Raw genomic sequence first — 71,670 nt, 5'->3', positions numbered from 1 at the left:
CCCATCTTCATGCTAGCCTTCCCGTCCATACCAGATCCTCCCGCTCCTGTCCCAGTCTCCTTTCCTTCCATCTTCCAGGCCCTCACTGTTGCACTCGTTCTGTAAGCGTCCCATGTTTTTTTTTTTTTTTTTTTAATCCGTGGATGTCAGCTCCTTAGGAGGCCCTTTTTATTTATTTATTTATTTATTTATTTATTTATTTATTTGTTTGTTTGTTTGTTTCGTTTATACATGCACTGGGTACAGTCAGAAGCGCGGGAGGGTGAGAGAATTCACCAGAGCCAGAGCAGGGAGCAGAGCAGGCGGAAGGACCGGAGTACACTGCTGAGGGGAGCAGCGGGTGGCAGGAGAGGTCTGCGCACCATGTGGGACCCTCCTCTGGTGGCCGGGGAGCAGCCGGGAATCGAACCGGCGCTGCAGAGGCTGCGGGCAGCTTCGCAACCCAGCGCTCAACCGCTGCGCCACCGGGGAGGCCCACGTCCCATGTTTTAATTTGGAAACTGTTGTCTGGTTCTCTGTGGGGTCTCCTCCTTCCCCTCTGCTGGCTGCTCCCTGGGCCCCCTAGGATGAGAGTGAGGTGGTGGCTATTGTTCTTCTCTTCCTATAACTGCGCTCTTTTTAAAAGATTAAAAAAAAATACTTATTTATGCATACATGCAAGAACTGGGGTACAGGCCAGAGGTGTGGGGGGTGAGAGGATTCATCAGAGACAGAGTGGGGAGCAGAACAGGCAGACTGACAAAATTCACTGCTGAGGGGAGCAGCGGGCGAGTCAGGAGAGGTCTGCGGCGCCATGTGGGTCAGCTCCCTGGCCAGGGATGGAACTGATGCTGCAGTGGCTGCAGACAGCTTCATAGGTTGCATCTTAACCCCTGGTACTGTTAGGGGGAAAAGGATGTCCTAAAGCTGATTCCATACAGGCTTTGTGGACTCCACCCCCTAACAGTACCACCAGGGAGATCCTGTAAGCGTGCTCTTTCAAGGGTGATTATGTGGAAAGGTAAATAGGTGGGGAAACTGATGGAGGACAAGATTGTTTAGTAAGATTTGTTATGCAGATTGGAGTCAGTGCCTTCAATACTGATTTGAGCTGGTGACTAAGAATCTGAGAGGCACCACTTCTCCTGGTAGGGGAGATGGAGAAGCCTTTACAAATGGAAATTTGTTACTTTTACAAAGTAACAAAGGGAAATTTATACTCTGCTGTGTAGGCAGGTGGGGGTGGTTAGAGAGTTTTCTTTGCCTGTTTTCTCTCCCTTGCCTTCAACTCAAAATGACTTTAAACCAACGTGACCTAGGGTGGCATATTCTGATCCCCTTCAGTGATATTTTATTTTCTACAAGACCATCAAATTGGCTTTTGCTTATCACCTTTGGTTGATCAGGAGACTGAGATTAAAATGTTAAATTAGGGCCTCCCTGGCAGTGCAATCCACAGCCTCTGCAGCACCAGTTCCATCCCTGGCCAGCCAGGGAGCTGTGAAACAATCCACAGCCTCTGCAGCACCAGTTCCATCACTGGCCAGCCAGGGAACTACCCACATGGTGCAGCAGACCTCTCCTGTCTCGCCCGCTGCTCCCCTCAGCAATGTGTTTCAGTCAGTCTGCCTGTTCTGTTTCCCACTCTGTCCCTGGTGAATCCTCTCACCACCCCCCCCCCACACCTTTGGCCTGTACCCCTGTTCTTGTATGCATAAATCAATAAATCTTTTTTTTTTTTTTAAGAGGTTAAATTGCTTTCCCAAGGCCTCATAGGCTATGAGTGCCAGTGTTAGGCACTGAGGTGTAGAAGAACTTGGCAGAATATTGGGATGAGGCCAAAATTATCAGATTAGAATGAGCAAGTGGCAAGAAAAGACCGGTGGCACATAGAACAGATCACTGGGCGATAGGCTTGAGAAATTTTGTATTACCCCTAAGGGCAAGGGCGGCAATGAGAGGATCTGAAGCAAGGTAGCCCCAACAAGGAAGAGTCTAGGGACTTACATAAAATAAGGACCTAGGTTTGCTTGAACAAAGAACATGTTTTTGATGAATTCTGAAAGGCAAGTAGGAGTTAGACAGATGGGGGTAGAGTAGGCGTGTGAGAATGTTCTAGGCCAGGAGTTGGCAAAAATTTTCTATAAAGGGCCAAATAGTAAATATTTTCAATTTTGTGGACTATAAAGTCTCTGTTGCTATTGTACTACCAAAGCAACTATAGACAGTATATAAATGAATGGGCATGGCTGCATTCCAATAAAACTTTATTTACAAAAACAAGTAGCAGGCAGTATACACCTGTGGACTGATGGAGGTTAAGAGTAGAAAAGTTGGAAAGGAGACACCACAAGACCAGAAACCAGTCTCAAGCAATGCTGGGAGCTGGGGTTAGGGGTTGGGGGGTAGAAGTTATTAACATAGTCATTAAGCCAGCTATAGAAATAAATCCTTGGGGGCAAACTTCTAGGGCAAGTATCAGACAGCTATAGAGAGTATCACAGGTGCAGACCAAAAGTGGGAAAAATGGAGATCAGGGCCATTGTGGAGAATCATTGGTCCTTACAAGTCAACCTAGTCACACCCTAGAAGGGATAAACCCCTCCCAAAGGGAAGAGGATATGGAGGTTGAGGGCCATTAGAGAATCTCTGGTCCTTTTCTTTTCTTTTCTTTTTTTGTGGGACCCTCGCTGGCGGCCCGGGATGAACCGGTGCTGCAGAGGCTCCGGGCAGCCTTGCAGCCCAGCGCTCAACTGCTGCACCACCAGGGGAGGCCCTTCCTTTTTTTTTTAAAAAAAGATATTTATGCATATAAGAACTGAGGTACAGGCCAGAAATGGTGTGTGTGTGTGTCTGTGTGTGTGAGAGGATTCACCAGGGACAGGGTGGGGAGCAGATCTACTGAAATACACTGCTGAGGGGAGCAGAGGGAGAGACAGGAGAGGTCTGCTGTGCCATGTGGGTCACTTCCCTGGCCTCTGAGGTAATAGCAAACCATTAGGCCACCAGGAAGGGCCCCCAAAGCAATTTTGATGCTATCTTCTTAGGAATGCTCTTTTTTCCTTTGGAATGTAAAAAACCAAGATTGTTAAATCTAGAGGGTCAGTTGGGCCAGGAACAGAGACATGTCCTTTTATGACTGCATCATTTATGTTTGAAGATGATTTATGGTCTTTATAGCACATGTTAAGGATTTGGGATTTTCTGTAAATGGGAAATCATTGAGTAATTTAAATAATTTTTAAAAACTATAAACATGTGTAAAAGTGCACCTATTATAAGCATACCACTTGCTGAATTTATCACAAACTAAATATATATATAAGAAGCACCTGCATGAGAAAACAGAATGTTCTCAGAAATTAAAGACTTCCCATCCCTCCTTCTTGTCTCCACCTCCTCTTCTATGATTAAGCACTATATTGACTTTCCATACATGTATTTGTCTGTGTGTATTACATAAATGAAAGAATACAGTATGTACTCTGGTATCTGGATTCTTTCACTCAAAATAATGTAAAGAAGATCATCTGTTCTTGTTATAGTTGTAGATTATTTGTTCCCCTTGCATAAATATACCACCATTGGTTTATTCATTCTAATGTTGATGAGCATTTGGAAGTTTCTAGTTTGAGGCTGTTATGAATTATACCATAGAGAACCTTTGTGAACATGTCTAGATAATTATATATTTCTGTTGGATATACATAATGGTATGATTGCAGGTCACAATCTCTTCAGCTTTAGTAGCTACTGTAAAATTTTTTTCCAAAGTGATGGTACCATTTTATATTCTCACCAGCAAGGTATGAGAATTCCAGTCTCACTAGGCGCCCACCTCTTCTTGGTGTTTTGCATGTGAGCTCCTCTAGTTGTTTTGCAGAGGTAGCCTACTATGTTTTTATTTTTTTTATTTATTTATTTTTTTTTTTTAAAGAGATTTATTTATTTATTTATACAAGCACTGGGTACAGTCAGAAGTGCGGGAGGGTGAGAGGATTCACCAGAGCCAGAGTGGGTAGCAGAACAGGCAGATGGACGAAGTACACTGCTGAGGGAGCAGCGGGCGGCAGGAGAGGTTTGCGCGCCATGTGGGACCCTCCTCTGGTGGCCGGGGAGCAGCCGGGGATCGAACCGGTGCTGCAGAGGCTGTGGGCAGCTTCACAACCCAACGTTCAACCGCTGCGCCACCAGGGGAGGCCCTACTATGTTTTTAATTTGCATTTTCCTAATGAGTAAAGAGGGGAACATCTTTTCAAATGTTATTGGCCCTGGAAGATTTTTATGCAAGAGCAGGATGCATTTGGTGTAATCTGAAAAATTCTCTCCATCTTCTAGCGTGGAGTAGATGGGCAAAGAGCAACAATTTAAACTGCCATATGAATTTGGAGACTAGGCTGTGATCGCAACAGGATGTGATAGTAGCTTGGTCTAGGGTAGTGGTAGTTTAGATGGAAAGATGTTGATGGATTTGAGAGCTACTTTGAAAGTAAAATGGACAGGTCTTAATGGATTAGATGCAGGGGGTGAGAGGAAAGGACAAATATTATGGCTATAAAGTTTCTGGTGAGGTCCTCCCTAGGGGTTAAAGTCTCAGCGCTATCAAGCTATCTCCAGCCACTGCAACATGAATTCAATCCTGGCCAGGGAGGTGACTCACATGGCGCAGCAGACCTCTCGCCTGCAGCTTCCCTCAGCAGTATATTTCAGCAGATCCACCTGTTCTACTCCCCGCTCGGTCTCTGGTGAATCCTCTCACCCCCTGCACCTCTGACCTACACCCCAGTTCTTGTATGCATAAACAATACAATAAATTTAAAAAAATAATTTCTAGTGAGCCCAAAATCCCCTTCTATTCTGTGTTAGGTTATCAGTACATATATTTTCTCTAAGACTTTTTTGTTACTTTTAAAAGACTGAAAAAATACTAATTGGAAAAAAGAAACATGCAAAATACGGTAATTGAATATGACCTTTTTATTTTTCAAGTTTTTGTTTGTTTTTTTCTTGTTTGCTAGTGTTTCTGATTGTTAAGTTTCAGATGACTCAGACATGAAACAATGCAAGGACCTAGACAAATATGTTGGTGTTAGGAGAATTCTTAGAAGCACACAGAGACCTTTAGAAACTGCTGGTCTGGCTAGTGGGTAAAAGCATTTCTGGCTCTTTTGTGGTTTATTTTTATGCAGCTTTTGGGAAGGATGCAAATCCATTGGGAATCTAGAGACTCACCCAGCTTTTATTTTATTTTTTATTTTTGTTTTTTTAATTTTATATATTTTTTACATTGTTTTCATTTTTGTACAACGTATGCATTTTCATCTTGGTCATATTCCCACCACCCTTGTTTTGATCCTACTCCCTTCACACCCCCCACACCCCCCCGTAATGTGTCTCTGGTTTATACTTGCTTGTTGATTTTGATTTTTACTTTATTATAATTAGTCTTTTTCCTGATCCCTTATTTAGGTTTCTAAATTCCGGCTATGAGTGAGACCATCCAGTATTTTTCCTTTTCTTTTTTTTTTTAAAGATTTATTTATTTATACAAGAACTGGGGTACAGGCCAGAAGCATGGGAGGGTGAGAGAATTCATCAGAGAGAGAGTGGGGTGCAGAACAGGCAGATGAACTGAAGACACTGCTGAGGGGAGCAGTGGGTGAGGCAGGAGAGGTCTGCTGCACCATGTGGGTTTCTCCCTGGAGGGCCGGGAATCAAACTTGCACTGCAGAGGCTGTGAACAGCTTCACAGTGTGGCACTCAACCCACTGCGCCACCAGGGAGGCCCCCTATTTTTCTTTTTCTTTCTGGCTTATTTCACTGAGCATGATCCCTTTCAGCTCCATCTATATTGCTGCAAATGGCATGAGTTTATCTTTTTTGATTGCTGAGTAATATTCCATAGTGTATATGTACCACAGCTTCTTGATCCAGTCATCTATTTTTGGGCATTTGTCACCCAGGATTTTAGGTGCACTCATGCTGAGAAAGCCCTAAGTCAAAGCTGGCAGGGCAGAGAGGCTGCCTGAGTTCTAGAGAGCAGTGAGGGGGAAGGGAGGCCATCCAGACCAAAAGACAACAGCCTGACTGCTTGCAAAGTTTCAAGCAAGTTATGACCATGAATAGCCATCACTTTCTTTCACAGTTTTATTCTTATAGATAAACCAAAAATTGCCATTTTCTTCCAAGTCCTAAAGTCTTATTTTAATCAGGTTAATAAAACCTATCCTTGGGGCCTCCTTGGTGGTACAAGGGGTTAAGTCTCACAACTATGAAGCTGTCCACAGGCACTGCAGCATGAGTTCAATCCCCTCCAGGGAGGTGACCCACATGGCACAGCAGAGCTCTCCTGTCTCACCTGCTGCCCCCCTCAGCAGTGAATTTCAGTCAGTCCTCCTGTTTCACTCCCCACTCTGTCTCTGGTGAATCCTCTTACCCGCCACCCCCCCCCCATCTCTGGCTTACACCCCAGTTCTTGTATGCATAAATAAATAAATCTTAAAAAAAAAAAAAAACAACCTATCCTTGACTTTCAACAGGGGAGGAGTGCACCTGAGTGACCTTGAGCTTCCATCCAAGGTCAACATGGCAAACTTAAACCATCACTCATGGTGTCTTGTCCAAAGAGGCCATGTTGGATTGGAAGATGTGGCCTGACAACCCTGTCTGTGAATTCTTTTCTTGAGTCTTTTTATTGGTGGGAGAGCCTCCTAACTCACAGCTGACTCTCAGAGCATTCTCATCAGAGTCTTACAAGCTGAGCAGGAAGAAAGCCCTTGGAGGGGCCTCCCTGGTTGTACAAGGGGTTAAACAGTGCACTATTAAGCAATCCACAGCCTCTGCAGCACAAGTTCGATCCCCATCCGGCCAGGGAGCAACACACATGGTGCAGCAGACCTCTCCTGACTCACCCACTGCTCCCCTTGGCAGTGCATTTTGTCAGTCTGCCTGTTCTGTTCCCACTCTGGTGAATCCTCTCACCTGCCCACCCACCCCCCCATCTCTGGCCTGTACCCCAGCTGTATGTATAAATAAATAAATGTATGTATAAATAAATAAAAATCTAAAAAAAAATAATAGATAGCACTTGGCAAGTCTCATTGCTGTTCCCTGGGATTCCCTAAGTCATGTTGAGTGTTCCATGACTTAGGTCTAATGGAAATTGTTGTGACTGTAAATAGAGCAGCATCATTTTTAAGTCTTGGAACAATTTTTCTCTGTTGAACTGAATTCTTATGGGTAATTCCTGTCATGCACTGTCATTCGCCTTGAATGCTCTTAAGTTGGAATTTTTCATTGAGAACTGGGAATTTTGCAGAGAGCTCCCACGCTTGCATGCTTGGGTTTGTCGTGGAATTTCCTGCTTGATCCAGATGTTTTCCCATAACATTGTCCCAAGGGTTAAGTGAGTACAACTTCATCTGGTGGTATTTATTTGGAATCTAATCAGTGTCCTCCAACTGAATATAAATTGTGTCTTTGGAAACCTCAGGTTCTCATGGCTTCTCAGCTATTGTGACTGTGGGTAGGAGGCAAGTGGCGCTGAGGGTCGGACAGCAAGAAGCACTGTGAGTGATGGTCTTTTTGAGCACAGGTTCTTTTTTTTTTAAGATTTATTTATTTATGCAAGAACTGGGGTACAGTCAGAGGTGCAGGACGGTGAGAGTATTCACCAGAGACAGAGTGCGGAGAACAGGCAGACAGAGTGAAGACACTGCTGAGTGGAGCAGCTGGCGAGGCAGGAGAGGTCTGCTGCACCATGTGTGTATCTCCCTGGCCAGCAGGGAATCAAAACGGTGCTGCAGAGGCTACGGACAGCTTCACAGCGCGGCACTCAACCTGCTGTGCCACTGGGAAGGCCCATGAGCACAGGTTCTGGATAATCAAGAAATTTCAAATCTACAGAATGTGATCTTCAGAGTTAGAGAAGGTTGGACTGGCATGTCTACCTGTATGATGTTAAATAAGTACTTAGACATAGCCAAAATGGAATTACTACTATTTATTTCATATATAGCTCATGGTTTTTCATGAACCCCCTAGAATAATATCTAATAAAGTAGGCACTCAGTAAACATTCATTTTTTCCCAATCATTCTGTATCTAAAATTATTTCTAGGGCAGAAATTTAGGAAGGAAATTGAGAAAAAAGAATGCAAATATTTCTTATAGAATTTCAAACCTTTAAAAAAATCATTTAGTTGTGGAAGCAATATTTGTGATGATCCCTCTCACCACAAGTTTGCCAGCTTTGATTACTATAGCCAAAAGGTTCTCCCTGCCATTTTATTGTCTTCCTAAATTACATCAACTTGGTAGCAGTTGTAGTTGAACATATTCCCCTGCTTTTTAATATTAATTTTAAAAAATCCTTTTTTTTAATAGGAGAAAGAAAGAAAAAGAGAGGCACCTGCATAGCTGTATGTGTGCAGAAGAGCTGCCAACATTTCCCCCCGCTTTTTTAAAAAAATATACTTTTGCAATACTTGATAAACCTCTATATACTATACTGGGACACCTTGGCTTCTTTTTATTTCTTTTTAATTTTTTATTTATTTATTTTTGCATAGAACTGAGGTGTAGGCCAGAGGTCCTGGGAGTGGGTGAGAGGATTCACCACAGACAGAGTGGGGAGCAGAACAGGCAGATCTACTGAAATACACTGCTGAGGGGAGCAGCAGGCGAGACAGGAGAGGTCTGCTGCGTCATGTGGGTAGCTCCCTGGCTGGAATGGAACTCATGCTGCAGTGGCTGCTGATAGCATCACAGTGCTGAGACTTAACCCCTTGAGCCACTGTGGAGGCTCCAAAATAAAATTTAACATGCATTTATTAGGAAAAGCTCTTAGCAAACTAGGAATGGACAGGAATTTCTTTAACCTGGTAAATACGAATTTAAAAAATACCATGAATTAACTGTATTTAATGATGCAATATGGAAAACATTCCCTTTCAGGTCAGGAATGAGTAAAATTATAACTCATCATTTGAGCCAGGACACTTCACTTTTTTACTAAACTGACAGAATTTATTTAGATTTCACTATTCTTTCCACTAAACTCCTCCTTCTGTTTCAGAATCCAATTCATGACCCTTGTTGTGTTTAGTTGTCATGCTGCCTTGGTCTGCTCCTCCTATTTGTAACATTTCTTCAATCTTTCTTGTCTTTGATGATCTTGAAGAGTGCTGGTCAGAAACCTTGTAGAATATCCTTTATTTTGGTTTTCTCTGATTTATGCCTGGTTGGAGAAATGTTATGGTTGGGTTTGGGGGGAGAAAATCACAGAGGTGACATGTAACGTGACTTTGTACTTCTCTCCAAGAGGTGAAATCTGCATCTTCCGTCTTGAACCCGAGTTGGCCTTGCTACTTGCTTTGGACAATTGAATGTGATGGAAATTGTGTATCTTAAATCTGAGTTTAGGTTCTAAATGGTTTTTCACATTTCTGTTTGTTCCCTTGGGACACTGGCCAGCTGCCATGTGTACAGGCTTGCGCTAACCTGTTAAAGAATTACAGACACGCCACACCAGCCAGGGCCACCCTGGACCAGACGGCCCCCAGCCAGCCTACCAGCTCACTGCAGGTGCATGCGGGAGCCCAGCCAAGACAAAAGGAACTGTCACTCCAAGTCCAACCTAATCATTAACTCGTAAAATCATGAGCTACATAGTGGTTGTGACCTTAAGTCATTATGTTTTGGAGCTGTCTGCAACACAGCAAAATCTAATTACCACCTCACTTCCCAGGCTGCAACAGTGCAGCATAGTAAATGGAAAATTGACTTTGGTATCAGACCTGGGGTCAGATCTTGTCTTTGTTGCTTATTTGCTTTGGATAGTCACTTCATGTGATTCATTTCTGAACTGTGCATAATGATTTCCACACACAGATTGTTGTGAAGAGTAAATAAGACAATTCTGATAAAGCTAGCAACACAGCGCTTTGTACACAGTGGGTGCTTTTTCACTGAGGTGACACCATTTTGAAGTTCAAGGTGTAGGAGGTGTCTTCTTTCTGGGAATCGAGTTTTTTTTGTCACTTATTGCATGTCATTTGCTTCCATTTTCCAGACAAAACATTCTTAAATCCTCTCTTGACTGTTTTCATTACTAACAATTTCCATTTGCACTCTTTGACTTCTGTTTTTTAAAGACAAAGATAAATAGCCTCTGTTCCTACAAGATGTTTGATTGATGATAACCCTGTTGTTCCGTACTTGAGATCTCTAAAGATTTGAGGCACAAAGTTCTGTAGACATGAAGGAATAAAAAGAATCCCACCCATTCCTTCAAACCAAAGTATTTTTTGCTGCCAAGTGCTGTGGAATTATATAATGATCAGTTTTGCCTTGTTAGATAATTGTGCTTTTTAAATGCTTTCCTGAAAATAGCTTTACAAAAAACTACATCTACTTTCTCTGAAACTCGGGGATAATTTGAGGGGGTTTTGTCCAATTTTCTTGTTGCTAAAATGCTGCAAGAAATGACATTATTAAAAGTGAACCAAAACAAAGTTAGGACATTTTTTTTTAGTCCTTATTCTCTTGTCTGACACAGAAAAGGCTGCTTCATTTCTCTGGGTTCCATGTTCTCCACCTACTCTCAGTGTAAGTGGGATGGTCTAAAGATTCATGGAACACTTGCAAAATTCTTGAAATTTCAAACCAGGAAGACTATGCATGTGTAAAAGACAATGATACATACAAAAGACAAGGGACAGCAAGACCCATCCCTGACAGCCCTGTTTCAGGATTGCAAAAATACCAACTATGCATGCTGAATTGGGAATTTATGGTTTTTTAATTCATACTACTCATGAAGGTTGAATCCTGCAATTTACCAACTTCAGGTTCAAAAAGTCATCACAGTTTTCCAATATTACAAAGCATGACATTCAAATGTCGAGACAAATAGCAATAGTTTCAGGTCACGTAGGAGAAGAGCGTTTTGTTTTTCTTTTTCACTGGAGTCTCTATTACCTACAATTTGAACCGTGAGCCAGGCTTGCTTTCTCTAGCTGTTTTCTAACTCCTGGTTTTTACTACATCACAACTGTAGGCACTCAGGATACCAGCAAGTGTTGATAGCTCTGTTTGTTGGTTTGGACACTGGAATTGGACCCAGAAATTATGGGGCAATTTCTTCTGAAGACAACATCCAAAGCTTGTCTTGCTGGCAGTAGAATTGCATTCAGAGCCCAGGATGGTGGGTGATTGAACTAGGAAGAGAGTTCTTGCTACCTATGTTCCTTATTCTGCCCATGAATGACTTGGCCCAGGAAAGAATTTCTTCAAGGTCTTGTGCAGAAGGCTTGAATGTGGTTATTAAATATGCTGAATAATGGGATGCTGATTTCCTTTTTTTAAAAAAGATTTATTTATTTATGCATGCAAGAGCTGGGGTACAGGCCAGAGGTGCGAAGGGTGAGAGGACTCACCAGAGACAGAGTGGGGAGCAGAACAGGCAGATCTACTGAAATACACTGCTGAGGGGAACAGCGGGCAAGTTAGGAAAGGTCTGCTATGCCACGTGGGTAGCTCCCTGGCCAGCTGGGTATCAAACTACTGTTGCAGAGGCTGTGGACAGCATCACAGTGCTGTGCTTTAACCCCTTGCACCACCAGGGAGGCTGGATGCTGATTTCTTTCTCTGATGAATGAAGAAAATAAAAATTTTGGGGAAAATACTGCTCACCAACAAAACCATTTCTACCATACCTCATGCTCGTTATGAAATTCTGTTATTTTTGTGATATAGTAGCTGCAATTATAAGTTCAGCCTCTCTGAGACTGAATAATATATTACCAACCACTGGGAATCATAGAAAAGTCTTTTATTACGTAATCAGTGACATGAAAAAACCTTTTTTATAATCTCATCCTCATCTCCTTAATATAAAATAAATGCAATTCTTGTCTAATCATACCTGAGTCTGGGAAAAGCAGAGTTGTTCTGGCAGCTCATTTCTTCTCACAGTGTGCTGAGAAGGAAGACACTAAGTATGATTTAATCATGTTCATGATTTTTCACCAATTCCCTCAGCTTAGCATCAGGACCAGAGGTGATGCTGTTGACCACAGTTCTCTGTCCATAAACCTGCATTTATGGGGCCTCCCTGGTGGTGCAAGGGGTTAAGTCTCAGCACTATGAAGCTATCCAGCAGCCACCCCAGAACAGTTTGATCCTTAGCCAGGGAGCTGACCCACATGGCGCAGCAGACCTCTCCTGTCTCACCCACTGCTCCCCTCAGCAGTGTATTTCAGTACATCTGCTTGTTCTGCTCCCCACTCTGTCTCTGGTGAATCCTCTTACCCCCCCTGCATCTCTGGCCTGCACCCCAGCTCTTGTATGCATAAATAAATACATCTTAAAAAAAAAATAAAGCTGCGTTTGGGTGGTTCTTCATGAGCACACCCTTCACTGTAGAGGAATAGTTATTCAGCTTCACAAGTGTCTGTTGTTCTATCAGTCCTGCCCTCAACCCTTGTTTTACAGTTTATGCAATAGTTGACAAGAGGTTGTTACAGAAACAATCTCTTCTTCTGGAGCAAGGAAGTCTCCCACATCTACCATGCACAGGTCAAAAGCTGGGTTATATTTTGCAGTGCTTTGTCCAAATCTAGGCTGAACTCCCTCCTAGTACATACACATGTGATCTAGATTGTTCTTTCCCTTTTACTCTGCTGGTTTGATGTGACTTCCTATATTGTCACTGGACAGGGGAGGGTTTTTTTTTTTTGTCCTTTCTGCTTTCTCTCCAGGTATCATTTTGTGTTGGCTGTTGTGGTGGTTGCTCTTACAAGATACTTCTCTTATTTTTTGTTGCAAGGAGTGCAATGGAGGAATGCCATTGTCTTTTTGATTATAAGCTACCCAATTTACACTGAAACACATGACTTATTTGGGAGTGGGAGAAGTTAGTTTCTTTATAACTGGGGCTCTGTTGCTGTGCTTTGAAAATGATGAAAAGCAAAGATGACTTCCTGCCATTTGTCCAACAGAGTTTTAAAACAGACAGTTCTTAAATATTAGGATCCAGTGAATTGCTGGCTTAGTGAAGGCCAGATTTTCTATTTTCACTATTGAAACTCCTACTTGCTTTTTTTCTTTAAAGATTTATTTATTTATGCATACAAGAACTGGGGTATACACCAGAGATGTGTGGGGTGAGAGGATTCACCATAGACAGAGGGGGTAACAGAACAGACAAATTGACTGAAACACACTGCTGAGGGGAGCAGAGGGCAAGACAGGAGAGGTCTGCTGTGCCATGAAGGTCACCTTCCTGGCTGGGGATTAAACTCATGCTAGAGTAGTTGTGGATAGCTTCATAGTGCTGATGCTAAACCCCTTCTGCCACCAGGGAAGCCCCTGATCAAGCTTTATTTTAAGCACCCTGCTTTCCTAGTTTTCTGCTGGTAGGGCTTGGATGATGGGCTGGCAGTTTGCCTTCCTTTGTAACAGGATGGTCCCCAGGAAAAGGAGAGGTTCCAGGTTCCCTGTCCCATCCAAGGGAGAGAAGAGCTGAGCAGGGAGGAGAAGAAGCTGGAGGGGAGACTGGAGAAGGAAGGAAGCGGCATGGAGAGCAGGAGGAGACATGAAGGAGGCACATGGAGTGAAGAAGCTGCACTTGCTTCTTGGTCCTGGACTGGTTGAAACAGACATGGGTGAGAGACCTGTGGGGAGGTTAACAATGGCAGCTTTTATCTTGATTTTGATTTTGCTCTTTTCCTTCCAGACTTGTCTGGCTGCTTCTGACCTTTTTCTATGGGTCCCCACCAGAAGGTGCTTTAGACTTGTGGCAGGTTTTTGGGCCTCAGAGGTCCTGCTTAGGGCCAGTCCTGTTTGGCTGGGCATTTACCCACGAGGGGATGGGTAACTTCAGGTGCTTGATTTGGAAACTATATTCTTCCCCTTTTCTGTATTGCACACTAATTGTATTAAAATTCCTTTCCATTGGGCCTCCCTGGTGGCACAGGCAGTTGAGCACTGGGCTGCAAAGCTGCCCACAGCCTCTGCAGCGCCAGTTCGATCCCTGGCCGCTGGTGAGGGTCCCACATGGTGTGCAGACCTCTCCTGCCACGTCCGCTGCTCCCCTCAGCAGTGTACTTTGTCAGTCTGCCTGTTCTGCTCCCCACTCTGGCTCTGGTGAATTCTCTCACTCTCCAGGGCTTCTGACTGTACCCAGTGCTTGTATAAATAAATAAATCTAAAAAAAATTCCTTTCCATTGAAGGTCTTATACACTAGAGTATGTTTTGTCTTGATGTGGCGGATGGCAGAACCAATTTAGAGCAGGCAGGTTTGGGGGTTATGGGGTGCCCCTCACCCTGTCTAACACTATGAGGAGTTGATGCTTGTGTAGGGGCTGCCCAGGGACAGACAGGGCAGTGTATGCAGAGATATGGTGGCCAAGACAAAGCAAGGAATCTGTCCTAGCTGGAGCCTCTACATCTTGGGGAAATGGCAGGGGAATTGACAGGTGGACGGGACCAGGGTTAAAGGGCCTTTAAGTATCCTGTGATGATAGAAATCGTATCCCAAAGCTACTCCTATGTTTTAAGGACTTGAGAATGATTAGGATTTTCCTGTTTCCTGTACAATGCCACATTTGAAAATTGACCAGTAGTCTTGCAGATGAGTTTTTGTTACTACTCTCATACAGAATCAATGATCTGCATTTTTCTCTACAGCACAAAGTGCCATATTGTTGGGCATCAGGAGGACCCAGATGGCGACTTTAGAAGACATTGGAAATAAATTGATTCATTTAAAAGCAGGAGCAGGAGCTTGTATCCAGGAAAAATGGTAACATTTTAGATGTATTTCTTAAGTGTTCTATACGGTTACCTGAACCTGAGGGGGAAGAGAGATTGGATGCATCAAAGACATCCATCATCTTGGGCATCAAAGAAATACTGAACTTTTTTTTTTTTTTTTAAAGATTTATTTACTTATACAAGCACTGGGTACAGTCAGAAGCGCGGGAGGGTGAGAGATTTCACCAGAGCCAGAGGGGAGAGCAGAACAGGCAGACTGACGAAATACACTGCTGAGGGGAGCAGCGGGCGCGGCAGAGGAGGTCGTCATGCCATGTGGGACCCTCACCAGCGGCGGGGATAGAACCTGCACTGCAGAGGCTGCGGGCAGCTTCACAGCCCTGTGCTCAAGCGCTGCACCACCAGGGGAGGCCCGAAATCCTGAACTTTTATCTGAGGCAGTAGTTTTTACTTCTTTCTTTCCTTTTCCTAGTATGGACTCAGGTCAAATGTGATGAGTATTTCAAGCCAGACTGAGGCAGTTTGGCTGACTTCAAGATAGGAAAGCATCACTGAGTGATTGTATTGGGGTCAGTTGTCCACATAGGAGGGAGGTCAGATTGGCCATGATGCAGTAATGTCGACACCCCACTTTCCATCTTTTTGCTGGTAGAGGGCATAATAATTAGGGCTTGCATCATGGCCTGGAAGTTTACTTATCATGATGAAATGTTGCTTGAGTGAGGGCTACGAGGAACAGGTGGAGTAGTGAATTGCAGAGATGGTAGCCAGGACAGAGCAAGAGATTTGAAGCAGCTGGAACTCAGAGGATCCATGGGGGTTGACAGGATGATGAGGGTTGACAGGATGAGGGTTGAAGGGTCTTGAAGATCATTCTAAGGGGTTAGATTTTAACTCTTGGGAGACATAGAACCACTGGAAGATTGTAAATGAGGAAATTATGAAATCATTCAGCCAAAAACCAAAATGATTTCCTTGACTCTAGTAGGGTGGATGATCTGGAACTAAGGTTGCAATGATGCAGCGGTGCAAGGAAGCTGTGGCTGGCCTAGTTGGGAGGCAGCGAGAGTTTGAAATAAGACAAATGCAGTAAGTTGGGAAGGAGGGAGAAGAAAGGAGGGTCTGGTGACTGATGTATGGGATTGTGACTGGGACAAATGTGTTAAATAAGAATGAGAATCCAGGCCTTCCTGGTGACCTAGTGGTTAAGTGTCAGTGCTATCACTGCGGTGGCCTGAGTTTGATCCCTGGCCAGGGAGCTGACACACATATGGTGCAGCAGACCTCTCTTGTCTCGCCTGTTGCTCCCCTCAGCAGTGTATTTCAGTAGATCTACCTGTTCTGCTCCCCATTCTGTCTCTGGTGAATCCTCTCACCATCACCCCCACCTCTGGCATACACCCCAGTTCTTTTATGCAAAAATAAATAAAATCTTAAAAAAACATGAGGATCCAATAGGAAGGACAGATTTGAGTGGGGCAAAATGATGAGTTTTATTTCAGATATACTGCAGTAGGAGCCTAGGAGAGGTCTGTGAGGAGTTGTTTTGTAGACAACAGAGCTGGATCTTAGGAGAGATGAGATGAAATTGAGCTGAAGTTAAAATGAAGGCATTGAATAAGATCACTCAGGGACTCTACCCAAGGCAAGAATAAAGCTCCAAGAAAAGGCAATTTAAGAATAGAATAGAAGAAGAGAGACCCACAAAGCAATAAAAATGTTTGCTTTAAGAAGGTGGAATAGAATGAAAAGCAACCCATGCTATAGAAATCAGGACAGGTGAGAGTTTCAAGGAAAATGTCAAATGGTCACAGGCTGTGGATAGATGAAATAAAAACAGGAACTGAGCTGTTCTCACTGGCAGATAAGAGGTTGTTAGCACCGCAGTTAAAGCAGGAGTGCAGAAGAGAGGAAATAAGCTAGGTCTGAGGAGTTCTGCAGAAGAGAGGGAGTGAGTTTGGGAACATAAAACAATCTCTCCAGAAATTTCCCTGGGGAGGGAAGGAGCAAGATACTTACAGCTGGGGGTGGGCACGCACCTAGAAATGTTCTTTCAAAGGCATGGGGAGAAAACCTCACTGAGGAAAACATCACAAATTTGTTAGAATAGAGATTCATATAAGATTCAGAATTTTCCTGCTCTCCGAAGATCTGTCTGGAGTCATCTTGTAATGCTAGTAAGAATTTTCTCCTGGAATTTTTACCAACTCTTTTTTTGAGATCTCTCTTAAAAACATAGTGGTGTCCCACCCAGGCTTGAGCTCCCAGAAATGTTTCTGTCAGTTCCTATCCCTGCCATATACAACTTCCCCTTCTGGCTTATATTGCTCTACCTATAGTCTTCCGGAGGTGTTCTTTCTGTTCCTCTAGCCTCTATTTCCATCCTCTTTTTTTAAAAAAAGATTTATTTATTTTTATACAAGGGTTGGGGCACAGGCCAGGGTGCGGGAGGGTGAGAAGATTCACCAGAGACAGAGCAGGGAGCAGAAAAGGCAGACGACCGAAATACACTGCTGAGGGGAGCAGCGGGCGAGACAGGAGAGGTCTGCCACACCATGTGGGTATCGCCCTGGCTGGCCAGGACTCGAACCCACACTGCAAAGGCTGCTTCACAGTGCTGTGCTCAACCCGCTGCGCCACTGGGGAGGCCCCTATTTCCATCCTACTTTGTCTAGTCTCTTTCCCACAGAACCATGACCAGGGGTGGAGACATCTCCCCTAAGCAGCCAATCCAAATGTTGGCCACTAGTTTAAGCGACCTAATCAGAAAAAACTGGGTCAAGTGTATTCTCTTCCTGGAGAAAGTGAGTTCTGAGAAACCATAGTGGGGAGACATTTGTGAGTAAGGTCCTGAGATGATAGCCAAACTGCTTTTGGAAATCTGTGAGATTTCTCCAGATATCCTTAAAACATCCTGTGCTTCCTGCCAATTAACATGACCTGCTTGAGTGAATTTTGCTCACTTGCAACCCAAATAGCTCTGACACTTGACTAGACCACCCCGGCTAATGTTCTGTCCTCTTCAGCTATGCTGTATGAATTGCCAGTGAAGTGCTCATGAGAAGTATGCTTTTCTTTCCATCTTGTAGTTTACATTAAATTATTGAAAATGTGTGTGCTTAATGTTTCTCTTAATGTAAAAACGGTATTTTCTTTTTAGAGTGAATGGAAACAAATCATATAGAAAGTAATAACAAGAGACTCTGGTAGCTTGAACATACAAGGACTTAGTCTCTTAAAAGGAAAGTCCAAACTTGATATAGTTCAGGAAGGTGTGGTAGCTCTATGATGTCCTAAGGGATTCATATTTTTTCTTTTTCTTTTTTTTAAATGGGGGAGGTATTTTTTTGATTTATTTTTTTAAAGATTTATTTTAAAAATATTTATTTATGCATGCAACAGCTGGGGTGTAGGCCAGAGGTGCTGGGGGTGGGTGAGAGGATTCACCAGAGACAGAGTGGGGAGCAGAACAGGTAGACTGACTGAAATACACTGCTGAGGGGAGCAGCGGGCGAGGCAGGAAAGGTCTGCTGCGCCATATGGGTAACTCCCTGGCTGGGGATCGAACTCGTGTTGCAGTGGCTGCAGAGAGCTTCATAGGTTGCATCCTAACCTCTTGCACCACCAGGGAGGCCCAAGGGTGTCTAATTCTTTTAAGGGGTGGAGGGAAGAGTTGAAAGCAATAACCCAACCTACACAGACATGGTATCTGAAACTCAGGACCAGGGGAGGGTATTGATAGGACAAAGAAATGGACTTATTAACTGCATCAGCATCTTTAAGGAGCTCATCAGAAATTCCCCCACACACTTCCAATTCTGTTTCATTGACCAGAAGCTTCTCATGTGGCTATTCCTGGCCGGAAGGGAGGTTTGGGAATACATTCTTTATTCCAGGTAACGACGCGGTTAGTTAAAAGTTGAGGTCTACATGGGTTTAATAGATGTTAACAGAGCACTGACCCTGCCCCCCCCAAAGTTGAATATACCTTCTTCTCACATTCTCCAGGATAGCCCACATACGGGCTTACAAGACAAGTATCAACAAATTCATGAATATTGAAATCATAACATTTTCTCTGACACAATGGTATTGACAACTAGGCATCAACAAGAAAATAGGAAAAACTTCTAATATGTGGAGACAGAACAACATACTACTGAATGACTATTGGGTTAGTCAGGAAACCAAAGAAAAAATTACAAAGTACCTAGAGACAAATGATAATGAGTCCATAACCTTCTAGAACCTATGGGACATAGCAAAAGCAGTACGAAGAGGGGAGTGTACAGCAATACAGGCCCAAATCATGAGCCAAGAACGAGCTCAAATAATCTTATCTTTCACCTTAAAGAACTAGAAAAAGAATGAACAAAACCGAAAGCCAGTAGATGGAAGATAATAATAAAAATTAGAGCAGAAATGAAATAGAAATCAAGAGAATAGTCCAAAAGATTAATGAAGCCAAAGATAGATCTTTGAAAGATCAACAAAATAGACAAATATGTACTAGGCTCACAAAGAAAAGGGAGAAATCTTGGCATAAGGGGTTAAGTCTCAGCACTTTCAAGCTATCCACAGCCACTGCAGCACGAGTTCGATTCCCTGGCCAGGGAGCTGACCAACAAGGCACAGGAGACTTCTCCTGTCTCCCTTGCTGCTCCCCTCAGCAGTGTATTTCAGTCAATCATCCTGTTCTGACCCCCACTCTGTCTCTGGTGAATCCTTGGACTGCCCCACACCTCTGGTCTACACCTAGTTCTTGTATGCATAAATTAAAAAAAAAATGATCATATCAACAGATGCCATGAAAGCATTTCATAAGATTCAACATCCATTTATAATAAAAACCCTTGAGAAAGTGGGGGTAACAAACACATTAAGGACACATAGACGAGCGCACAGCTAACACCATTCTCCATGGTGGAAACTGAAAGCTTTTCCATTACCATCTGGCACAAGACAAGGATGTCCACTTTCACCACTACCACTCACATAGCGTTGGAAGTCTTGGCTGAAGCAATTAGGCAAAAGAAGAATACAAAATAAATTCAAACTGGGAAAGAAACAAAGCTGTTGTTATTTACAGACAATCTGATAATACACATGGGAAGGCAGACTTGGGGCATCTGCAAATAGGAGGATTAGGTGCAGGCTGCTCCCAGAGGGTAGACCAAAACAAGGGGCCACTGAGCAGAAGGTACCAGGAAGATGAGATGGGGCCGGAGGAGGGATGTTTTGCAGCCTCTGCCTTGGAGGTCACAAGCGGCCACAGTTTCCCCGCGCCTGGGGGCCAAGGATGAAGGGGGCGGCTCTGGCTCCTAGAGGCAGTGTGTGAGAACGCGAAGGGGCAGGAGGGAGTGGTGCGGGCAGTCTACACCTAACCCAGGAGGGGCGAGCATTGCGCGGGTTCCTGGGGACACCTTCGCTCTGCCACCCAGAGACAGACCAAAGGCTGCAGGCGCAGCTCACCCTCAAGGCTCTGCCAAGCTCGGCTCCCAAGAGCGCACGGTGGGGAAAGAACGCGCCAAGGCTGGACTCGGCGGGGCGGGACAAGCGGGGCTGCTAAGGGGTCCCCAGGGACCCCTTTGGGGCGCTGACTGGTGCTGCAGGCTGTGTGGGCGCAGTGCGAGTTCAAAGCCCGGCCCCGCCCAGCCCCTGGGGCTCGGGGCGGCGCGCGCGGCGGGGCGGGCGCAGGGAGGGAGGCTGCGGCGGGCGGCGCGCGGTTGCTAAGCCCTGCGCCCCCGGAGACGTCCCCGCGGCTGTCGCCGGGCGCGGCGCGGGGCGGGCCGCGGAGGGAGCGCGGAGAGAGGGCGGGCGCCGGCTCGCTGCTGCTCGCGTCGCGCCCCGCCTTCCCGCGCCCTCTCGGCCGTCGAGCCGAGTTCCCGCGCTGCCACCGCCGCGTCCGGGGGCCCGAGCCCGCGCCGCGCCATGCCCGCCGCCGAGCCCACCCCGCGCCCGCCGCCGCACCCCGCCCCGCCGGCCCCCGGCTGCCCCGCGCGGCCCGCCCCGGGTAAGTGCGGTGCGCTCCGGCGCGGACCCGCTCGGGGCGCAGCCTTGGTGGGGGTGGGAGACTTCTGTGCCCAGGCTCGAGACCCCGACTGTGCAGGGGGCGCAGTGCCGGTCCCCAGGGGGTACCCGAGGTGCGTGTGTTTACTTGCTTGCGTCTGCACCGGCTGAAACTCGTCGGCTCCGGGATAACTCTGCCAGAGGCTGGTTCCCTCTCTCGGCAGCCCTTAGGGCTTTCCTGGGAAAGGCGTGGGGGTGTCTTTCTTGGGGCTGCAGAGAGGGAAGGTGCTTCGGAACAAGCTGACATTTGTTGAGCTTCTGAGCTCGCCAATGCGCTTTGGCTAGAGTTGACCTCACTTCAGCCTCTCCACCAACCTGTAAGAGAGGTGGAATTATCCCTATTGTGCAGATGAGAAAATGGAGGTTCCTAGACTCTTGGCTTACCCAAGGTCACTTGGAGAGCAGTGGAGTTGGCATTTGAACCCAAGTCCCCACAGCTCTCTGACCCAGCTAAAGAAAAGAGAACTCTCCTTAGAACTAAAGAAAGACAGGGGAAAACTAAAGACCACCAGAGAAAGGGCAACTGCCTGCTGGGAGTGGGGGGTGCAGGGTGGGGGGACAGAAGTTGTGTAGGGAACTCAATTGTTGTTCATCACCAACACTTAGTCACCCTCATACCCCTCCCCCATTGCCTGTCCTTTCCTTGATGTGCTGTCCAAAATGTGCTGTCCAAAATATGGGAAGCTGGGTCCTGCCTTTATCATTGTTTTGTTTTTTTTTTAAATTTATTTTTTTGTGAAGCATCTTGGCATTAGGGGGTCTTGCACGTTGATGATTGTGTTAGGAGCTGAGGAGTTAATCCACGCTGCTGCTGTCACAGTGATCTGTGGGGCTAGTGTCGAGCTAACAGTCATGATTACAATGAAGAGGCAACCGGAGCAGTAGCCAGGCACTGTGTGCAGCCCTCAGGCACAAGGTAGCGAGAATCCGGAGCCCCAGGAAATAAAAGGGAAAGATGTTGGGGTTGGGTTTGCCTGGCAGCCCAACTTCAGAAAGGCATTTCGGTTTAATATTTGGATTGCTTAGGGTAGTGCCATGAACGACCTCACTGGGGAAGGGCAGAAAGTGATTTCTGATACACGTTCTGTAACTCCTTTCATTTAAGTCTGAAAATCTCTGAACCATGTTCTTTTATGATGAGCTGTAGGAAGTGCAGGAAGGAAAGTGTCCCTGTGTGAGGACATCATGAAACTCAGAATAACTGAGATGGACTCTTAGTGTTACCATGGCCGGGCTTTGAGCAAAACTGGGAGAGAGAACTCCTGGGCAGGGGACAGGGAGAGGGGCAGCTACTTCAGCGCTACACCTTATGCCTTAGACTCCTTTGCCATCTTCATACCCTTGGTGCTGTGGGTGCTTTCACTCTCTATTGCCTGTCACCCCTCCTTGCTGGAGGATGACCTCGGACCACGGAGGGCCAGCTTGGTCTGGAGGAACTGAGAGTAAGGAGTGCAAGGAGCTTCCTATTTCCTCTGGGGGCAGCCCCTAATCAATGACAAAGGTGTACTGGAGTGTACAAAGTCTCGCTCCCTTGCCCTTGACTGGGGCACTGCCAGGCCTGGCATATTTTATCTCCTGGGATCCACTGTTGCAGTTGTGTCGAATTAACCTTCATAGGTCATATTTGGGCTTGCTTCTTTCTTGTCTTGCTTCTTCATCGCCCCGACAGGTTGTCCTGGGAATACTTCCTAATGAAACGTTTTCTATGAATTCTTATCCCAGGTTTGGCTTCTAGGGTACCTAGTCAAAAACATGGACCCTTCTCATTCTCAACAGGTTTTTCCTGCCATGATTCCCCAGCAAGATTCTATCATCAGTAATGTCAATAGGTGAAGTGCACTGTAGGTTCTGGGCAGATGGAGCCCTGTGTCCGGGCACAGATTAGCAGGTGGGGGCTCGGCACCCATGGATCCCCTTACCTGGGTGCCTCTGGCAGTGAATACAATGCCCACAGAGGGGAGGCCATGCTGCTTGGTCTGGGGCTCAGAAAAAGAAAGCAAAATGGAAAGTTGCTTGCTTGTCCTAGGATCTCATTTCCGACCTCCTGCCAGCTCTACTTTTCCTAATTCAAGGGACATTTCCCTTCCATTTTCCCTAAATATTTGAATATTTCAGGCAGATAATTTGGTTTTCTCTGGACAAACTGGTTAAATGCCTTAGCTTCTTTCTAAAGCCAACTGCAGAGGCGGGGGTGGTGGTACCCCAGCAGGGCTCTGCCAGCTTGACCTCCCAGGGACCTCTGTCTCTACAGTGGGGTCACTGAGGAGGGGCTTGGGGGGGCTGCTTAAGTCACAGGCTCTTGTCTGGTTTCCCTTGCTTGAGGCCAGGCTGCCTGTTGTATCTGGCACCCAAAGTTTCCCCACCTTTTTCTTTGGTGGCTTCCTATTAAAGTCTAAATTTGGCCCATCTGGTAGTAAAGCAGAACCCCTTTTGAAGATGCAGATGTGGGGGAGGTTTTGGAAAGGATATATTTGTTAACTGCCTGGTAATGTAGGTCAGAGGAGGGAAAGACAAGTCGAGTGGAAGTGTGGGGCAGACCTGTGTTCTGGGTTGTAGGCAGCTGAGTTCCCTCCTGAGGTCTGAGGCTTCCTGGTGACCTGGGGCAAGTCATTGAACTTCTGTGAGAATCTCACTGTACTCACGTTCTTTACTCAATAATAATCGACCAGCCAACCTCAGAGGGTTGTTTGATGATCAAAAGGGAAATATTTTCATTGACTCATCAGGCAATTATTGAGCAAGCCCATGAAATCCTTACCGGGGGAGACAGTGGTGTATGTGGAGGCATCGGGTGGAGGGAGTGAAGGCTTTATCGTTAGAGAGAAGCACCATTTCAGTGACTGTAGGAAGGGACAGGGGCTGCCCAGAGCTGCTTGAGCTGGTCTTGAAGGCTCAGTGTTCACACACCTTTGCAAGTGACAGGGGCTGAGGTGTGTATGGTTTTGGGTTTTAGAGCTCTTGAGTTCATCAGAACCGTCTTCATGTCTGGGCTCTGACACTTCAAAGCTGTGTGATCTGGGCAAGATACTCAACCACTCTGAGCTTCAATGCCTTCATTGCTAAAATGGACATGATCAAATTGTTCTGAGGATGTAGTGATGTGATGTACCTAACAGGTATTATTACAAATACAAAGTGTCGTTATTAATGCTCCCTTTAATGCTGAAGAGCTTCTGCTTGGCTGCCTTGAGTCAGTCAGTGCTTCTCAAATATTGATCCATTGAGGATTTTATTAGAATGCAGATTTTGATTCAGGAGATCTGGAGTGGCGTTCGAGATTATACTTTTCTCACTCGTCCTAAAGTTCTGTAGGTGTTGTTTCTTGGGGATCACACTCTGAGTATAAAGCCCTAAGCCACTCCTCCCCAGGCAAAAAGTCTGAGTCCTTTGTGGGGCATGAGGAACGCTGTTTGGGAAGATGACAGGAGGGTTCAGGTCTCCTAGAAGGATCTGGCTAAGAGCTGGGCAGAGACAGCTGGGACTTGCTGCTGGCTTGGAAGGTGTTCTCCAACCCAACCGTCTTTCAATGCCCTTGACAGCCCCCCTGGAGGAAGCTCTTTTAGCCGAATGGTCAAATGCTGCTGCTTATTTCCCCGCCTGCTGGCCTTGAGGATGAAGAGGTGACTAAGTCACTGACCCTGTGGTTGTGGGTGGGTTGGGGACAGACATGTAAACACGTGATTATTATAAATAATATAAGCATTCTTTAGCGCTCATGGGTCATAGAGATAGGAGCAAGAGCATTGGGAAAGGTGGTAATTATTTCTGAATTGAGTTTTGAAGGATGACTCACGTGGCAGGGAGGAGGAAGGACGGCAGAAGCATGCAGGGAATAGCACTCAAGGACTAAGGAACAGTATGTGCAAAGGTAGGGTGTCATGGAACAGCTGGAGGTGTGCAGGCATTGAACTAAGAGTCACTGGGCACATGGAGTATGATGGGGAGAGCTTGGGTAGGAAGACAGCTCAGTCCCTGAATTTGCATCAGTCAGGATAGGCTAATCTCCACTTCAGCCTAAGTAGCTTAACCCACTAAAGGTTACTTCCCACTCACACAGGTCAGTGGAGGGCTAAGTTGACTGAGCTTTCCTGTCGTGGAGCCTCACCGTTTGGAAGATAAGACCTTATGTGGTCACCAGCACAGGAAGAGTTAACTTTGGCTGTTCTATGCATGCTTTGGTCTGGCACTACTACAGGCATTGCTCCGTGCACTCACGGCTCATTGGCTAGAATTCATCGTGAGGGGTTGGAAAGTGATGGGGCACTATGGTTGGAAAGTTCAGAGAACATCACTGTCTCTCCCACACATGCTTTGTCATGGAACTCAAGCCTCATGATAAAGGTCAGAGTTTCTCAAGTGGGAGTAACATACTTCTAGTGATGGTGCAAATTATTTTGTAAGGTCGCTTTTAAGTCCGTCTAAACTTTTTATATTTAGAGCTCTCCTATGCCCATTAAACCAAAACAAATATAAAAATAAAATATCAGCACAGCTACAAATGGAGTTAATGCAGATTAGCCTTGTGAATTTAATGTTGATGATGAAGTGATTTTTGCTGAAACTAAACTCTGTTTCAGGGTCTAAAATTGATTGGTTCAGGTTTTTATCAATTTGGCGTAATGGCTCAATTCCCTCATCAGTTTCTTCTCTATGTATTGTCTGATTTGCTATTTTTTTCATTAACCTCTGACAGCTAACATAATATCTCTTTTTGCCAACTCCATCATGAATGTAAGAATAGGAACAGCAAAATGATGTGGCAGTACTTAGCATAATGTGGTCATTCAGATGATCCAGAATATGTTTCTATTTTCTGTTAACCTTAAAAAAGATGGTCATGAAAATGAAAGCATAAAGTTAAAGATAACTTTAGAGAACATGTGAGCCTTGTCCACTGTGTCTGAAGAGCCCCCAGAATTTGAGAATCTGGGAGAAAATCACTGGAATGTTTACTGAAGAGGAAAGAGATGGCCAGCTTTGTGGTTTAGAGAGAGCACTTTGTGCAGGTGTGCAGGTAGCTGAGGGGTGGGAAGGAAGACCAGGGACAGATGGTTCCAGTCGGATGTGATGAGGAGGGCACCAAGGCAGTGAGTAGTGTAGGGGTGGAGAGGAGATGCCAGATTCCAGAGACTTCTAGGAGGTGGACCCCACAGGACTTGGAGGTTGACTGGATATGGAGGTGAGGTAAGGGGAGAGGAGTCAGAGATGATTCAGTCTTGGGAGCTGGGGCAATGCTGCTGGCCGGGGGTGAGGACCCTGCTTGGAAAGAACAGAGGAGCTCCTGGTCAGAGCTGTGCAAAGACATGTTATCATCCCATCTTTTCTTTTTCTTTTTTTTAAAAGATTTATTTATTTATGCATACAAGAGCTGGGGTACAGGCCAGAGATGTGGGGGTGAGGGGGTGAGAGGACTCACCAGAGACAGAGTGGGGAACAGAACAGGCAGACTGACCAAAGTACACTGCTGAGGGGAGCAGCAGGTGCGGCAGGAGAGGTCTGCTGTGCCGTGTGGGTAGCTCCCGGGTTGGCCAGGGATCGAACTCTTGCTGCAGATTGCTTCACAGTGTGGTGCTTAACCCCTTGTGCCACCAGGGAGGCCCCATCCCATCTTTTCTAACTGACTCGAGCTTTCCTGAGCCAGTTTCTGAGGAACCGCTGTGTCTTGTGGTGTCTATTTTCTCCTCTCCGGGACATTTAATTAGTGTTCATTTGGAGTATATGAGTGGCTTTGTTAGTTTTTCTATTGTACCCGCTGCTTCTGACCCACTGGACATGGTTCAAGCAACATTTTGCCCAATTAAGCATATTCTTTTTTGTTTTCTACATGTTTGAAGAAGAAAATGAAGAAAACCGTAGGTGGTTCTGAGATAGAAGCTGTCAAACTGAACAATGTGAGATTCATGATCTGTCTTCAGCTTTTCAGAGCACCAACAATTCCTCTCTGTTTCTCCTTTGGACAGAGGTACTCAAAATCCCCTCAGGAGAGCGCAGACCTGGGCAGGTTAAATGCTCTCTAGGTAGTTCAGTAACGAGGCATGTGGAAACTGTACTTTGGGGAAACGGAAGGTCGAGAACAGGAAGCTACCCGAACAGACAAATAAAAATGTCACAAGTGGAAAACAAATCCCAGAGGTTTCTAGAGTAAAATCTTGTGTGACAGCTTTTGGCACTAAATATTTTAGATTGTAACTTGGTGTTTCCTTTTTATATGAATTATTAATTGAATGCACCAGGGGATGGGATGGCAGCAAGAGGAGCGAGATGCTGCAAGTGGCTTTCACGTCCCTGTTCCCACCCCTGACAGTTGTCTGCTTGTCCCTTGGCCTCTGGACAGGCGTCATCTTCACAGCAGAGCATCCAGGCTCTGCAGGGAGACATTTGGCCTCTCCTGCTGTGTCTCTCTGAAATTTGTGATAAATGGACTGTAAGCAAGTGCTTATGTGTCGCCCCCAGAAACCACATGCTACTTGAAGATGATACCCTGCATTTTTATTTTCTAAGCCCCCATAAACAAGTGGAGCATTTCTCCTAAACAACCATCTCTATGCCCACAAGCAGTCCCTTCAAGAATCTTCTTCGGGTGCAGAGGTCGGAAGAGCAGATATCCCAGCAAGGACGACCTTGCTTTAGGAGTGTCTCTTATGGGAATGGGTGAACCTGCTTGTTCAGTTTAGTTCCCTGTGGTATTAATTTCAGATTGGCTATAACCAGAATCCCCCACAGCGTGGGTCTCTACAACTGTGGCAGAGAGAATGGGTGCTCCCCAGACATCTCTCTACACCCCTTCTTTAGGAGGCACTAGCAGTCCCTGCCCACAGTCCCTGAAAACTTACCAGCCTGTTGTGATGGCTCCCTGCAGCCCCCCACAATCCTCTTGGAGGGCTTTCTCTGCCTGCAGGAGCATTGTTGGCCTGTTCTTAGGGGGAAGCCAGAAGTGCTAGGGTGCTAGTGGCCCTGGGAGCAGCCCTCAACCATTAATGCAAGGGAATGAATGGGTAACTGTCAGTTTCCATGCCCCTCTCCTGGGACACTCTGGCATGTTCTCCTCATTCTCCCCGGAGGCTCCCAGCAGAGCTGTGCCCCAGTTGCCCACAGTGGTCACCAGCTCATTCATGCTGCTGGCCCACCCCATTTCTTTACCCCAGTACTTCCTGGGATCACCTTCCAATAAGCTCAAATCCTTGCCCCAGGCTCTGCTTTTGGGAGAGTCTAACCCAGAGCCCTTTTGGGTTGGTTGGGTCCACTGGACTGTGCGTGAAAGTGCCGTGTGTCACATCTCATCCAGGCAGGAAAGAACTAGGGCACCACTACTGTGTCCCCTGCTGTCGTGGCCCCCCGGAGGGTCTGAGATAGAAGAAGGTTGCTCAGTTCACATTGGAAGTCATGTGAGCAGGGAGCTTTCATGATTGTAGCCACTGAGCTTTTGGCTTTTATCTGCTGAGGTGCCTCCCTGCTGGACACACAGCAACAGTACTGTCCTTTTGGGGGTGCCCATGCTAAAGTCACCCCATCTCTTTTTGTCCAGCCTATACTGAGACTCACCCTTGGCATCTTTGACCTGTGATCTCCTTTAATGTTTATGATTCCAAAGTCCTTCTCTCTTGTGTGGTTTTGAAGTCGTCCTTGGAGTTGTTGGGTTTGGAGAGTGGGGTCCTTGGGTTCACCCTGGGAAAAACTTTACTAGACCTCCCTTTTCCCCAGCACTGGTGATTTTCCCAGGCAAGTTTCTCCATGACACAGAGACAATAGTTATATCCAAAAGGGCAGGTTTATTATAAAAGGGACAGAGGAATGAAGGACACTTGCATGGACACAAGCGGGCAGAAAGGGCTGCCCCAAAAGGGACAGGTTTGCTAAGAGACAGGCGGGCGGGCGGCCTTGAGGAGAGCTGCCTCTGCTGAGGGAGGTCTGTGCAGAGAAGCCCCGGCAGGTACAGGTCATGGGCGGGCAGGAGGGAGAGGGAGAGAGAAGCACTTGCATAGGCACAGGTAGGCAGAGGGACTGCTGCCCTGGCCAGGGCAGAGACTGCCCAGATAGTCTTCTCTCTGGGAGGGGCTTGCTCCTCCCTGGAGTGGTTTGTTTGTCGTTGATTTTGGGTAACTCTGTAGAATTTGAAAGGGGCCAGAGAGTCTACCATAGCCCTCAGTCTCCATATCTGTACCTCCAGTCTGCGCCCTCTGACACTAACAGCATCTGACACTTTGCTTGGGTCTGTGCCCTGGCGTGGAAGGATTTTCAGGCCCTATTGCTGGTTTAATGACTATGTCAGTCCCTTCTACCCTCACCTCCAGCTCCCGGCATTGTGGGAACCAGGTTTCTGGTCTTGTGGTGCCTCCTTTCCAACTTTTCTATCCTTTTCCTCCATCAGTTTGATTAATATTAAGATACAATTCCTCTCTTTTCCCCCCATGGCTTTTAATTCATCTTTTTGGCTTATGTTTATAAAATAAAAACATAATTCTTTTGTTTCCGAATTCTTAACCACTGGCTTCGGTATTGAATAAAATTATCTTTACCTTCCTAATTAGTTTGTAATGCGCTTTTGTTATACATGAAATTCTCAAGTGAAGTAGTGCCTATTTTAGGATCACAGTTTTCTTTCTCCTTAAATCCAGCTATTCTTGTGCAAGTACCAAGATGTTGTAATTGTAGCTCGGCAACATCTCTCACTATCTTCATTACTCATTCCTCAGTTCCCTCTTGTCCTCCCTCAAAAATTGCCTCAGTGCTTAAGTGGTGTCAAACCTACAAATTATAATCGGAAGAATCTAACTTATTAGGACTTCAATTCTGGAATGGACAGTCCTTTAAATGAATTTCTATTTCCTCTCTGTTTTAGTTTTCTTATGTCAATCAAATGCATTTCTTGCTAAAATTATTCTTAGGAATTTTCTATACATTGACATTATAAATGTAATTGCTTTTTTTTTAAAGATTTATTTATTTTTATACAAGAGCAGGGGTACAGGCCAGAGGTGTGGGGTGGGGGGTGAGAGGATTCGCCAGAGACAGAGTGGGGAGCAGAACAGGCAGACTGACCGAAATATACTGCTGAGGGGAGCAGCTGAAGCGACAGGAGAGGTCTGCTGTGCCATGTGGGAATCTCCCTGGCTGGCCAGGAATCGAACCCGCACTGCAGAGGCTGCGGACAGCCTCACAGAGCTGCGCTCAATCCGCTGCACCACTGGGGAGGCCCTGTAATTGCTTTTTAAATTGCATTTTCCAACTGTTAGTTGCTATTATATAGGAAAGCTTTTTTATATACCACATATAAATATGTATAATGTGTAACTATAGATATATGTCTAAATGGATCTATGGGAATATGTTTATACAAATATTTGTAAATAGATATAAACTATATACTTATATAATATATAAGAATACATAATTAAATTTTTTTCACCTTATAGCTGGGCACTTTCTAATTATGTTTTGAAATAAAAACATATAAAGCTATTTCATGAGGTTCCATGAGCTATAATTGCCTTTCCAGGTGGCTCAAAAGAAACAAATAAGTACATTCTAGAATTAATTCAGGGGGAGTGGGGAGGAGGTAGAGAGACGGTATAGCAAGGATTTGGGCACGTGGCAGAAATCACAGGATCCCAGCCCCCAGCCCTACTGCAGAGTTTACAGAAGCTTCCAAGGAGCTTGGGCTCACTGTGCATTTTCTCTGGAGACAATCTTTCATGAATTTAAAACTTAATTTTAGGTGTCATGGCCCTGGGCATCACAAGATATCACATCAAAGTCTTCCTTTTAAACAAATGAAACTCGTTACTAATGACATGGTTGTATTTTGAGTCTGGATAATGAAAGATGATGTCAGAGAACTCCAACTTCAGTGATGTTGAAGACAGGATTGGCAGGTCAGACAGGTTAACCTGGAACAAAATGAAAGGACCCTACATTTCCGGTCAGGGCCTTACCTGGTGTTCCAGTGAAGGAAAACGACAGCGGGGAATATTAATTTAAAAAGAAAAAAGATACTAAGTGCACCAAATTGAAGCTCCCTTTTCATTTTGGATCTTGGGGTCAGCCATACTCAAAGGTTGAGGACATCCCCAATAATCTAATTACGAGGAAGCTCCTAAGGACCAGGTTATAACTGTGCTGTGTGCTGGCTACTAGAACTTTCTAGTGCTTTCTCTTTAATGCATTAATATTAATTTAAAATTCCAAGGAGTTGTTAATTTTCTTTTCTTTTTTTTTTAAAAAGATCTATTTATTTATGCATACAAGAACTGGGGTACAGGCCAGACTTGGGAGGTGTGAGAGGATCCACCAGAGACAGAGTGGGGAACAGAACAGGCAGACTGACTGAAACACACTGCTGAGGGGAGCAGCGGGCGAGTCAGGAGAGGTCTGCTGTGCCATGTGGGTAGCTCCCTGGCTGGGGATCGAACTCGTGCTGCAGTGGCTGCACGTAGCTTCATAGTGTTGAGTCTTAACCCCTTGCGCCACAGGGAGGCCCCTTTCTACCAGAATCTCATAAGTGAAGATGTTTTAACTTGTTTTTGAAGTCGAGGGAAACCAAGAGTACCCATTTTGAAGATGATATTTTTTCAGAGATGTGCTGTGGCAAGAAAGGAACACAGTAACCCACACCCACATTATGGGAAATAGGAAATAAATAAAAATATTTGAGAAACTGAAAGACCCCCGTGGTCCCCATGTTCTCAGGAGCCCTGTTAGGTATTTTTTTTCTAGTTGCTTTGTCTCCATTACAAAGCAAAGACAGCGGTGGCTGCAAGGCCCTCTTTACATTTAGTTATTGCTATTTTCTTTACCAGGAGCACCAAGTAGCTGTCTTTGTTGGTTTCTTAGAAAGGAACATGGGGCATTTAGGGTGAGGTGGGGAGGGTACAGAAACAGAGGGGTGTCTCTCTATCTTGCCCCCCAACATGTCATGTGGCCAGAAACACAATGGGTGGGCTTATAAGTAGTCTTAAGTGAGGATGTAACAAAAAACAAAAAACCACACACCATGAATTTTTACCCTACTGGGAGGAGGGAGTGGAGTTTTAAATATCTTTCCATCTTAAGGGGAAAAAAAGGGAAAGTTTTATATTTTCCATGCTGCCTTAAATAACTGTCAAAAGTTCTTGAGAGTTTCTGGCTAGGTAGCTGTCTCTAACAGTGGCTGGCATTGTGTTTTTTTTTTAACCTACAATTAATTACCACTGCTAAGAATTTAAACCAGCAATAGCCCTATTTTTCATAGCTTTTAAAGGAACTTTTGCATAAAGATTCTTACAGTTCTTTTCTCCACGCTTGAAAAGATCAGCTGTTAGTGTAAAAGTTGCAAAATTAGATATTGGGAAATTGCTGGCCCTTGTGAGCTATTCTTTCACTCACTCACATGGTTTTTTCCCTTTTTTTTAAAAAAAAGATTTATTTATTTATGCATATAAGAACTGGGTATAGGCCAGAGGTACAGGGACAGGGTTGAGAGTATTCACCAGAGACAGAGTGGGGAGCAGAACAGGCAGACTGACTGAAATACACTGCTGAGGGGAGCAGCGGGTGAGACAGGAGAGGTCTGCTGTGCCATGTGAGTAGCTCCCTGGCCAACCAGTGTGATTGTGCTGAGACAACCCCTAGGCTACCAGGGAGCCCTGTGGAAGGCCTTTTAAAGAGCTATTAGATCAATTGCACACCTGAACAAAGATCAGGTGGATGTATCAGGTGGATGAGAGAAATAGTTTGAAGACACTCTAGGCATCTGCATGCAATTAACTGTCCTTTGTTTTTAATGAAATCTGAGAGACAGAGTGCTGTCTACTAGTAGGTTTTTTAAAATGCCACAGAACAGTCAGTTCTCATTCTTTATTTTAATATTTGAAGGTTTTCATAATTTTGGGCAACGGTGTGGGTCTAGGTTCCCTAGAAGTGGAACCTGTGATAGAGATTCTTGTGCATAGGATTGGAGGGGACTGTCAGAAAAAGGGAGTGAGGTGAGCCTGGGATGCAGCTGGGCACAGATGTGGTGTCAGCTGGAGATGAGCCTCAGTCTGAGCCTGGGGGGACCTCTGCGGTGTGCATTGCATAGCTGGCCCCACCTTGTAAGGGCCCACTTTTGTACCCACCCCCATGCCCTTCAGTGAGCCACTGATCACAGGCTACCCTTAGTTGATGGCAGAGTTGGGAGCGTAAGGACTGAGCAGTGGTGGCCCTTTTAACAGCCAACACTCACAGCAGCCCACGGGTGGAGCCACTGCCTGATAAAGGGGATTTGGCTGGGACCTACAGCATCTATGACTGTAGGTCCTGTTGAATATTGATGACTAACTTTAGATAGATTTGAGGGGGAAACTGATGAAAAATCCTGAGTACATGGTTGCTTTGGTAACCAGTACATTCCGATGATCATAAACTCAATTGATTGCTGTTTTCATGAACACACTTGTAATTTCTTTCATTTCTGGGTTCTTTCATGCAACACTTGTTTATCGCCAGCTAATCTAGTGCCTGGCACTAGATCTGTGTACTGGAATCTTGCCAAGGCATATCATTTATTTTGTAGACTCCATCTCTGTAAATTTTATATTTTTGGCAAATGCCAAGAGACAGCATCACAAGGGATCCTGAACCACAGGAGCTTAACCACAACTCCCAGAGAAGCCAGAAGTTGCCAAGGTTTACCGCTATCAAGGCGCTGGAAGTATCAATCTTTGTGAAACCATCTGTACATGATGCTCTCAAAAGGCCTATAAGTAGCAGCAGTTGGGTTGTTTGAAGAGCCTTGGTGAGTTTCTGTCCAGTGAGGTTGGTTTTTCCAAAGAGGAGCTGACTTGCCTTGGTGCCACTGTTGTCAACTTAATTTAACCACTAAGTGCTTAGTGCTTGCTATATGTTGGTGACCTTATTCTGCTATCTTGTTACATCTTTACAGTCATCCTGGAAAGCTGGTGGCCCTGCAGATGCCCATGTAGGGAGGACCACGGGCATTCTGCCAGCATAGATACATGAGCCCCTCTTGGTTCTGGCACTCAGGATGAGTATTGGGGCCACTCCTATAAACTTCACTGTGTGTTTTCTCTGCTGAAGCCTGTTGCAGTCAAGATCTTGGTACTGTGACTTTCCTACTTTTATTTTTAATTTTATTTATTGTTTAAAGATTGATTTATTTATGCATACAAGAACTGGATACAGGCCAGAGGTGCAGGGGGTGAGAGAATTCACCAGAGACAGAATGGGGAACAGAACAGGCAGACTGACTGAAACACACTGCTGAGGGGAGCAGCAGGCGAGACAGGAGAGATCTGCTGTGCCATGTGGGCAGCTCCCTGGTGGCTGGGGATCAAACTCATGCTTCAGAGGCTGCGGATAGCTTCATAGTGCTGTGCTTAACCCCTTGCACCACCAGGGAGGCCCCAACTTTCCTACTTTTAAATTAGAGGAAAACCAGGCCCAGTTTGAATTCCCTAAAGGAAGAAGTTTGTCCTTTACTTTGCTTTACGCGAACATCACTCTTCTTTGTTTGGAATCTTAGTATACTTTGGGGAGTTTTATTTTGGATCATTCTGCCTATGGGGAGATTGAAGGAAAGCTCACTTGTTTATTTCCAGCTGCAGGAACACTGTGTGAATTTATTTTGCCCAGTCGGAATGCTGGCTGGCTTAACAATTAGGGCAGAGCTAAACTGAAGCTGCTTTGCTTAGGTATTGATAGCCTTGCTATGTCTGAATCCTACTCTGTTTCCTCTGGATGATCCTGTGCACTGTGCTTTATTCCTTAGTTACAAATGACATCCCTAAATCTGTCTGAGCCATTCTTCCAAAAGAGTTAGGATCTGCGGAAGAACTGTTTCAGTTCTGACTAACTTGCTGTGTGACTTTGTTTTGGTTGCTTACCCTCGCTGGTCTGTAGTTGTTATCTAAAAATTTAGGGTGCTGGGCTGCTAGCCTTTCAATTCTAACATAGAGAGATTTTCTTACCTACATAGTCTTTGCATCCAATATACAGATCTTTTTTTGCCTTCTTCTTAAAATTATGTCATTTTGTCTACAAAAAATGCATATTTCAACATAAGAAATTTGTGAGATTTTTTTTTAACCAGTAAATCCAGTTGATCATGTGAATGATCTATCTTCTCTTGAATGGGAAGGTTTTCCTCAGTCTGGCATATCTAAACCTCAGATAAATAGCACTGTGGAGCTATTTAGTTTCTTTCTTTTTGTATTTTTAAAGATTTTATCTATCTATCTATCTATTTATTTTTCCCCTAAAGATTTATTTATTTATTTATTTATTTATTTATTTATTTATTTATACAAGCACTGGGTACAGTCAGAAGTGCGGGAGGGTGAGAGAATTCATCAGAGCCAGAGCGGGGAGCAGAACAGGCAGACTAACAAAATAAACTGCTGAGGGGAGCAGCGGGCAGCAGGAGAGATCTGCAAGCCATGTGGGACCCTCGCCTCGCTGCCGGGGATCGAATCGGTGCTGCAGAGGCTGCGGGCAGCTTCATAGCCCAGCGCTCAACTGCTGTGCCACTGGGGAGGCCCTTATTTTATTTATTTATACATACAAGAGCTGGGGTGTGGGCCAGAGGTGCAGGAGGGGTGGTGAGAGGATTCACCAGAGACAGAGTGGGGAGCAGAACAGGCAGATTGACCGAAATACACTGCTGAGGGGAGCAGCAGGCGACACAGGAGAGGTCTACTGTGCCATGTGGGTCAGCTCCCTGGCTGGGGATTGAACTTGTGCTGCAGTGGCTGGCAATAGTTTCATAGTACTGAGTCTTAACTCCTTGCGCCACCAGAGAGGCCCGATTTTTTTCTTTTGCATGAACGTTGGTAATATGTGTCTTTCTGGAATCTATCCATTCCATTTAAGTTGTCTTATTTATTGGCATAAAATTATTCATAATATTCCCTTACTATTTTACATAAACAGCCCATGTTTTTCAAAGGTGACATATCTCCTGAACATGAATGAAAGCTCTATATTTTTGGGGAACATTTCTACTTAAATTGTTTTACTAGCTTGCTATTTAATTATATGTTGTACATGGAAGTTGTTATCAGAAATTCAAAATCGTTTTGAAACTACCTTCTAAAGAATCCCCAGGCTCTTTGTGCCTCTGTCCTGTACAACACTGCAGTGGAGGGAGGGGGTTCCCACCGACCCCTTAGATAAGCATTTGATGATCATGGGCTGAGTCCTTAGGACCAGCCCCAGACAGGTGGTTCAAGTATTCCAAGTATCTTTATATCAGTCTAAGCTCTGTCCAAACCCAAGCACAGAGACATAGAAATAAGAGAGATGTGCTCAGTCTTCTTAGAAAAAAGATGGTGGAGGAGTTTGCTTTTACAATTATTTCTGCAACCTCACTGGTAGGTGAGGATGCAACCAAGCTATCTCTTAGCCCACTGGGTTTAAATGTTATGACCCAGGGCCTTCCTGGTGGCGCAGCGGTTGAGCGCTGGGTTGTGTAGCTGCCCGCAGCCTCTGCAGCGCCAGTTCGATCCCCGGCTGCTCCCCGGCCACCGGAGGAGGGTCCCACATGGCGCGCAGACCTCTCCTGCCGCCCGCTGCTCCCCTCAGCAGTGTACTTTGGTCCTTCTGCCTGCTCTGCTCCCCGCTCTGGCTCTGGTGAATTCTCTCACCCTCCCACACTTCTGACTGTACCCAGTGCTTGTATAAATAAATAAACAAACAAATAAATAAATCTTCTAAAAAAATAAAAATGTTATGACCCAGGTGGGTGGAGATGAGTGAGCTGGTTGGTGAAGGCTCTGGGGCTTTGATCACCAGACAGAAAAAGAAAATCTAAGTCTTTGAGATATCAAATCAGCAGGAGACTGGTCCTAAGGTGGGGTGTATGTTAGCACTCCCTTTACAAATGGACACACCCAGAGAGCTTCTCTGAACAGCAGTGAAAAAAGCAGAGCTCAGTAGAACCCAAGGTTATCGCGAATCTCCTGGCTGCAGCAGACAAGTGCGATTTCCATTTCAGGTCATAGGAAACATCAGCCTGGCCTGGCAGCCGTGGCTTGTTGGAATTTTACTGAGTGAGTGGTGACACCCCAGGGATGGGATTGTAAATTGGGGATTGTTGTTGTGAGGAAACGTTAAACCCTGGAGTGAGACTGAAAGATAAGCTGGCCTGGGGGAAGCTTTGGTCAGATGTCCCGAAGAGGGACAATGTGAGGGGCAGGGTGGCCTCTGGAGAGGCTCCTCAAACAGATACAGAGAGCCCCGGGTGAAGAGAAGCCTGCTGGCAAGGGAGAAGGGGCTAGGCCTTTCTGAATTTATGGGTGAAGAGAGGAGTATAAAGCGTTCATTACATGAAACAATGGGAAAGCAGGTGCAGGATCATCTGATGGAAAAGTCAGCCAAGAAAAGTGGTTTTCGTTGTGGTCACTAGGATGTCTGAGGTCCCACCCTCCATGGGAGCAATTGAGGCCACGTGTATATTGATGCCCAGCTTGGAGTCCCAGCACCCCCACCTGCTCACATGGGACCTCAGTCAGCATCCTCGGAGTCCCCAGGGCCCCACGTCTGTCACCTGAGCTCCGGTACAGAAGTCAGGCCTCGTTCTCTCCCTCCCCTCCCCCTGTCCTCTGCTGTCAGCATGTCCCCAGGGCCCATATTGCTCTCCTTTTCTGAGACTACCTGGGGCTCTGGGGCCTGTGTGAGGAAGGCGGGGCGGGGTGGCTGGTCCTCTTCAGACTGTTGTACCTCAATAGATGGGCCTTTTGAAGCCCTGTCCTTAACCCTGTGCTCCCAAGGAGCTTGAGTTAGTTGCTGGGGTGGTTAGCTGCTGGGCGGTGGGGGCAGCACACAGATGCCTTCTCAGACCCTCTTGTCAAGTAGACCTGTTACCTCCTCCCAGGTGTGCACACCTTCTTCTACCCTTTCACCTGCCCATTTGACAACTGGTACAAATATATGTAAGACAAACTCACCGCTGGGCCAAAGCCACCCTGGGTCCTGGTTTGGGTTCAATTGGGTCACACTGCCTCCCTTTTAGGAAGGAGGTGGGGAGAGAGGGAGCAGGATGGCAGGCACTGAGGGTTTGGCAGAGGGTAAGTGGAACATGTGCATATATGGAGGAGCAAAAATGTAGCCCCCAAAATAAAAGGAATTACTTATTCACATTATGAAAATAGAGATACTGTTTGTTTGTTACAACAATATTTTAAGGGATTGGTTTATGGGTCATTTAGAAACTGTGGATAGTTGACCAGTACTCCTGGGAGAACCCTCTAGAGCACCACTTTCTGTCTTTGCTTCTAAAGTGTAGTCCATGGACCAGCAGCATTGACATCACCTGGAAACTTGTTAGAGATGCAGGCTGTTGGCTACCCCCTCCCCCTCCCCCACAGACTGTATTAGGACCTGCACATTCACAGCGTGCCCAGGTAGCAGAGTGCACCCTTACCTTCGAGAAGCCCTGTCCTGTAGGCCTTAGTGCACTAGAAATGGGAGCTGCTGGCTGAGGCTCTTAAGCAGGATGTCTAAAGGGGGTACATCAGTGCCAGCAGGGAAAAGTTCTAAGCTCGCTCATTGTTGCTTGGTTGTGGGGTGCCTGAGATGTCTGGGGAGAGTGGAACATGCTTTCTGGCAAGAAGCATGAACATTCAAGCAAAATAAAATTAGCAGAGGAGAAAGTGGGGATGGTAGTGTATGTAGGGCCAGATCATGGGAAGTGGAACACTGAGGGAGGGCAGAGGAGAATTAATAAGGGGGCTAGGGATGAACTTTTTTTTTTTTTTTTTTTTTTTTATTAATAGAGGCATGTTTTATTTATTTATTTGTTTGTTTGTTTTGTTTATACATGCACTGGGTACAGTCAGAAGCACGGGAGGGTGAGAGAATTCACCAGAGCCAGAGCGGGGAGCAGAGCAGGCAGAAGGACCGAAGTACACTGCTGAGGGGAGCAGCGGGCGGCAGGAGAGGTCTGCGCGCCATGTGGGACCCTCCTCTGGTGGCCGGGGAGCAGCCGGGGATCGAACCGGCGCTGCAGAGGCCGCGGGCAGCTTCGCAACCCAGTGCTCAACCGCTGCGCCACCGGGGAGGCCCTAGGGATGAACTTTTAAGGCAAGAAAGGACATGAATGTTGTTTAACATACTCTTGTAAACAACAGAGGCAGTATATAAAACTCAACACAGCTCCAAAGTGGCTGGGACTCTAAACTGCATCTTTAAATCTTTGAGTAGCATAAGTATCAGGCATAAGGTCTGGCAAACATGCCAGAGATCACATAGAGTTCTGGTGCCAGTATGCTGGGAGACACGTAAGGAAACTGACATGAGTAGGTAGGTCAGCAGACAAAAGACAACCAGAACAGGGGCCCTTCAGAGAGTGGAAAGTCTATTTAATTATTCTTTTCCTGTCCTTGATTGATGTCCTGTTGGTAGTAGAGATTAGGAAGGGACATTATTAAAGACTGAACTGTCATCAGCAGTGACAGCCAGTTTCATTGTATGACTGTGCCATTACTCATTTTTCCTGGTTTGATCAATACAGACATTGGCCAAGCTTCCCAGTTACAAAACGGTCGCATTTTTGAAGCTTAGTGAGAGGCTGCTTTCCAATTTTTTATTCGTTTAGAAAACCCTCCCTGGGATGTTTGCATAATCAGATGTAAGTTCACAAATGTTTCTTCTGCCTCATATCTGCATACGAGCAAAACGAGTTTGTTCCCAAACAGGTCCTGGAAAATGCCCAACACAAATGATTACTCAGTAAAAAGGAAAATGATTCCAGCCAGTCCTCCACCTTCCACAGAAGAATAACCATGAATAGTCTCAGCAGTATATACAGAGACCACAAGGGAGCCATCTGGTGAAACCATCAAGAAGTACTGTGCTGATAAAAGGGAAAATGTATTGAGGTTAGCTTTCATGCCAGGAAGGGGAGGGAGTTATATACTATTAAAAGCATTGATTTTTATTCTCCAGTCATTTTTTGTTGTTGTATTGCATATTACCAGATGTTTTAAAACACCAATTTCATTTCTTTTATTACTCATAATTTGAAATACTTGAAAAATGGTTATGTTTTGCTTCTTCCCTATATCAACTTGGTTGTGATTCTCCCATTTCTTTTTCTAGGGTGCTATTAAAGCCTTCTACAAGCCACTGTGACAATTCCTAAGTAAATGCTGACCTCAAACATAGTTTTTCTTTGTGTTTTAATTAGACATATGGGCTCTGATTTAAAAAGGACCAGGGAAGGGTACAGTTTCTTTTTTCTTACTCGAAAAGACAAGTGAAAGTTTAATTTGGCCATATATTTTCTCCCTTGATCCTGAATGCAATACCTAGCAGCTTAATCAAGTTGAATTGATTGGAAGAGAAACTGGGTTAATGTGACTTGCAGTCATTTTTGTAGCCTTTTCAGTGTAACAAGGAGGGAGCTGACCACTGTGGAATCAGGTTGTGTTGATTTACCTGAATTGTGGCTGCAGATCGGAGACCCAATTGCTAGGAGGCAAACCTCCAGCAAAGTGTCTGCAGGTACTGGGTTTATTGGCTCACACCAGAGAATCCTAGCCTCAGTGAACAGAAGTCTGTTTGTCTCTCCAGAAGAGCTGGTATGCTTGGCTTTGCTGGAGTGTTTCTCTTATTATCCTGTCCCTACTTCTCTCCTATTCCATCCTTTCCATGATTGACAAATTTACCCTGCCACGTCATATTAAGCATGGCCGTATTCTCTTTGATCTTGAGATGTACATGGATTTGGGGGAAGTCCAAAGTTTCAAGACCTGTTTTCTTTTGGAGAGGGCAGTAAACACAGAACTTGAGTGCCCTCTCTCTGCTACGTAGCCTGCTGGGCACTCTCACCGTGAGTGAGACGTCAGGCTTGGCAGCTATGGAAACTGAGGTGCAGAGAGATTATGTAACATTCCTAAGGCTACACAGCTAAGGGAACCAGGACTGAAATGAGGTCTTCTCACTCCATGTCCAGTGTTCTGGTTACACAATTCTAAAATGAAGCTTTCACACACTGAAAGCTTCCCGTATTAGTCGTCTGTGTAAGTTCTGCTTTGGCAAAGTTCCTGGGAGTAAATGGATGCGTGTGATCACGTTTTCTTTCACCTCACTGACTTACTCTGTTTAGTCGGTTTGTTGTGTGTTGTGACAATGCTGAAAGTAATAACAATCAATTATTTACTGCAAGAGCTGGGAGGCTGAGATTTGATATACGTGCTTCATGTTAGGGTTAGGGACTTGTTTTGCAAATCTTGAACGTTTTCTGTATGTAAAGGGATGGAGCAGGGGCATATGCATAGTCCGTGATCTCTGTCTTTGAAGAATGAAGTTTAGTTGAGATGAAGGATGTTTGTACCTTTGAAGATGAAGTAATAATAGCAGAGACATGTTGAAGGGGAGTCCAGGTGTTCCTAACCAGGTGCAAACCATGGTTCCTACCCAGGCATTGAATTTTTTTTTTAAGATTAATCTATTTATGCATACAAGAGCTGGGGTGCAGGCCAGAGATGTGGGGGGTGAGAGGATTCACCAGAAACAGAGTGGGGAACAGAACAGGCAGATTGACTGAAATACACTGCTGAGGGGAACAGCGGGTGAGACAGGAGAGGTCTGCTGCACCATGTGGGTAGCTCCCTGTCTGGCCGGGGATTCGAACTCATGCTGCAGAGGCTGCGGATAGCTTCATAGTGCTGATGCTTAACCCCTTGCGCCACCAGGGAGCCCCCAGGCATTGGATTTTAAGCATTCATGCTAAACATTGGGTTTATGAATGACTGACTAGGCTTTGGAGAAGACAGCTATAACTGTGAGCTTATGAGGTCAGGCAAGTCTTAGCAGTAGGTGTGGGCCTTAGGTCTTATAAGATGGTGAGAGTTGGATAGATGGGAAAAGTGAGGGTAGAGTAGTGTGGGGAGGCATGGGGGGTCACTGGTTTATGAAAGCCCTTACGTATCAAGATGAGGAGTTTGGCTTTGGCCTTTGTGGATGGTAATAGGGAGCCACCATAGGTTCTTCAGCAGAGGAGTGGCTCAGCAACGCAGCGCTTGTTCTACTGAATGTGTGGGGTTAGAATGCTATTGTGAAGAAACCCTATGAACATTTGTAATGGGGTGTTTGAGGTCAAAGCAGCAGTATTGTGAATTTAAGGCCAATTTATGTTGCTGTAGGAAGTTAACAGAAAAATAGGTGCTACCAAGCATCTTTTCTATGGGAAGCTGCTGGCTTTGTGGCTGAGGACTGGGAATTGGGATGTTTAATTTTTACTGTTTACTGGGGCAGTATGGGGGTTATTATTCTAGGGCATGTTAAGTTGAGCCATATGAAATTTCCATGTTTTGGGAATTGATCAAACTACTTGCCATGTCATAAGGTTCTGTTTAATCATGTGTGTAAGGTATTGTTGTGAGTGAATATGGGCTGGCTTTGGGCTTTCTGGCCAGCTGATGGGGCAGGTACCCAGATAATGTTGCTTACAGTCAGCCTGAAAGTACTTGGTGTGAGGTTCTTGGGAGAAGAACTCCCCAGTGAGATCCTTTGTGCTTCCTCTCCCTGCCCACCACCCTGTCATTCATAGTTGCCTCATCTTTTTTCCTTACCTTTAAAGAAAAAATTTTCCTCCAGACTAAAAATTTTAAAGGAGGAAGGAGGACTTGTGGAAGAGAAGATAAAAATATCTTCTTTTTTCTGGAGCTCCCGGGTAGCACAATGCAGACAAAACCAGAAGAGCCATTTCTGTAGCTCCCTAATGTTGGGGAGATGGGGGCTGAGTTCTCCCTCTTGCTCCAGATTTTGGAGGTTTGGGATGGGTTCTTGAATGCATGGGCAGTGTTTTGAGCTTGAATGATGGTGGTGTGGAAGAGGCCAAGCTGCAGTCCTCACATCCCTTCTCTGTACTCAGCCACTGGCTGATCCCTTGAGCCTCCTCCCTAGCCTTTCCCCATGTCTGCTTGGAAAAGCCAACCTAGGATATAGGCCCAGATCCCTTTCTGTGCTCCTACGTTGAGTTCCTGGGGAAATAACCAGGACTCCATTTACTTTCCCTGGCAAATATGCATTGAGGATCCTATTCAATGAGAAGCACCAGAAGGAAAACAAATGTGAACTCTGGTCCTTTGGGGCACATGTTTAAAGGTCACCTTCCTTGGGCCTCCCCGGTGGCACAGCAGTTGAGCGCTGGGTTGTGAGACTGCCCGTAGCCTCTGCAGTGCCAGTTCAATCCCTGGCTGCTGGCGAGGGTCCCACCTGGAGCGCAGACCTCTCCTGCCACCCGCTGCTCCCCTCGGCAGTGTATTTCGTCAGTCTGCCTGTTCTGCTCCCCACTCTGGCTATGGTGAATTCTCTCACCCTCCCGCGCTTCTGACTGTACCCAGTGCTTGTATAAATAAATAAATAAAAATAAATAAATAAATAAATAAATCTTAAAAAAAAATAAAGGTCACCTTCCTTGGCACTCTCCTTCTCTCACTCTCTTAGCATCAACTCTTTGAGACAAAATTGAAAAAGGTAGATTAGAGGGATTATTAGAAGAAAAGGAATAACGGCTGTCCCCAAAGAAACAGTGTAACTGTAAATGTGATTGTTAGGCTCATAAATTCATGGCATGTGGGAAGATCAGTACCAGCCACCACTTGTCATCCAATCTGACACCTGTGTCTCGATGGAAATCATCTCAGAACAGATTGTATGCTTTAATTAAAAAACAAAAAACAAAAAAAAGTTGTATATAAATATGTCAGGTCAAATTGCCCATCTTGGCACAATTGGATCTTCTGTTACTATTCAAATGCGCTGGAAACAATTATCTTTACTTCTTTCAAAAGAAAGCATAAATGATAGATTCCTACCTATGGGCTCTGACCTGTGGACCTTTGTGTGTCTTTAATCATTCATAGCACATCCTCATGGTTTAACTCTACCACGCATTCTGTCATCTTCCTGTTTCATTTCATTTTCCTTCAAGGGCAGAAATGAAAATTGAACCACCTTTGCCTCAACTACTTTTTTTCTGCCTGGGAGCTGTTGATCATGAAATGCAGTCTTGTTTTATTCACTTATTTAAATTAATAGGAAATAAAATCAGAAAGTGCACATTGTCATTATGAAAGCTCTGAAGATCAATATGACCTTGGTTTCTTTCGTTCCTATTTTTTAATAAGAGAAGGGAAAACCATCTGGAGAAGTGTCTATTCTAGACTGAAATCTCCTTCAACTTTCCTTTGCCAACCCCAGTATAAAAGAATCTCAATCAGAACTTCAAGAAATACACATCATGGCTGTGTAGCTGAGGACTGTTGGTCCTTGAGTTCTTTCAATGACTGAGGAAGCTTTGCACAGTAGAATTCTACTTTAACCTGTAGATCGTGTTACTACCAAAATGAAATGATAATACAAAGGAGATATTGAGATCTTAAGGGCAGTGTTAATAACTGGCCACTACTATGCCCTTATAGGTTATGGGACCAGGTTATGTCAATTTACTCTGTTAAATGAATTGTAATCAATTTCTCCTTTATTTTCCACAAAAACCCTGGAGGAAGGTATTATCATTATATCATATAGAAGACAAAACTGAGATGTGAGTGATTTGCCCAGGTTCACACAGTTGGGATTCAAATTCACATTGGTCTCAAACTCTGTGACCCCTCTTGATATATTCCCTCAACTTGAGTAGACTGAAAGTTGAGCTTAGAGAACTATTCTTGGCAGAATGGTAAGATTTAGATTCCTTAGAGCACCAGGATGTTTTGGCCTCTTGTAGGGATTTCCTGGGTAGCAAAGCTTGGACTTTTTATCTCAGTTGTAGATCCTTGAAGGTCAGCTAACTTTAGGATAGCTGGAGTTGTGTTCTTTTTTTATTTTTTTTTTTAAGATTTATTTATTCACACATACAAGAACTGGGGTATAGGCGAGAGGTGTGGGGGGTGAGAGGATTCACCAGAGACAGAGTGGGGAACAGAACAGGCAGACTGACTGAAATACTCTGCCGAGAGGAGCAGCGGGTGAGACAGGAGAGGTCTGCTGTGCCATGTAGGTATCTCCCTGGCCAGGAATCAAACTTGTGCTGCAGTGGCTGCGGATAGCTTCATAGTGCTGCGTCTTAACCCCTTGCGCCACCAGGGAGGCCCCTGGAGTTGTGTTCTTAAGGTCAGCTTTCACCTGGACAGGCCTCCGGAATTATGACCTGGCCTGGAGGTTCCGGGGAGGTCTAGAGAAGCCATGTCAGCCCAATACCGAGTCTGTTCTTCACTCTTGGTCTCTCATAGAGGAGATTGGGGGATTAGGCCTAAAGTGTAATGGTGCATTTCAAATAAATCCTTAAAGATCACACTTAAAAACTGTAATAGTAATCTTCAGTCATTTTGGTGAAGGCCAGAGGATTCTTGAACCCATTTTGACTAATATCCTTTTGTCAATTTCCTATTGCAGCACATCGAGGTTTATGTGACCATTCTCTAAAATATTTAAGCTCGAGAATCACAGAGCGGAAGCTGCAGGGCTCATGGCTTCCTGCTGGCCGAGGAAGTCTGGAGAAACCATTCCTGGGACCACGCGGCTCCATCATGCCTGTGTTCAGCCCTCAGAACGGCCTTCACCCCATCCACTCAGAGAACAGCCCACTGAAGCCCAGGGTCGTGACTGTGGTGAAGCTGGGTGGGCACCCCCTCCGGAAGATCACCCTACTCCTCAACAGGCGGTCGGTACAAACCTTTGAGCAACTACTAGCAGATGTCTCAGAGGCCTTGGGCTTTCCAAGATGGAAAAACGATCGCGTGAGGAAACTGTTTAACCTCAAGGGTAGGGAAATCAGGAGTGTCTCTGATTTCTTCAGGGAAGGGGATGCTTTCATAGCCATGGGCAAAGAACCACTGACACTGAAGAACATTCAGGTGGCTGTCGAAGAACTGTACCCCAACAAGGCCCGAGCCCTAACATTGACCCAACACAGCCGGGTTCCTTCTCCGAGGCTGAGAAGCAGGCTGTATAGCAAGGCTCTGAAAGGGGGTCACCACTGTGGAGACACTGAGATTGCCAAGAGCTGCAGAGAGGCTGTGGGGCCCAAGGCAGACATCAGACATCAGTGCAAGACCCATGGGGAGCCAGCCCTGGGGGAAAGGACAAGAACCCAGAAGTGGGTGAGGGGCAAGTGGGAGGCCGAGCCGGGTAGCAAGCTGCCCAAGGAAGCCACTCTAGAGGAGAAGAATGCAAGTGGAGAGAAGCACCTGGGGGTGGAGATTGAAAAAACCTCAGGTGAAATTATCAGGTGTGAGAAATGCAAGAGAGAGCTGGAGCTTCAGCAGAGGGAGAGGCTGTCTTTGGGAACCAGCGAGCTGGACATGGGCAAGTGTCAAAGGTATGATGTGGAGAAACTGGTGAGGACCAAAAGCTGCAGGAGGTCCCCAGAGGCAAACCCCCCAGGTGGAGAGGAAGCATGGAAAGGTGACACTCACAGAACGGGTCCCAGGAACCCCGCACAGGAGCAGAGGAAACCCAGCAAGAACACGGACAAGAAAGAGGACAGAGACCAGGAGGGCCAGGAAGGTCATCCACAAGCAGCAGCCAAGGCTAAGAAGGATCTCATGGAAGTTCAGCCTGTCGGCGAGGAGGGGCCGAGGGAAGGGAAGAAAGACACCAGAAACGCTGGCAGGAACAAGCATGGCGGCTGGCTCCTCAGGGAGCAGCAGGGGGATGCAGAGAAGCTCCCCACTCCAGGAGGGGAAGAAACCGAAGCAGAGAAGGAGAAAAAGCCATATGCAACAGGAGGGAAAAAGATGATTCCTAGAGACGACCAGCCTGCAAGGGTAGAAAAGGATTCCAAGCTGAGGCCTGAAGAGGGGAAGGCCGGCAGGCCCAGCGGTCGGAAGCAGCGGCCCGCGGGCATCATCTCGGCTGATGTGGAGAAGCATTATGACCTGGGCAGGGTCATCGGGGACGGGAACTTCGCTGTGGTGAAGCAGTGCAGGCACCGGGAGAGCAGGCAGGCCTACGCCATGAAGATCATTGACAAGTCCAAACTCAAGGGCAAGGAGGACATTGTCGACAGCGAGATCTTAATTATTCAGAGCCTCTCTCACCCCAATATTGTGAAATTGCACGAAGTGTACGAAACGGACACGGAAATCTACCTGATCATGGAGTATGTGCAAGGCGGGGACCTTTTTGACGCCATCATAGAAAGCGTGAAGTTCCCGGAGCGCGACGCTGCCCTCATGCTCATGGATTTATGCAAAGCGCTGGTCCACATGCATGACAAGAGCATCGTCCACCGCGATCTCAAGCCAGAAAACCTGCTGGTAAGCCCTGGTCTTGCCACAATGGGTGTTTGTAATTGCTCACACTCTACTCCAGATAATCACCTTTTTTTTTTTTTAAAGATTTATTTATTTATACAATAACCTGGTACAGGCCAGATGCATGGGAGGGTAGAGGATTCACCAGAGACAGAGCAGGGAACAGAACAGGCAGACTGACGATATACACTGATGAGGGGAGCAGCCGGGGAGACAGAAGAGGTCTGCTGCCCCATGTGGGTATCTCGCTGGCTGGCCAGGATCGAACCCACGCTGCAGAGGCTGTGGACAGCTTCACAGCGCTGCACTCAACCACCTACGCCACCAGGGGATGCCCCAGAACATCACGTTTATGGTATTGTTACCTGCTTGTTCCAGTATTTAAAGTAGCTGAGATGAATTGCTTTTGATCTACACAATCAAAAAAGACACCTTCCAGGGTAAATAACCTGGAAAATGTTTCCTCATTACAGGAAGAAAAATACTTTGAGTTAACAATGAACATGTGAACCTCTTAATTTATTGGGAATTGTGCAGCCTCTGGCTTAGGCAGTAAGGGTGTCTGCTGGTAGCAGCTTCCCCTGTGGGGTTTGTGTCTACCTTTCTATGGAAACCCCAACTTGATCTTTTTGAAGGTAATGTTTCATTAGTGGAATCCAAAATTTTCAGCACTTCAGGGACTCTTGTGTTGTGAGGATACAGGTTGACTTAGGAGTCAGATAACCTGAGTTTAAACCTTGGCTTTCTAAGTAGCGTGCTTAGTATAAGTCCTGCACCTTTCTGGGCCTTACTTGCCTCACTCCAAAAAGGGAAGTGGTGATAGTGCCTTCCTTGGCAGGTTGAGTGAGGACTGAGCACAGGAAAGAGGAAAGCAGCCTCTAATGGCTGGGAGCTGGCCTGTTGCTCATTTCAGCTGCATTCTTCTATTGAATGTCAACAGTTTTATAGAAGATCAGCATCAGATAATGTGACCAATCAGTGCCAGCTACTGTTATTATGAGAATAGAAACAGCTCTGATTTAAGGTTGATAGAGGGGTGAGCCTGCAAAGTCAGATTGCTGCAGATAGATTGGTAGTGATTGGAGGCAGTGATTTTACTGAACCAGTTTTTTGGGCAGAGGTTTTTTTTTTTTATTATTTAAAAATATTTATGTTTTTGTACATACAAGAACTGGGGTACAGGCCAGAGGTGCAGGGGTGGAGGTGAGAGGATTCACCAGAGACAGTGGGAAGCAGAACAGGCAGAATGACTGAAATACACTGCTGAGGGGAGCAGCAGGCAGACAGGAGAGGTCTGCTGTGCCATGTGGGTAGCTTCCTGGCCAGGGATCGAACTCATGCTGTAAAGGCTGCGGATAGCTTCACAGTGCTGTGCTTAACTTTGGGGCAGGGGTTTAGCCTGTTTCCTTTTATTTTCATGGCTGAGATCTACCTGGAAACATCATCCAGTGCGTTGTCTATGTGTACACTGCTCCCACAAGCATAGTGAAACATAGAGTAAGTTAGGCTAATTATCTGATGAAATGAGGTCTATATTGGCCACTGAGTCAACCTTGTTGTGACCCAAATTCGTAAGATTGCAGAGACAGCCTGACTGGTTGCCCGAATGTTCTGAATTACCTCACAGGAGCTCTTCCTATGAAAATGTCACTTCTGCATTAGCTGTGAGGCCTCAGCCTTTCTTCACTCACTTTTTAATTATTTCCGCCTTTTAGGTCTGAGCCCAAGTGGCTGCTGAGTGTGATGACTCTGCCCTATTCGTTATGGCGACTTTGGAGGAGCCTCTAATGTTGCCCTGGACTGTCTAAGCAGGAGTGGTTCTGACAGGAGGCCTGGCAGGTACCCTGAGCTGACCACTTCAGGCTTGTGCCTAATAAAGCATCACGGCAGCCATATGAGTTCCCCAGGGTGTGAAATGAGGTCATTTACCCTCTAGGATCATTTTCTTTTGGGGACAGTCAGCTGAGCTTGCATTTTCTCAACAAGTTCTTGGAACCAGTCTGTTGAGCCGGCCCATCTCTTGGGCAACAGAAATGCTCTCTTGTGTTGGGACTAACTTGTCTGCTTTTTTAAAATGGAGAGTCAGCACCGGTTTAGATTGCATGGAGAAGTTGGCTTGAGGAAGTAGAAAAATGACATGGAGGAGATTCAGGATGGACAAGCCTCTGAGAAGCTATCTGACAACTCTTCACGAATTAATGTTAGTTCATGTGTTTTTAGAGCCCTTAAGGGCAATTAATTGTGTTTATATGTGTCTATTGTGTGTGTTGAGAGGTGGTGGGTAACACTGCAGAGTAGCTATCATTTTTCATTCCAAATACATGGGTTATTATTGGTGTAGGTTGTAACTGATATTTGGAATCTTTTCTCCTGATTTCAAATATAAAAGCATTTCGAGCTCCTTCGGAAACTGCAAAAAGGTATATATTTGAGTCATCTTTTGTGGGGTAGGTCAGTATCTTTTCTCCCTTCTGGATAATTTGTCAACTTACATTTTCAAAAATGAGCTGGTCTGTCATATTGATAAACTATGCTTGCTCTTCACGTGGAGTAAATTTCAATATATTATTGAAAATATATTATTACAATATATTATTGTAAATCAAAAGTCTAAATGCTAGCTAATATCAGCACTTTTTGACTTTTCAGACAGTCATCTGGAATAGTGTTGAATTTTACAGTGGGATTGTTGTCTGGGCTTAGAAAGCTGTTACTTTAAACTGGCTGATATAATAGTTACATTTCAACCTGGTTAGTTTTCTGAGATTTAATATTAAGTGTTATCACAAATTCAGATTCTTCAGTTGCCTTAACTTACTGTCCTGCACTTGGACTGAGCTTTGTATTATCAGGATAATTGTTTTTTGCTTTAATGGATGGCTGTTGTCTTTGCTAAGCTTAGCAAAGTGATTATGTTAGGACTAACTTTTGATTACATGGCTGATTGTAATTGCTGCTTCTTTTAGGGACTTTCTGAATGTGTTAAGAGCTCTTAATGAATATACCAAACTTATCACATTGTTTTCATCAACAGAAATATTTATATCTGATAATTGGGCCCTAGAGTAAAATTTTAGGCCTATATTACTGAGTTTTTCTATTTCTGCGGATCACATTTCCTGATTAGATGCCAGTACTCCTCTCCCTTTGGGTTATTTAGACTCCTGAGATCTTGCAAAAGAAGTTTTAATTATGAAAATTTCCAGCTTGCAGAAATATCAGTGTTAATTGCTGGTTCTGCCAGTAAGTGCTCCCTTGGTGTGATTGGAATGTGCTGTGTGGTGTCGACTGGACCCTGGGGATGGGTGTGTGGGATGGGAGAGGAAGTAAACAAGAGCCAGAGGCCAGAGAAGTGGTGATGATCAGATCAACCCACACTGGAAGTGGACAGGCCAGGTTATTTATGATCTTTCTGTACAGCCAAGAAAGCTGAGTGGGTGGGCAGGGGAAGAGATTGAAGAGATGTCAGACAAAGAAAGTCATCTGAAAAAAATCTCTCCCAGGGCCTCCCCTGGTGGTGCAGCCGTTGAGCGCTGGCCTGCGAAGCTGCCCGCAGCCTCTGCAGTGCCGGTACGATCCCCGGCCACTGAGCGAGGGTCCCACATGGCGCGCAGACCTCTCCTGCCGCCCGCTGCTCCCCTCAGCAGTGTCCTTCGGTCCTTCTGCCTGCTCTGCTCCCTGCTCTGGCTCTGGTGAATTCTCTCACCCTCCCGTGCTTCTGACTGTACCCAGTGCTTTATAAATACATAAATAAATCTTTAAAAAAAAAATCTCTCCCAGAATAATGGGAAAAGACAAGTTCCCACTCTGACTTGGGAGTAGAAGAAATGCGATGGGTGGGCAGGCCACTGTACCTTGGCTGACCATAAGGTGCTTCCCCCGCAAATCCCTCTATTCATCCCACCCAGATGTACCAGCAAATAGAGTACATGGAGCAGAGATCCTTTCAGTTGAGGAGACATGGTGGTGGTGGGGAGTTGTGGGGACAGGTTACAATTTGGTCAAGGACAAAAACTGTACCCCCTTTCTCTTCCTAGCCTTTAGAAAGGAACAGATTGTTCTAGATATTAAAGTCCTGAATGTGAGTAGGTCAGGGCAGTGACCAGTGTTCCAAGGGTGGCAAGGAAGATCTAAAAAGGTAAAAAATGGTCAAATACATCCTTGACCTAATCTCCCTTTAGAATAAACAGCTTTTCTCCCTGTCCATCCATTTTGTTCTTCTAATTCCCTACACTCTTTTCCACTTCTTTGCTATACAAGGACTCCATGGTCTTAGTGGTTCTGTAACACATAATTCTGCCTGATCAGCAGGCCTGACATAGCTCTAATACCTATTTCCTTTCCCTGTGGCTTATAAGAGGTCTCCATGTCCACTCGCTATTGTCCAAGCATTCATGCTGTATTTATGCACCAATCCTAACAATTAAAATGTTGATAGCAACTGGATTTCTTCTGTTAGTTCCTTTTGAAACAGTCACCTAAAAGATAGGTATCTTAAAAATTTATGGTCTGCAATAAATTATCAACAACAAAAGCAACTTTAATGCATGATTTGCTGCATACCTTCTCTTGATACCTGTGCTCATGGGTGTCGTCACCTTTCTGAGTGTATTCTTGTGAGCCATTCAGTCATTTTAAGATTTAAGATTATTTCTTAAAACCCTTTATTTCTGAAGTGCCCTTTATTTGAGAAAGCAACTCAGCAAGGCTCTTCAACATGTTTGCAAGTTATTTAATTGAAATAACATGAACCCCCCAGTTCTGTTTCAGCTTCTTCCAAACATCCCACATGTTAGGGGTTATATAAGGTATGGAAAGGAAGGATGGAAAAGGAAGGAAGAAAAGAGAGGGGGGAGATGAAGATGAGATGAGAGAGAGGAAGAGAGAGACAGACAGACACACTCTGTCACACTCTCTCATGCATTAAACTTGCCAAGTTGATTGTAATGTTCTTTTTTTGTTTTTTAAAGCTTTATTTATTTATTTATACAAGCACAGAGTATAGTCAGAAGCGCAGGAGGGAGAGAGAATTCACCAGAGCCAGAGTGGGGAGCAGAACAGGCAGACTGATGAAGTACACTGCTGAGGGGAGCAGCGGGTGGCAGGAGAGGTCTGCGCGCCATGTGGGACCCTTGCTGGCGGCCAGGGATCGAACCAGTGCTGCAGAGGCTGCAGGCAGCTTCGCAGCCCAGCGCTCAACCACTGTGCCACCAGGAGAGGTCCTATTCTTTTTTTTTTTTTTTTGAGATTCATTTATTTATGAATACAAGAGCCGGGGTACAGGCCAGAGATGCTTGGGATGGGGGGGTGAGAGGATTCACCAGAGACAGAGTGGGGAACAGAATAGACAGACTGACTGAAATACACTGCCGAGGGGTCCAGCGGGCGAGACAGGAGAGGTCTGCTGTGCCACGTGGGTAGCTCCCTGGCTGGCCGGGGATCAAAATCGTGCTGCAGAGGCTGCGGATTGCTTCATAGTGCAGTGCTTAACCCCTTGCGCCACTAGGAGGCCCTGATTGTAAATGTTCTGATTGAAACTTCTGATAAAGAACTCAGCAGACTTGGACATTCTTTGTGGGCATTAATACACTGTTAATCCCTCCCCAGCCGTATATTCTGATTGTGCCATTTTTGGCAAGAATACTGTACTTTCCATATTTAGACCAAACTCTTCAAATCCCTTTAAATCCACCAGATAGAATATTTATGATCAGATTAAGGATTATTTGTCTAAAAATCTCATGTGGACTACACCCACAAACCATTTGGACTGTGAAGCCTGTGGGAGGGGGTCAGTTCCCCCTCCAGGAGCCAACTCTGATGTTTTAACCTCAGAGTTCAAGGCACCACTGGAGGCTCATGAATAGATAATAGGGAACGGAACAACAGTGATTCTATTTGTAATGACTTTGTCTTACTGGGTAAGATCTTGACCTTGGGAAGTTTGACAGAGTACATGCATGGACATATAAGTATGGACTTGGTGTTCTATGTAGGTTCATTGTCTTTCCCAGGAGGGAGTCAGAAGCAGGAGCATAAAGATATCGCCTACAAAGATACTGCCTGGGTCTGCACTTCAGGGAGCAGAGTGAGTTTTAAAGCTGGGGAAAAGAAATGAAGGGGTGTATGTGTGGAAACAATACCTTTCTGGCTGTCCGTGCTGCAGGTGAGCTACCTTCCAGCTGCAGTAGGACTTCCTGAATAGACATGGTTTAAAGCAGTACTTTCACAAATTCCAAGCATGGGAACCAGCTGGGATCTTGGTAAGTGCAGATGTTAGTTTAGTAGGTCTGGGGAGGGACCTGAGATGCTCTAGTTCCTCTGAGTTGGCAGGTGATGATAACGATCTGCAGAGCATACTTGGAGGACCAAGGACTCAGCTTAAGCAATAAAGGTATCTAATTACCTTACTGACCTAGAAACCTGGAGACAATTCTAGGCCTGGTTAATAGAGTAGGATAACGATGTCAGGCAGCTTTGGCCATTTCTCTCATGGCCCTCAAATGTCTACCATACTCTAAGCATCATATTGTCATACTCATATTTGAAAAGGTAGCAAGAGATGGGGCAATCCTTGGTGGTGTTCTCTGTAAGATGGTGGACAACCATGCTCAGGAGCTCCCCAGCATATTTCCTGTTCCATCTTGTTGGCCAGAATGGGTCACATGGTCTCCCTTGATAAAGAGGAATGGTTGTGGTGATGACATAGCCTCATCCCTATTGCTGCCGTGCTGGGCTAGCCTTTCCTCATGCATCCTTGCTCAGTGGCTTGGGCCAAGCATTTGTTTGGAAATATCTTGCTGGTTACTTCAGTTGTCTCTTATATTAATAAGTAGTTCTTTTAATGTGTACCTGATGATTACGGCCTTCTTCCTGTTGTTTTCCCACCAGAATTCTCAAAGATGGACTGGACTTTGTTGGCATTTGGACAGGGTGACTCTGCCAGGAGAGCTGTCGTAGGATGCTTAGCAGCTTCCTGGCTTTTACCCCATACAGCATCCCCAATGTGATAACCAATATAATGAATATGTTGGTAGACATTGCCAAAGACTCTTGGGGTGGTAATGGTTGGTTCGAGTATCCCTGGTGGAGAAACATAGCTGAACTTGGGTGTGACATTGACTCTTTTGCCCCATTAGCTGTACCCACACCCCATCAGAGCATCCATTAACTTATTGTCATGGGATTTTGACATTTTCAAAATTGAATACTATTGCTGTATAACATTGTGTAAAGGTAAGGTTGACTTTGTGTTATTTTGACACCATTGTATATTGTAAAATAATGGCCTTTGTAGCCATATTTACCTTGTTACAAAGTTACAGTACAATAGTGTTGTTATCCTCATTGTAAGATACAGCAGATCACTATGGCTTAGTTACTATTTGTTGTAAATTTATTCTCTTGAACACCATCAGTCTTCTTGCCCACCCACCATTTTAAAGTTTTTTTTAAGATTTATTTTTTATTTATGCATACAAGCACTGGGGTGTAGGCCAGAGGTATGGGGGTGTGTGTGTGAGAGGATTCACCAGACAGAGTGGGAAGCAGAACAGGGGGATCTACTGAAATGCTGCTGAGGGGAGCAGTGGGCCCGACAGGAGAGGTCTGCTGCACCATGTGGGTAGCTCTCTGGCTGGGGATTGAACTCCTGCCACAGTGCCTGGCGATAGCTTGAAAGCACTGAGACTTTAACCTCTTTGCCGCCAGGGAGGCCCTGTGGTTTTTTTTTTTTTTTAAATGAGTTTGACTTGTTTTTACATTTGTGGTACATGGTGTGCATTTAGTATTTGTTGAATGAATATGAGATATTAATTAAGAAGAAAAAAGCTGGCCTGATAAGTACATACCCAAGCAAGTCTTATGCCCATCATGTAACAGGTCTCAGGGAGGTCTTCATTGTTATCCCCACTGATTTTTTTCAGCCATTCTTTGGTATCATGGTATCCTTTGAAATGTAAATTGATTTTAGGCATTGGCATTTTGATATGAATTAGTTTCTAAGATTATTTTCATCCTCCAAACCAACTGAAAATGGAGCTTTGGAGGAAAAAGATCAGAGGAAACATTAAGGATCAAGTAAGAAGCTGACAAAGAGAAATGAGCTTTGATCTGTACTCTGCTGCCATCTTCTGTTCAGAGTGGAAGATTTTAGGTCACATTTCTTTCTTTCTTTATACATACATACACAGATACATCCATCCATCCATCCATACAAGAACTGGGTTTTAGGCCAGAGGTGGTGGTGGTGGTGAGAGGATTCACCAGAAACAGAGTGGGGAACAGAACAGGCAGCTCTACTGAAATACACTCCTGAGGGGAGCAGCGGGCGAGAAAGAAGAGGTCTGCTGTGCCAAGTGGGTCAGCACCCTGGTGGGGATCAAACTCATGTTGCAGTGGCTGCCTGTAGCAGAGTAGAGCTATGTCTTTAACCCCTGTGCCACCAGGGAGGCCCCCACTAGGTTACTTTTGAATTGATGTACCATTGAAGACAAGGAGGAGGCTGTTAATTGCCCAGGAAAATACAAGTTCCCCTTAAAGGCTTGAGACCACCCAGGTATACCTAGGATAATATAGATTGCCTAGATTCAAGCAGGGCACTTTTTAAAATAAAAGCCTGAGTTTCTGCCATGATTAACCTTTCATTACCTCAGTGGAACCAGGAATTGGAAGGTGGGTTCTGTGAGGAAGGGAATGTTTGTTGCTTCATATCCGAATACATATTTTATTTTATTTTGGTGGGTATACGTATTTTATTTTGGTGGGCACATCAGCCAAATACTTTTTTTAAGATTTATTTATTTATTTATACAAGAACTGGGGTACAAGCCAGATGTGCAGGAGGGTGAGAGGATTCACCAGAGACAGAGCGGGGAACAGAACAGGCAGACTGATGAAATACACTGCTGAGGGGAGTAGCGGGTGAGACAGGAGAGATCTGCCCCTCGCTGGCCAGCTGGGATCGAACCCATGCTGCAGAGGCTGCGGACAGCTTCACAGTGCTGTGCTCAAATGCCTGCGCCACCAGGGGAGGCTCCAACCAAATACTTTTAATGCTGGTAATAGTTGAGAATATTTACAAATATTTGTGAGCAATTACCCAGCAAATGTGATGAATGTGGATGGTCCATCTGGAGACTCTAGCCACCACTCTATTTTTTTGTCCTTCCCTTCCAAACTAGATTTTCTAGTTTAAACTAGTCCAATAATTACCTCCCCTGCCTCCCTCTGGGTTAGGTCTGCTTCCATACATAAAACAAAGCAGAATTGGGTGCTCATGTGTCTTCTATGACTTTCCGTTTTGCCAAGGTTAATCATGGAGGCATTGACCAGATTGCCCGGCTGTGACTCAGGCTCAGTAGTTAAGACACATCTTGCTTACAGAGATGTCAGCTTAGTAGCAGGAACAAAGTAAGTCTGGAGAACTTTCTCTCACCTGGGGAGGTCAGGGAGTAGCATTTTTGGGTGTTACTGTGCCCATGGCCCCGCTGGGGCACAAGGAGAGCCAGACTCCTCCCATGGCCCTCCCTCTGCAAGTGCAGGCAGGAGTGTTGGACTCTTGGCCTCCCGTCAAGAGATGTGAGGGTGTGTCCTGCAGATGATTTCTCCTACAGCCCCAGTGAGCCTTCTGGTTGAAGGAGGTACCCCCAGCTTGCTCCAGACCACTGTAACAACAACTCAGTTGACCTGAGCAAGTTGCTGGCAGGTGAGATTAGGGGAGAGGGATGGGACCTTGACAGCAGAGAGTGGACCAGGGCCATGCCTGCTAGGAGTATTGGGTTTGGATGAGGAGTTCTAAAAAGGGGAGCAGGAAGTTATCAACATCAACTTCCTGTGCTTCTCACTTTGCCTGAAGCCCGCCTTGCTCTTCAAATTTGAACTGTCAAGGAGGATCTAAAATAACATGGTTACTGAACACTCGTGTCATGCTTCTTGGGTGCCAAGCACTGTTGGTAACACCTTATACATATTAATTCATTTAATCCTGTAATAGTCCTGCAAGGCCTTTGACATTTCCACTTTACAGCTGAGGCAGTGGAGACACACAGAGGTCAGTGACTTGACTAGTACAGGGTGAGCTGGAATATGAGCCTGACAGTGGGCTGACAGTCCCTTGACAGTCCTAGGCCTAAAAGAAGGGGTGCCAGGCAGGATGTGACAACTGGTCTTGGGGTAGGCTGCACCTTTCCCAGGAGGCTGCAGGAGGAACAGATGCCACAGTCACACAGTGTCTCCTTCTGACCTCTCTGTTTAGAGACTTGCTACTGTGGGGGCAGCAAGCCTTTTCTGTTCTCTTCATGATTCGGGTGGCTTGAGGATTTTGGTTTCTTACAGGTTCAGCGAAACGAGGACAAATCTACCACCTTGAAACTGGCTGATTTTGGCCTTGCAAAGCATGTGGTGAGACCTATATTTACTGTGTGTGGAACTCCAACTTACGTAGCTCCAGAAATTCTCTCTGAGAAAGGTAAGTTGCACATGGCTCTGGGGGTTGGGGGAGGGGGCTGGTAGTTCTCTTACTGGCCTATGTTTCGTTTCTGATATTTTATATTTGTCAATACGGAGCAGTCAGAAATCTTAGCACTGCCCTTGGACTTGGACTTGGAAACATTGAAGGCAGATTTCCTCTTCCAAAGCTTGAGGGCTTTCTCTTTTTCAGGGCTGTCCTTACTACAGAGGAGAGAGAGGGAGAGAGAGAGAGAGAGAGAGAGAGAGAGAGAGAGAGAGAGAGAGAGAGAGAGAGAGAGAGAGAAACTGATTGTGGAGAACTGGGTGGGAACTCAAGCAAGCAAGGCTGTGTGCGCCACTGACCTGAGGCTACCTCCAATGGGAGATAACTGAGGCAGTTCTAGTGGTAACTGCCTTTAAGATTCCTCCACCAACCTTGCATTTAAAGGAAAAGTGGTCCCATTTCAAACCCCAGAAATATTTGTACCCTGTTTGTATATTGTCTAAGCATCCACTGAACTGTTCTAGGTACATACTCCACAAAGTAGGTAAGAAGAAAATCATTATTATTGTCTTTGGCTCCAAATAGATGAATGTCCGTAAAGCTACTTTGCGCTCCAGGAGAAGTCCATCTAGCCATGTGCATAAGATAAGTCATAGGGTGGTAGGGAGGCTCAGCCACCCAATGTGAGACGGGTTATAAGATGGGTTATATTGGTGGTCGGGTAGGTAGAGAGGCAGCCAGCATAGACCAAGTTTATCCCTCCAACTAAATCTAGTGAAGGATCAGGTTTTAAATTTTCTAATACAGCATCAACCCATACGTGGTCCTGCTGCCTGTGACCGGAACACAGCTCATGCCACCTGCAGCTAATATGCGTGTCGTCACCCCTGAACGGATGTGCAGGCTGCTCAATGAGTGTGTCCATTGATCATGCAGCCAGACACCATGGCCATGTCAGATGGCTGTCAGAGTTTCTGAATATTTATTTATTTATTTATTTATTAAAAAAGATTTATTTGTTTATGCATACAAGAGCTGGGGTATAGGTCAGAGGTGTGGGGGGGTGAGAGGATTCACTAGAGACAGAGTGGGGAACAGAACAGGCAGGTTGTTGGAAGTACACAGCTTAGGGGAGCAGAGGGCGAGTCAGGAGAGGTCTGCTGTGCCATGTGGGTGGCTCTCTGGCCAGCTGGGGATCAAACTCTTGCTGCAGAGGCTGTGGACAGCTTCACAGGTTGTGTCTTAACCCTTTGAGCCACCAGGAAGGCCCTAGTTTCTGAACATTTAATTTCAATTTCTGTGAGCCACTCATTTTTATTTCATATTGGTAATAAGCATCACAAAGTGGCAGTGGTCTGCAGATCAGACTGGGAATAACACTGGTGCATTGCCATGTTTAGAGGAGTGCCTCTTGCTTACCCAGAGCTGAGGGCTGACTTTCTCCACTGCTCATCTCAACACATCTGAGCTGGCTTGGGTTTGGTTTTTTCTTTTTAAAGATTTATTTATTTATGCATACAGGTCTGGGGTGTAAGCCAGAGGTGTGGGGGGTGAGAGGATTCACCAGAGACAGAGTGGGGAGCAGAACAGGCGGATCCACTGAAATACACTGCTGAGGGGAGCAGTGGGCGAGACAGGTGAGGTCTGATGCTCCATGTGGGTTGCTCCCTGGCTGCCGATAGCTTCATAGTGCTGAGACTTAACCCCTTGTGCCACCAGGGAGGCCTTGGGTTCAACTTGCTTGTGTCTTTGCCTCTGTACAGGTTACGGACTGGAGGTGGACATGTGGGCTGCGGGTGTGATCCTCTACATCCTGCTGTGCGGCTTCCCCCCCTTCCGCAGCCCTGAGAGGGACCAGGATGAGCTCTTTAACATCATCCAGCTGGGCCATTTCGAGTTCCTGGCCCCTTACTGGGACAATATCTCTGACGGTGAGCTTTGGCGCCTCCCCAAGCAGGAACGAAGCGGGTGGAGGGCAGGCACTGCTCTCGCCTTGTGGTACGAGGCACGTTTTCAGGTCAGATGTGGAAGAAGACACACACGGGTCCTGTGGGAGGGGGGGCTGTCAGCATGTGCTTCTCTCTTTATTTCATAGATTTATGCCGCGCTCCGAAATCATGACTTGCTTTGACAATCCATGACATATTCACCAAATACGTTTTCTTAAGACAATTAAAGACCTCAGAACTAAAAATTGTCAGAACGGGTAACGCTCCTTTGGAAAGATCAAAGCTGTCACACGACAGGAGTGTGTGCTAATTGAGTGGAGGTGCTATCCTCCACGTGAATCGGGGCCCTGAGGGGCTGCTGGGAGTACAGGGGTGCTGGAAGGTAAGGGGTGAAGGTCTCAGGTAGTTTCAAGCGGAGCAGAAGCACACATGGTTCGCCTCCTCTGAGACCCTGGAAGGTGGACTCGCTCCCCCTGTGTCTACTGATATGTGTGTACTATCATCGAGACCTAGATGATTGGAGGTTTGGAGTCTTTCTGGGTCATTGAGTTAAAAGGTAGATTAGGAGACATAGCATTTCCCTCCCAGCTCCCCAGTGCATGTCATCTAAGCTTAGTTATTAAGCTGCCTCATCCCCAGCCTCCGTCTCTTCACTTGGGGGAGGGGGATGATGAATGAGGACAAGGACAAGATTTTTGTCCCCTTAAGTAAAGGTAGGACAGGTGACTTGCTGTAGGTAGCACGAGGGGATTGAACATATCAGGACAGCGGCAACTTGGGAATTGAAGTCACAAATTATTCTAAGCAGATAGTTCTACACAGCTCTGTCCTTAGCTTTGGGCGTGGGTAGCCCCTGCCTTGGCCCCGAGGCCTTAAAGGGTCCTGCTCCTCCCTATCAGGGAGGAGACTCTGGGTCCCGGGGCATGTGTTTCCCAGAGCACAGGTACCCCTTTTTAGCACCTAGTTGAGACTCCAGCATTCCTTGCCCAATGGTGGCCCAAGGCTTGTGAGACCACCTTGACCAGCCTCTCCCCGCAGTGCCCACTGGTGGCCAAGGAGTGACTGTGTGGGAGCAGAGGGGTCCTGGTCATGGTGGCAAGGTGTCTAGTTGTCCACACATGTACATGTGAGCCCAAGAGTTGTGTGTAGGTCGGGCCTTCTACCCCTGGTCCTTTGAGGACCATGATGCTGTCAGGGAGGAATCCTGTGGCCTTTGTGCTCAAGAGGTAGCTGGACAGTAGGTAGGATAAGGGGTGATGGGTGGGCGAGTGCCTGATCTTGAGCAGGGGACACCCCTCCATAAAGGTGAAGAGAAGTGGGAGTCTCTTCCCTGCTCCTCCTTGAGGAATTTGAAGGGAAGCTACAGGGAACTGGCCTGGAAGAAGAACCAATGGAGAAATCTTTTCTCCTCCCTGTCAGCCAGCTGGCCCGCCCCATCTCTCTAGAGTCCGTCATGGTCTTAGGCAGAAAATGAAATTAATTTTCAGTGTGCGTGGCTGATTACTTAGATTTCTTACATGCCATTTTCAATTTAGTCAATATGAAGACATATTTGTCAACTTAGGGAGGAAGAGTGAACATATTTTATTTAACAGCTTGATTGTTTGACTTAAAATATGTAGACTCATGGCAGCTGGCCTCCCTTTGTTCTCAGTACCATGATGTTGGTGGCCAGCCTGGCCCCAGGGTTCTAGAGAAATGAGCAAACGTCCTCTAGAGCTGTCCAACATGGTAGGTTGTAGCTGCCCATAGCTATTTCAATTTGTTCATTTATTTTTTAAAAAGATTTATTTTATTTATGCATACAAGAGCTGGGGTTCAGGCCAGAGGTGCAGGGGGTGAGAGGATTCACCAGAGACAGAGTGGGGAACAGAACAGGCAGACTGACTGAAATACACTGCTGAGGGGAGCAGTGGGCAAGACAGGAGAGGTCTGCTGTGCCATGTTGGGAGCTCCCTGGTTGGGGATCAAACTCGTGTCCCAGTGGCTGGTGATAGCTTGACAGCGCTGAGAGTGAACCCCCTGCGCAAACTGGGAGACCTGCTATTTCAACTTAAATGTAAATTAATTAAAATAAATATAATGACCACTCCATCCCTCAGTCACACTAGCCATTTCAGTTGCCCAGCAGCCCTCAGCGGATGGTGCAGACAGGGCTGGTTTCCATCCTCACAGGAAGTTGCCCTGGACACCACTGCCCCGGCACAGTGTGTGGTGCTGTGGATGTCCTTGTTCGTATTTCAGATACGCGGAAGAGAAATTCAGAGCCACTAGTATTCATCTCATTTCCCCCTCTCCTTTCACTTCAACAGCTGCCAAAGATCTGGTGAGCCGATTGTTGGTGGTAGACCCCAAAAAGCGCTACACAGCTCACCAGGTTCTTCAGCACCCCTGGATAGAAACTGCTGGGAAGACCACCACGGCAAACCTACAAAAGGAGGTGACCCCAAGCAGTGAGGGCCACTCCCGGAGCCAGCACAAGTGGGCTTCGGAGCAGGTATCGTAGTCACCCCACGGGCAACTGCTCAGCCCCACTTGGGCTCAGGAGCAGGACAGAAGCTGGAAGTCTTGGAGAAAACCATGAAATGACTGATTGACATAATCAGAGAATCCCAAGGAGAGACACTCAGTAGATTTTAAAGCATCTTTAAGAAATAAACTTGAGTCTCTGTGTTAAATGTTGTAACATATTTTGAGATTTGTATATTTGAAGACTTTAATACTTTTTTTTTTTTGGAGGGGAAGACTTTTTAATGGGGAGTTTTCAGTAATGATGTTTTGCTTCCTCCTTGTAATCAAGTTCACGGTATTCTACATGGGTGGTGCTTAGCAGGGTTTGAACTCCCCCTGTGAGATTAAAAGGTGTGTCGTGGTCTTTCTGTATTAATAAAACGTGTTCTGAATGATGAAGTGTGTATTCGGATTACTTCTTTTTTTTTTTTTTTTTTTTTTTTATAGAGGCATGTTTTATTTATTTATTTGTTTGTTTGTTTTGTTTATACATGCACTGGGTACAGTCAGAAGCGCGGGAGAGAATTCACCAGAGCCAGAGCAGGGAGCAGAGCAGGCAGAAGGACCGAAGCACACTGCTGAGGGGAGCAGCGGGTGGCAGGAGAGGTCTGCGCACCATGTGGGACCCTCCTCCGGTGGGCGGGGAGCAGCCGGGGATCGAACCGGCGCTGCAGAGGCCGCGGGCAGCCTCGCAACCCAGCGCTCAACCGCTGCACCACCGGGGAGGCCCCGATTACTTCTTAATGCAGGTGATGAAAACCAGGGAATTAGAGTTCAGGCACATTTCCCGAAACCATGACTAGTGTATGGATATGGTGATGGATGTTTGATTAATTAGAAAGATCTATTTATTTAGGATGTGCTGCTCTTGGTCGCTAATATTGCAGTCTTATGGGAAATCAAATTTGGTGCAATCTGAAGAATGAAAAGAAGAAATCATTGAATTTTTCTTGCCCTTTCAATACTCATTTAGATTGCTTTTCAGCTGATAATTCCTGAGCCCTGAGTCACTTCCCCATGAAGTTAGTCACTCAGGCTGTGACTATGTTAACATTTACAGGTCACGAGGGAGCCGTTTAGCTCATTAATATGTTAGAAACGCCATAAGTGGATTACACTCAATCTTGAAGGAGCTTGGAGAGTTCAGGCACATTCCTACCTGCAGGGCAGTCACATGGAGGGCACAGGAGGAAATGAAATGTTTATTTCATTCCCGACATCTATACTGAAATGTCGGTCTTTTCATATGACTCTGGGAACATGCCTGAGCTGAAAGCAAAATATAATCCTATTCACCAAATTGACCTTGCTGGGTTATAAGTAACTGGGTTGGTAGGACACAGAATCAATCAAAAAGTGTGAGTATGTCTTGCCCTGGCCCTACCTTCCTAACAGCTTTAGAATCACCTGGGTGGAGAAGTGTGTCACTCAGGAAGAGCATAGGGTTTGGTATAAGGAATTGCTTAAAAAGTTGTTGGAGAACAGAAAAAGCACAAGCGACGTCTGGAGTAATTTACAGATAGTAACTGCAAGAAAGAAGTTTGGAGGGCCTCCCCGGTTTTGACTGCTTATAGTCCGAATCCCAACATCTCCCTTGCCCAATTCCCTTCTCTTCCAGAGGTGATGATCCTGAGACCTTACTAATATACCTTCTCCATCCTGATGTCAATGTCAGAGTTGGCTTCCTAGGGAACAGAGCCTGTGGATACTCTCTTCTGATCCCCCCTAAACAGGGAACTGTTGCAAAGAGGTACCAGCTGGTATTTTAATAACAGTCACTCTGTTTGGAAACAACCCAAATGACCAAAAATAGTTGACTGGATCAAGAAGATGTGGTACATATACACCATGGAATATTACTCAGCAATCAAAAAAGATAAACACATGCAATTTGCAGCAACATGGATGGAGCTGGAAGGGATCATGCTCAGCGAAATAAGCCAGAAAGAAAAAGAAAAATACCGGATGGTCTCACTCATAGCAGGAATCTAGAAAACCTAAATAAGGGACTGGGAAAAAGAATAACTATAAGAAAGAAAAAATCAAAATCAACAAACAGCTATAAACCAGAGACACACTATGGGGGCGTGGGGAAAGGAGGGTTTGGGGCCAAAGTAAGGGGGGTGCAATTGTATGGGGAATATAAAAATAAAAAATAAAAAAAATTTTGAAAAAAAAACAGGCACTCTGGGCCTCCCCGGTGGCGCAGCGGTTGAGCGCTGGGTTGCGAAGCTACCCACAGCCTCTGCAGCGCTGGTTCGATCCCCGGCTGCTCCCAGGCCACCGGAGGAGGGTCCCACATGGCGCAGACCTCTCCTGCCGCCCGCTGCTCCCCTCAGCAGTGTACTTCGGTCCTTCTGCCTGCTCTGCTCCCTGCTCTGGCTCTGGTGAATTCTCTCACCCTCCCGCGCTTCTGACTGTACCCAATGCTTGTATAAATAAATAAATAAATAAATCTTAAAAAAAACAAAAACAAAAACAAAAAACCAGGCACTCTGAAGAGGGGCCTCATGAGGCTGGGACTTAGAGGGTGCTGCCCAGCAAGCAGTACAGTGGAACCCATTATGAACAGGTGCAAAAAGACTGGAAGCTGAATCCATTGCTATTGGTTGAAAAGGCACCATTGGCATTGAATCCAAAAGAGAATTTTAAGTCCTCTTGTTATCTTCATTGGAATCTATTGATGGCTCTGTCTTTGAGTTACTTCACCTGTTGACTGCTGTGGTGCCACGTTTTCCTGGTTTCCTTCTACAGCTCTCTTTATTCTGTGTGGGTCCTGAACAATAGGTTCATTCTTCTTCCACTTGCTAAAAGTTATAGCTTCATCATTAGTCACTAAGAAATGCAAAGTAGGGCCTCTCTGGTGGCACAGTGGTTGATCGCTGGGTTGTGAAGCTGCCCGCAGCCTCTGCAGCACCGGTTCGATCCCCGGCTGCTCCCCGGCCACCGGAGGAGGGTCCCACATGGCGCGCAGACCTCTCCTGCCACCCGCTGCTCCCCTCAGCAGTGTACTTCGGTCCTTCTGCCTGCTCTGCTCCCCGCTCTGGCTCTGGTGAATTCTCTCACCCTCCCGCGCTTCTGACTGTACCCAGTGCTTGTATAAATAAATAAATAAATCTTTAAAAAAAAAAAAGTTTAGATTAAAAGAAAAGAAATGTAAAGTAAAGCCACAATGAAAAACACTCTACACCTATTCGATTGGCTAAAATGAAATGACTACAATGAAAAGATTGACTATACCAGGTACTGGTGAAGATTTGGAGGAATTGGGATTCATACATTGCTGGTGGGATGTAAAGTGGTCCTCCCTTTTGGAGAACAAATTGGCACTTCCTTTAAAAGTTAAATATATAGGTACCATGTGATCTAGCCACTCCATTCCTAGGCATTTATTTATTTGTTAAGATTTATTTATGCATACAAGAACTGGGGTACAGGCCAGAGTTGGGGGGGTAGTGAGAGGATTCACCAGAGACAGAGTGGGGAGCAGAACAGGTGGATCTACTGAAATCCACTTTTGAGGGGAGGAGGGGGTGAGACAGGAGAGGTCTGCTGCACCGCAAGGGTCAGCTCCCTGGCTGGGAATCAAACGCATGCTGCAGTGGACAATAGCTTGATAGTGCTGAGATTTAACCCCATGAGCCAGCAGGGAGGTCCCATTCCTAGGCATTTAGAAGACACACAAAGACATGTGCACAAATACTGATAGCACTTTATAGTAGCCCCTAAGAGGAAAGAATCTGAATGTTCATATATGAGTAAATATATCAATAAATTATAATATAGGGCCTCCCTGATGGCACAGCAGGTTAAGCGCAGCATTGTGAAGCTGTCCGCAGCTTCTACAGTGTGGGTTGGATCCCTGGATGGCCAGAGAGATACCCACATGGCACGGCAGACCTCTCCTGTCTCACCCACTGCTCTTCTCAGCAGTGTACTTCAGTCAATCTGCCTGTTCTGTTCCCTACTCTGTCTCTAGTGAATCCTCTCACCTCCCACATCTCTGGCCTGTACCCCTGTTCTTGTATAAATAAATAAATCTTTAAAAAAATTATAATATAGCCAAACAGTAAATGGTAGCCAGTGATAAGAAGGGATAATTCTTCTTGATACATGCAACAACATGGATGAAATTAAAAATAACGTACTGAATGAAAGAAATCAGATAAAAAGGATTATATACTGTATAACTCCACATATATATAATTAAAAAATAAAAACAATAGTGACAGAGGGCAGATCAGGGGGCGCTCAGGAGAGGTGGAAGGAAAGGAACGCGAGGTAGCTTTGCAGGTGACAGATATGTGTGTTATCTTGAACGGATTAATGGATATGTGGGTGTGTATATGTCAGAATGCATCCAATTGTACACTTTGGATATGTGTAGTTTATTGTGTCAGTTATGCTTCAATAAAGCTGATAAAGATATAGCTGCATTTCCTTAAAGGCCAGCTCTAGACGCTCTTTACTCCAGACTCTTTCGGCAGTTTCACTCTCTATTTGCAGATGCATCTCTCTCTCCCTCCTCCCATTTATGTCGGATCTGTCCAACTAGCCCTAAGACACAACTGCGTGTCCGCAGGAGGAGCTCCGTTCCTGTGTGATCACTCTCTCTGAACCTGCATTGCTCCCTAACTCGGAGTGGTTTTGCTGAACAAATTCAGAACACAGGCATCCGCCCTCCTACTGCCGTCCCCCATCTGGCAGCTAGTCTGCCTCTGTTAGTTTTATTCATCAGTGCTGCTTGGGCCCCTATCCACTTAACTCCCCTAGTTCCTTTGTGATGGGGCAGGCAGGGGTATTGTATAAATGCCACAGATGAGAAAAAACTTGATCAAAACAATGCTGGAGAGATTTTATGGTTCTTGTGGACCCACTTGTGGACCCACTTTCTACTCAAGGTCTGCTTGAGTCACTCTTGTTACATCACAACCAAACAGTGGATTTAAATTCAGCAGCTATGTATTCCTTCTCTTGAGCCTGTGCATTAGGAAGGTGGGCCTGGCTCAGCTGCCAGCCCTGGTCTGGGCAGTACTGTGTTGTCTTGGCTGGAAGAGGGGTGATGTCTGGGGCTTCCCTCCAACGACTGTTCACCCTCCAGCAGACTAGCCTGGGCTAACACGATGGTGGGTGGGTCCCCAGTGAGAGATTGGTAGCGGCAAGGTCTGTAGCATCACTTCCACCGCATTATTGGCTAAGGCAATCCACCTGCCTGGCTGGATTCAAGGAGCGGGAAAACAGGCTCCGCCTCTTGGCGGGAGGAGACTGATGGGAGGCGAATTTGCGGCCATGTTCGTTTGCTTTCAGACCTACCCTGCCGGGAGAGCAATTCCAGCTGCTCTTCTTACTAACCCACTCATTTTTCCAAACCCAGATCTGCATCACTTAACGCTGATGGTAGAGGTGCGGAAAGGTGCCAGGTCCTTCCAGGAAAAATTCATTCGTGTCTTGAGCTGTTTTCTCAGCAAATGCAAACAGGCCATCACTTAGGCACTGTGCTAACCCCTGGGAATCTGATGATGGAGATGGCACAGTATCTGCTGTCAAGAAGCTCCAGCTTATGGTGAGAAAGACCCTAAAGCTGATAATTTCATGCAATGTAATGAATGGAGTGAAGGCGTTGTGCGCTGCATTTCACATAGGTTGTAATTAATAGTGGCATTTGGGAGCACAATAAGGGGTCAGGCACTTACCCCCAGCTATCTCACCACTCAGGATATGTGCATTATTAACCCACCCCAGCATCTCTTGCATCAATGACCATAACCAGGGGAGTATTTAAAACAATCTAATCATGTCAGCTCCGTTTGAAGTGACTTCCATTAGATTTAGAACACAAGAGGACTCCTCAGCAGAGCCCACAGACACGGTGTGAGCTGGTCCTCCTCACCTTGCTGATAGTCCTGCTCACCTTGCTGATGTCCTGTGGCTTCCCCAGTGGGGCTTTTGTGCTGACTGTTGCCTTTCTCTGAAGGATGGTCCTCTAGCTTTTTGAGATCTCAGCTCACATGCTGCCTCTTCCAAGAAGATTTCTGCCTGAGGTGTTTCTTTGCCTGTCTCGTTTCCTTCAGTGCCCTTGCCTCTCTCTGGAATGATTCTGCTTATTTTGTTTATTTACGTGTCTGTCACTCCTAGTCTCCTCCATGCCTGCACTAGAATATAAGTTCCAAGGGGACAAGGGCTCTTGTCTGTCCTGTTGTCTTAGGTGTCATCAGTGTCTAGAACAGTGCCTGGAAAATTTTAGGTGATAGTAAATATTTGTTGTATGAATAAAAAAATTTCCTGATTTACTGATGAGGAAACTGAAGACTCAGGTCTCACAGGTAGTAGATGGCAGAGATGGGACTGGAAGCCATAATTATCAAGACATCATGCCGTCTTGCCTAGGCAACTTGGAAAAGCACACTTGTCTCCTCTTCTTTATCTTGATTCCTCTGGTCCTAGTGTGGGATTGCCATGGCCAGCGCTCTGTGAAAAATTCTAATGGATAAGTTGTTCTGAGATAGAATAGTTTTTACTTCATCCTAAGAGGGATAATATTCCACATGTTAGCATTTCTTCAATTGTAGTGTATTTTAAGCTGATGAGTATTAAGTATAGTTTCCTTCTCCTTCCCTTAAAAACACTTATTAAACCTAAGTTTTGCATGTTAGAGTGATGATGTCCTAGAATCTGGAAATGAATTACAACAGAAACTCTAAGAGTTTCCCAGAAAGCAGTGGTACTTGGAATATAGTGGAAGTCTCTCTCTTTCCTTTGGGCTGCATTTATTCTGTTTTACCCAGATACTATCCAGGGTAGCTTGGATATTTATTTTGCTGTTTATGGTGCATTGTTTTCTCCGTGTCTGTCTTCCTGATAGAATCTGGGAATTGAATACTGTAAGAACATAAAGATATATCTAGATTTATTCTGACAAGTTTCATATCCCTGATTATACTTGGAGAAGAAATTTTGACCTTAAGAAAAATTGCATTGAGAGATCCAGCCACTATAATAAAAACCACACAGCACAGAGAAAATGATGCTTCATTCATGTGGTACTCGTGTAATTTATGTCTACAGAAAGCCAATAATGTCATCATGATCTAAAAGTGAATTTCACTAGGGAGAATTTGGGTTCTCTCCTGATAGGCTGGGAGGAAGCTTGCTGTATATATTCTTTTTTTTTTTTTTTATAGAGGCATGCTTTATTTATTTGTTTGCTGGTTTGTTTGTTTGTTTTGTTTATACATGCACTGGGTACAGTCAGAAGCGCGGGAGGGTGAGAGAATTCACCAGAGCCAGAGCGGGGAGCAGAGCAGGCAGAAGGACCGAAGTACACTGCTGAGGGGAGCAGCGGGCGGCAGGAGAGGTCTGCACGCCATGTGGGACCCTCCTCTGGTGGCCGGGGAGCAGCCGGGGATCGAACCGGCGCCGCAGAGGCCGCGGGCAGCTTCGCAACCCAGCGCTCAACCGCTGCGCCACCGGGGAGGCCCCTTGCTGTATATATTCTCAGCTCCAACTTTGCGAAAGAACTTGGGCGAGAGGTGGGGCTGGGGGAGACAAATGGTCTTATAAGGCTTTCGTTTCATGTCAGCCACCAGCAAAGGCTCCCAGTCATTTGACACAGAGAGACAGGATTTATGCAGAGCATCATCGAGGTAACTGTGAAACCTGGAAATATGATCTCAGTAAGCATTCTTCTTAAAGCTAAGCATGTCATTTGAAATGGACATGTTTATATTGATGTTTCAACATCAAATGAAGATTCATCCAGTTTTAAAAAATCCAGTCTTATTATTAGCAAGGTGCTCTGGCTTCCCTATATGGAGATGACAGGTATTCAATTCAGTCTGAAACTTCAGGTGCACAATTATTGCCAATTTTATTTTCTGTAAATTGAATTCTATTTTAATGGCATGCCCCCACCGTAATGGCTCAGCTGTCCCCTCATGCTAGGTCACAGTTCTGGGTCTTGTGCTGTGTCACGTCATGGGGACCATCCTTTAGGAGTCAGTTCCCCTGGGGTTACTGCTGACCCAATCATGATCTCAGCCTACTTCTCTGATGTCCCCTTATCCCTCCAGGCCCTGGCAGTCCTTTGTACAACTGTCCAAAGTCACTCATTGGTGAATGACTGTTCTTTGAGCTCCTGATCCTGAACATCTCCACACTGGATCCCATTTGCTTCCACAGCCATAGAATTCTCGTCCTCTTCTCCCTTGGATCCAAGAAGGATCTCTCTATGGTCTGGAGGAGAGTGTTTCTTCCTTCTCTTACTTTTCTAAATTTCTTTCTCCTTCCCTACACACACCCTTTGGAGATCCTCCAAATTCTTCCCTGGATAGGACTAGGCTTAGGGCGAGGTGAAGGAGGTATCCTTAACTGTTAAATTTAAAGGTGCACCTAAAAAATCATGGTATTTTTGTATTTATTTTGACTTTTTAAACTATTATATTAAAATATTTTTTTTCTATTGGTTGCTGATTTTTTTTTTAGTGGTTCCTTAAATTTTGTGGCCAGTAATAGTACCTCACGTGCCTCATCTTGATCCTGGCCATGGATTTTGGAAACAAAACCAGACCATCCTATGGTTTCTTTCTTTGTAAAAATGTCTTGCCACATACTGTGGAACCAGCTTGAATTGCAGGAAAGAGGAGGGATGGGAAATGGAGGGAGGACAAAGTGTAGATTAATATCACGAGATGTTATGTTTTGATAGTGGAATGATCATGACTGATTGAGAGGTGCTGGCAATGGAAGCAAAGTGACTTAAGTTATCAACTAACCAAAAGCCACCATTTGTTTACAAAGACACTAGAACAGAGTGCAAAAGACAAAGGCTATACTGAGAGGCACCACCTAAATGAAAATTAATAGGAGGGCCTGTTAACATGCCTCTGAAAAGTGGTCTAAATTATAGATACCATATTTAAGTTAATTTGAGATGATGATGGATTCCACACCCATGATCATGAAACTCTTCAAGTTTTGGCAAGAGACACTGGGGACACTGACTTCTGAACCCCTTCCTTATAGACAGATGTGGCAAGGAACTCTCAGGACTGGATTGCCTGGTCTGCATCCCCTGTCTCCAAAGCCATGCCAAGAGGTTCCTAGCCTCCTCCCTTTTGCTGCTGATTGAATCATATACTTATGTTATTGTAATGTGGATCCCCCCTCTACAAATTCATTATTGTGGTTATATGTATTTGCCTTGTATAGTAAATGAGACCTCCCCACTCCCATGGAAACTAGCACTTTTGAGATCAGAACCTGACTAACATGACATCTAAGCCCAGGATAAGACGGTTGGGCTCTACCTCAAAGTCCTGTCTCAGCTCTCACATCTGTGTTTCTAATCCCACAGAGATGATGGGACGTGGCTGATGGCTCGTGAAGGAAGACAGTCCACTTCCATATCTACTCCACCATTGACAACTATTACCATTAATTTCAGCTCAGGTTCTTGGCTATGGAGATGTGACCAACTGACAAAGCCTCACTAGCTAGAAAAATCAAAACAGAAATAACAGTGGCTCTTGACTTGTTGGGTGTCTCTTAGTTTCATTTTCCTCATTCTTTCTTTTTTTGGGGTAAAGACTTATTTTATTTATGCATACAAGAACTGGGGTGTAGGCCAGAGGTACGGGGTTTGGGTGAGAGGATTCACCAGAGATAGAGTGGGAAGCAGAACAGGCAGATCCA

At 45.6% G+C, this 71,670-nt stretch overlaps 1 protein-coding gene across 1 annotated transcript; it reads left to right on the top strand.

The window, feature by feature from the left end:
• The first annotated feature begins 20,739 nt into the window (after window positions 1-20,739).
• DCLK3 (doublecortin like kinase 3) lies at window positions 20,740-62,370 on the top strand. Its single transcript, XM_037520001.2, has 5 exons — window positions 20,740-20,771; window positions 45,206-47,070; window positions 57,403-57,535; window positions 59,284-59,451; window positions 61,782-62,370. The coding sequence occupies exons 2-5, from the start codon at window positions 45,340-45,342 to the stop codon at window positions 61,973-61,975; spliced, it is 2,226 nt and encodes a 741-aa protein (XP_037375898.1). The 5' UTR covers window positions 20,740-20,771; window positions 45,206-45,339; the 3' UTR covers window positions 61,976-62,370.
• Window positions 62,371-71,670: the final 9,300 nt, after the last annotated feature.

Source organism: Talpa occidentalis, unplaced genomic scaffold (genome assembly GCF_014898055.3).
Source record: "Talpa occidentalis isolate TD23 unplaced genomic scaffold, MPIMG_talOcc4v2.1 talOcc4.10, whole genome shotgun sequence".
In the NCBI taxonomy this organism is placed as follows: domain Eukaryota; kingdom Metazoa; phylum Chordata; class Mammalia; order Eulipotyphla; family Talpidae; genus Talpa; species Talpa occidentalis.
The sequence above is the reverse complement of the archived record's forward strand: the minus strand, read 5'-3'. Positions and strand labels throughout refer to the sequence as shown.

Excerpts from the sequence above, each read along its gene's own strand:
- DCLK3 (XM_037520001.2), top strand. The coding sequence starts at position 45,340 with ATGCCTGTGTTCAGCCCTCAGAACGGCCTTCACCCCATCCACTCAGAG. Across the intron at positions 47,071-57,402 it reads TCAAGCCAGAAAACCTGCTG|GTTCAGCGAAACGAGGACAA; the intron begins GTAAGCCCTGGT and ends GGTTTCTTACAG. Across the intron at positions 57,536-59,283 it reads AGAAATTCTCTCTGAGAAAG|GTTACGGACTGGAGGTGGAC; the intron begins GTAAGTTGCACA and ends GCCTCTGTACAG.